Source organism: Saccoglossus kowalevskii, chromosome 5, assembly GCF_978046115.1.
Source record: "Saccoglossus kowalevskii chromosome 5, keSacKowa6.1, whole genome shotgun sequence".
In the NCBI taxonomy this organism is placed as follows: domain Eukaryota; kingdom Metazoa; phylum Hemichordata; class Enteropneusta; family Harrimaniidae; genus Saccoglossus; species Saccoglossus kowalevskii.
The window spans coordinates 20,885,269-20,957,357 of NC_140645.1; the positions used below are offsets into that span (position 1 = coordinate 20,885,269).

At 35.3% G+C, this 72,089-nt stretch overlaps 1 protein-coding gene and 3 long non-coding RNA genes across 4 annotated transcripts; 3 read left to right on the forward strand and 1 right to left on the reverse strand.

Annotated features, from left to right (window-relative positions):
* The first annotated feature begins 1,785 nt into the window (after positions 1–1,785).
* Positions 1,786–3,233, forward strand: LOC144358787 (uncharacterized). Its single transcript, XR_013421896.1, has 3 exons — positions 1,786–1,847; positions 2,293–2,424; positions 3,020–3,233. It is a non-coding gene; the product is annotated as an uncharacterized LOC144358787 (long non-coding RNA).
* Positions 3,234–9,110: 5,877 nt separating this feature from the next.
* On the forward strand, positions 9,111–10,185 carry LOC144358799 (uncharacterized). The gene is made up of 3 exons (XR_013421897.2): positions 9,111–9,168; positions 9,268–9,397; positions 9,918–10,185. It is a non-coding gene; the product is annotated as an uncharacterized LOC144358799 (long non-coding RNA).
* A 6,829-nt stretch (positions 10,186–17,014) lies between these two features.
* Positions 17,015–19,256, forward strand: LOC144358815 (uncharacterized). Its single transcript, XR_013421898.1, has 3 exons — positions 17,015–17,079; positions 18,285–18,414; positions 19,060–19,256. It is a non-coding gene; the product is annotated as an uncharacterized LOC144358815 (long non-coding RNA).
* Positions 19,257–20,403: 1,147 nt separating this feature from the next.
* Positions 20,404–42,095, reverse strand: LOC144358831 (uncharacterized). Its single transcript, XM_085498788.1, has 31 exons — positions 42,090–42,095; positions 41,545–41,800; positions 40,888–41,049; positions 40,553–40,771; positions 38,188–38,415; positions 36,284–36,376; positions 35,657–35,865; positions 34,921–35,037; positions 34,256–34,391; positions 33,573–33,761; positions 32,385–32,597; positions 31,994–32,179; positions 31,418–31,612; positions 30,612–30,631; positions 30,297–30,491; positions 30,028–30,096; positions 29,754–29,868; positions 28,471–28,587; positions 28,188–28,369; positions 27,862–27,917; positions 27,233–27,362; positions 26,951–27,051; positions 26,318–26,417; positions 24,877–25,027; positions 24,424–24,490; positions 24,043–24,109; positions 23,375–23,460; positions 22,855–22,981; positions 22,614–22,655; positions 22,323–22,458; positions 20,404–21,831 (listed from the first exon to the last, which is right to left on the reverse strand). The coding sequence occupies exons 1-31, from the start codon at positions 42,093–42,095 to the stop codon at positions 21,794–21,796; spliced, it is 4,008 nt and encodes a 1,335-aa protein (XP_085354914.1). The 3' UTR covers positions 20,404–21,793.
* Positions 42,096–72,089: the final 29,994 nt, after the last annotated feature.

Sequence of the window (72,089 nt, forward strand, 5' to 3'; positions counted from 1 at the left end):
TGGTCGCCGGTTTCACCAATGGCTCAACATAAATAAATGCGTCACCTATTGTACTAATACCTGTAGCACACACCTGGTCAACGCATGAAACTGAATTAAGAAAAACTAAAACGCTGCGGTTTGCTCTAGAAGCAGCCAGAACATTTTTAGGCTCAACAATGCCCGAAATCGCCTTCACATAAGTTTCAATTGAGACTCCATCAACAGACTCGCACTTCACACCATGTTTGCGGGTCAACCCCGCGAATTCACTGACACGTGGGCTTGCCGTGGAAGCGGCCATCTTGGCAGGCTCACCGGCAAGTCCCCAGAACACAAAAAGGAAAACAACCAAAAAATACAGCAGATTTATGCTGAATTAGAAAATAAAGGTAGCGACTTGGTGCACAAATTATTCACAAAACCAATAGAACCAACAAAAATAACTACTTAGCTTTCTGAAAGGTGAAAATCGTAGATTTTTCGGGAGCTCAGAACAACGACATGTGTATGCTAATTACATACATACATACATACATACACACAGCCAGCAATTTAGTCACAATGAAATAAAAACATTCCGATATTTGCTGAAATATCGGTCTACAGAACTAGATAAAAAAAGAAGTTGTCTTTAATATCGATGTTAGAGCCATTACAGCAAATCAGACTGACACGCAATTATTTTTCATTGCTGTTTGTCGTGGGAGGGCGCAGTGTAAACGTCATTTGTGTCTTTCCAAAGTTGTTCCTGAAGAGATTTGTCATACAGTATTAGTAATGTATCTTTCTATTCCCTATCAGTCAATCGTGTAATTCCTACCCGATCTACTGTTGTTTGACACTATTGTATGACACTGCACTAGCATTGAAATAAGCTAAATGTTTTAGTACCTTACAAAAGAGAAGACTTCCTTTGAATGAATGCACTGACACCAGGTCAAGGTCATTCACATAAACTTGGAAGTAAATGTGCATTTCTGGTTGGCTAGTTCTGAAACATAAAGTCAAATATATATTTGTTAATCTATTGCAGTTATGAATATTGCATATAGATAGTATATTTCAAGCGATCAAGTTCAATCGTGAAAAGTACAAAGACACATTTGTACAATGTCTTACATAACGCACTGAACCAATGCACATCAACGACTGGTAGAACTACACTTTTCGTAACTGCATCAAATAAATACAAAATGTTTTCGATTGGGTTAAATATTACTAATCGTATATAAGTGTAGTGTATACATAACAATTATCAGTTTAAACAATATACTAATATTCAAAATAAATCATAATTAAAATGTTTAGACGTCAAAAGTCCGTTTGTGACATTTGGGTGAATTCTAGTTTTATATCATGAAAACGTGCAATGACCCTCGAAGAATTACAAATAGAATGCTTCTTGCAACGCGATGCGCGTTTCCATGGTAAGCGATTGCCATGGGCGCAATAATTCATAGATTAAGGTATTTTTGATCACTGACTTTACCTATTGTTTTTCTTCGAACATAAATCTGTTGTCACTGTTCGCTGTAAATGTGTCTGCGGTTAGATGGAATGTAAGCTTCATCTACGGTTAAAGGAGAAAGTCAATTCACGATTTTAATATTATTGAACTGAACAAGAAATTCTAACTCACTGCTAACCATAACTATCCATTATATATATATATATATATATATTCATCCATATTTAGACGAGTAATGCGTTTTAATATCACTTTGCATTTAATTAAAGTTTTGGTCACAGGTGGGTGTGACGTCGACAGTTAAATATGGTAATAACAAAATATATAATAGACTCACTTCACCGAGTGGTCATGTGAAAACTGGCAGATGACACAAAGCAGACAGGTTATTGACAAGGTAAGTGAATACAGTTTGTAATCTTCAGTTTTGAACAAGATACTACTACTGTACAATCTCGGAGACTTGTATTATGACGTCACTCGCCATATATTACAATCTACGTGAAAAAGGTCATATTTTGTTATTTAAATAAATATTTGAAAATATTTTTGTCTCGGTTATATTTGCTCTTATAACACATGTGATAAACGTTAACATAATTCAATACTTAAATATATATTATTTAATACTGCTTAATGTGATGAATAGTTTATGTTGCCTCAAAACCCGTATAAGCTTACGAATGCATGTACATGTGTTTGACATTATTACGTCATATGTGTTCATATAAACACATTTATCATATTTCATTTATCATATTCCCCAAAAAAGCAAAAAGAACACGTGAAATAAATTGGAATAAGGCAGCAGTACTAATTATTTATATTATTTATGTCTGCAGCACAACATAAGTATCAATTTCAAAATGAAGACCTGTGGATTTATATTCATCATTATAACTGCTTTGATTCTGATATCAACTGTATCGACTGTGTCAGGACAGTTACCACCCGGATCAAACACTGCTTCTGGCGTAAGTGATATTGTGTTAGAAGCGAAACTAATTAGCATGTCAACTACTGGCATTTTGTTCATGATTTTTTGTTTGTTTCACTTATCTATGCCGATCATTAACTGTTGGTATGTCGACTCCCTAGTACGCTTGTACAATCAAGCATCCCGGTTAATGTTTGGTTTCAGCCGATTTCGACCCTTTCGATTTTATGTGGCTGCATTAGTGTAGGAGGAGAATTGGGTATTTTTTTCGAGTATACGTTAATTGATTTTTAATCATTCATCAATCATTACTGCTGCAAATTTTGAGAAAAAAATTAAAATGTTTTTCGCTCGGTTAAATTCACAAATTTCCGAATTGGTACAAATTAATACGCATCGAGGCGAGTATTGTTGTCGCTGGTTATTTTCGCACAGTTTCATTTTTTTCAAAAAGGTCGCATAAATGTCCTCAAACAACAATAAGAATCATGCAAATTATATTCTTTTTTACCTACAAGACGAAGAAAAAAGTTGCAAATACTTTATTAAGTACCGATTACTGTCGAGTAGGTCCCAACTCTTGGAGTAAATTTAGCTCGATGTCTCATTCATTCTTTATTTATTCATTTTAGTGCACAGCTGGATGGTTCTATGGTTGTGGAAAAAGAGCAACAGAAAATAAACCTGCAACTACACACGAACAATTCGTTGACGAGTAGCTTCTTAACAAGTCACTAAGTAAACCGACATGATTTGGTTAATATGATTAGCCGAATTTGATCTTTTACATATTGTTATCAATTGAGTAGAATAAAAATTACGATTATCCGTGAATTAAAATGTAAATATATTGTCGTTGTATTGATTGTCATTTACTGAATTGCCTACACAAATGTATCTAAGGTCTAACAATAATACAAATTGTAACACAATAATACAAATTTACATATTTGTATTGTATTTGAGATCGATTAACTCAACAGTTTGTATGAAATCGCAATGTGCGAATTCTGAAAATTGTTATGTCATATAATCTGGACTACGCTATGGACGTTAGTTTTTGATTGATTCCCTGTTATTGATAGTTTTAAAATTGACAAAACATTTTCAAAAGTAATTATTAAACTCTGATTTGTATAATCAGTCGACTTTAGATGGAATCAATGGTGGACTGACATTACAACAGTACACATATAATTGTCACACATGCGTTACTGTTTTATGACGAGCACAGATAAGCATGCAGCAGTGAATGCTTCATTTCTACACTGACACAGAGAGTACATCTATGAATACAATGAACGATTGGTCAAAAGGTGAACCTTTGGATCACATCACACTGTCACAATAACAAATTTATTTAGGTAATACAAAGTTGCAGTGCAAAATGTATTTTGTTTTCATGCCAGAACCAACGACATTTTCATCAACCTGGTATTCGTCTTCGTCGAATAATAATTGTAATGTCATGAATGGTATTGATAAATACAATTGGATGCTTATACAGAATTTTCATTGGTGCACTTGTGTGAATGTATTCTTGTCTCTTCCGCCTTTGTCAAAGAACGTGCCATGACATGTGACTATGTGTTCATATCATAACATTGAAAACGTATTCTTTACAGCGTGTGTGTTGGTGATAACTCTCAAGTATGGCAGTGTTTATGTTTTGAGGTGTATGAATAAACGACTAGCGTTATGGTGTAAGCAATGTTTGAAAGATGTGTTTCTCAATAAGTTGTTGACCACTGAATTATACATTTTCTAATTAATCAAAATAATAATTTCTCAAAATTCTGAAATGTGTGACGTCACGGTGTAATCGGCATGTCGAAGTGCCTATTTACATTCGACTGTTATGTGACATCATAACTAGAACATATCTAAACAGTTGCTTAAAGTCGGAGTGAGCAAAATTAAAAGACGACAAAATCGTAGGGTAACATTTATTTATTATTATAAATCGGGTCGTAGTGCAAATGTAAAACACAAAATACATGCATACCTATCAATACATCGCGTGAAAATCTACATTTCTCAATTCCGTTAACCCTACACGACTTCAATTCTCGGGGAACTATTTGTTGACATTGGCCATTTGGAGAACGTAGAGCAAGCAACACACAAGCATTTCAAATAAATGCATAGTTGCTTTTCCCGTTAACCAGAGATGGCGTGCGTCGCTAACCAACATGACAGCGCACCAGAACCCGATATAAGTCCTTATTCGCCAACACAAGTATTGTAGCTCTCTGACTCTTGACAAGATATCGACAGCCATTTAAGACTGACGTCTATTGTGATTTGACTATCTATTTAAGCAAGTGTTTTTTGATGACCATGGCTCATACATTAGCGGTGGTTACTCATATTGTTGGTGTATAACTACTTTGTATGAAAATACAATAACAATTAGCTAGTATGTGTATTTTATCCATCACACCACACTACATATACTGAGGAGGTCCTGTTTGCAATAGCATATGTTACATTTGAATTTGATAATCGTCTAATACATAATTTGTTTGCTTTCACACAAATGGCGTAATAGTGAAGTAAAACATCGACTGCACTCCATATTATATTTGCGATCATTTGAGATTCAGGACAAAGTGAGTGTTTGTCACGGAGTGGGGGAGGGGAGGGGAGGTCTTGTGTCGTCATCTCACTTTGGTGAGTGGCACGGAAACTGTAAACGCAATTAATGGAAGGGGATGCTGCATATTCCACACACTTGACCGCGTTTCCTAGTATACGGTCTTTTCAGAACAAACCAGCACGTAAGTGCCAGAAAACGATTGACCTGTTGCTTTCATCACAAGAATGCCCAGACAACCTCCACACTTTTCTCGTTCTAAAAATAATACGCGGCCTTAAATCTGATGAGGCTTTCTGTGTCGGCACAGATGGCTCAAGCAATTATTTGGCAGTGAATAACCACGTCACGTTCGAGTCTCTATTAAATTTATTTTGGACTGTACATGTTTTAACAATGCTGCCTCAACAACTAACAAAATCACAGTAGCTAGCTATCAATATATAGTAGTCCGATAAGTACATAATTCAGTAACAATACAGGCAATATCATTCCGTAACTTCAGTGACAAGATTAACAGTATTCTTCAATAATAATCATTCAAAGACTTCAAATCAAGGCACAATCAAGAAATTATGAATTTCACACCAGTAGAAGAGGTGTTTGTATAAGCTATGTATCAGTTAACACGATATCAGCAGTGGGCATGGAATGCCTCGCGCTCTTGCTAGAACAATATTCCTTAAGAATAAAATCTTAATTCTCCCGCATAATTTCACTACACATTTCACAAGTGTGGGAAGAGATGACACATTTCACAAGTGTGGGAAGAGATGACACATTTCACAAGTGTGGGAAGAGATGACACATTTCACAAGTGTGGGAAGAGATGACACATTTCACAAGTGTGGGAAGAGATGACACATTTCACAAGTGTGGGAAGAGATGACACATTTCACAAGTGTGGGAAGAGATGACACATTTCACAAGTGTGGGAAGAGATGACACATTTCACAAGTGTGGGAAGAGATGACACATTTCACAAGTGTGGGAAGAGATGACACATTTCACAAGTGTGGGAAGAGATGACACATTTCACAAGTGTGGGAAGAGATGACACATTTCACAAGTGTGGGAAGAGATGACACATTTCACAAGTGTGGGAAGAGATGACACATTTCACAAGTGTGGGAAGAGATGACACATTTCACAAGTGTGGGAAGAGATGACACATTTCACAAGTGTGGGAAGAGATGACACATTTCACAAGTGTGGGAAGAGATGACACATTTCACAAGTGTGGGAAGAGATGACACATTTCACAAGTGTGGGAAGAGATGACACATTTCACAAGTGTGGGAAGAGATGACACATTTCACAAGTGTGGGAAGAGATGACACATTTCACAAGTGTGGGAAGAGATGACACATTTCACAAGTGTGGGAAGAGATGACACATTTCCCAAGTGTGGGAAGAGATGACACATTTCACAAGTGTGGGAAGAGATGACACATTTCCCAAGTGTGGGAAGAGATGACACATTTCACAAGTGTGGGAAGAGATGACACATTTCACAAGTGTGGGAAGAGATGACACATTTCACAAGTGTGGGAAGAGATGACACATTTCACAAGTGTGGGAAGAGATGACACATTTCACAAGTGTGGGAAGAGATGACACATTTCACAAGTGTGGGAAGAGATGACACATTTCCCAAGTGTGGGAAGAGATGACACATTTCACAAGTGTGGGAAGAGATGACACATTTCCCAAGTGTGGGAAGAGATGACACATTTCACAAGTGTGGGAAGAGATGACACATTTCACAAGTGTGGGAAGAGATGACACATTTCACAAGTGTGGGAAGAGATGACACATTTCACAAGTGTGGGAAGAGATGACACATTTCACAAGTGTGGGAAGAGATGACACATTTCACAAGTGTGGGAAGAGATGACACATTTCACAAGTGTGGGAAGAGATGACACATTTCCCACATAGGTATTTGCATATACATAAATTAAAATGTGGGCTTCGAATTTAGAAATAGAATAACGCTCTCAGGCTGTTGTTTTGCCCAATGTGGTTTAATTTGCAAAAACACCTAATGTTTGCAGTTTGCACACACATCGCCAGTAAACGGCTGATTGTAGTATTCACGACATTCATCATAATGTTCATTATGAGTCAGCGGTTGGGATAACGATTACTAGCTCTCATTCAGTCATTAAAATGACGACTTTAAAAATGAAGTATATGTTTTCTTTAATCATGCATGAATAAGCCTTACCACTATACAGGAGTGAAGCTACATATGTCAAAGATTTATGTCCAAATTACGCCCATACGAATCGTCACAATGTGCCATGACAGTTTCTGTCCTGTCGTGCTTAGTATTATGGTGAAACTCGTATCCACAGCACTATTCTCCCTGTTCTTTCAACTAGTTGAAACACTTAATTTATTTCCAAATCGTACAAATTTAACAAATTATTTGTTTTATTTCACTCACATAGAGTACAATATTTCACAGATTGTGTAAAAGTGTCATTTAAAGATATTTCTGACAAATAACGTGGAGGCAGCTGATCTCGGAACTTTGACAAGTTACCAGCTGCTTTTTCAATCTACTACTGACATATTTTAAATACTATAATATGTGCCTCTCCAGCGACAAAGAGTCGAGTCAACACGCTGTCGTTTGGAATCTGTATTGAATATTGCAGAGTGCGTGTTGTAATATGTCGTATGCCTTATGCTTTCATGTAGAAATCGCACAATGTACACGTATATTGAGAATTTTTTTGTATATTGAGAAATTTCTCTGATTAAATATGTTTAGGTGTTTTTTTACTCGAAAATATCATTTAGGGGAAATCACGAAATTATAATTAATTCAAAAATGCCCTCATGAATTGTACGGCAGTCAAGAAGCTGTCCAATTCAAACTAGAATGCAGCAATTTGTGTAAAAACACAGCCTTGTTTTTGAAAGCTGAATATATATTCTATAAACATAAATCATCACCTGGACTGTAATGGGAGATTCAACAGTTGTTTATCTATTTAGTTTTAGAACAAATCCAATGTTAAAATATTTTTTTTAAATAATTAAAGAGGACAAAAAGTACACCACCATTAACAATATGAATATATTCACTTAATGTAGTATAATATATAATATCTTCACCATTTGAATACCATTCATTAAAATATAATCATCACTGTCTCTCAAAATAGGCTGGTAAAACAACATTTTTGTCAAAGTCAATATCCGTAAATTGATATTACAAAGTTATTACTGATTATTACTCATATTACTGATAGAAAGTGTCGCAATTATCAAATCAATTTGCTAACGGGATTAATGGCACAATTGTTAATTTCATTGTCCAGCCGTGTCTAACTGATAACAGAATGATGATCCAATTTTAATGAAAATGTGAACCAGGTCAGATTTATAAAAACGATATTTTAAGTATAAACAAAATAATAATATAAATGCTGTCTAATCAACACGTGACTATCGAGAGTTATTAAGTCATAAATATTATGGTTATCGGTTATCGCGGATCGATTTCGTATATTCAAACATACATAATATGAAATACAATTGTTTCGAGCTACTGCTGTTTCATTTGTTTAAATTAATTTAAATTAAATGTTTCCATTTACGCAAACATTCACAGTGTGGATTAACGATTTTGTGATTGAGACACAACAAGACGTGCTTGAGTTCCAATATCCGTCTGCTACTTTCGAACCGGCACGCATAAACTTGCCAGGTAGTTGTAGATATGCCATCCATGTTTTACATAGGCAAAGTCTACATCATGATGGAAAAAAAATGTATAATGTCTGGATAATTATTAAATTAATTATTAAAATAAAGATGAGTAGCTGATGAAATTGTTGTCGCCTAGACAACTATTAACTTCTCGCCCGAGCACGCATTGACATACATTGACTTAATCTACTAAAATTACACCGATACATTCATCACCTAGCAACAAGTGTTTACCTAATATGTTTAACAAAGACCAGATTTTATGATCTAAAACACAATTTGATATTGTTTTTAAATTTATTAGTTTTAATATATTCCAGGTGCCACTGCGCCCACAGCTGGTATGTCGACTTACGTTTTAAAATTAATTTAAAAAAAAAATGTCGATACGTTTTGTATATATAACTCTTCGCCTTTTCTTTCGTGATTAATACGACAAGAACGAACTGCTTCAAAAACGTTAGTTATGCTCTTATTTGTGTATACTTGAAACAATTCCACTTCATTTGCAATATACAATGTATACTTGTTTCGACATTTTTTTGTTTATATTTACAGCAATCTTTTACTCAGTCACAAAATGAATACCGCAGGCGTGTTTATCTGTATTGCAACAACACTTGTGCTGCTGTCAGTAACATCTACAGGAACAGGACAAATACCATACGGAGCCAATAAAGCAGCTGGGGTAAGTAAACGTGCAAACTAATTTCTTATATTAGGTATAATATACAATCGTCATATATTAAAGCAGAGTTGCTGTTTACAAATAGAAACAGTTCTCAACAGATAAAACTACGTTGTTATATACAATTTGTATATCATGATAAATGATTCATTCCTTATCGGTAAACAGTCCAAAGAGCGCCGATCACGACGTTGTATTTTTTAAATAAATAAATAAGCAAAGTGGTACCAACAACACCGTTTTTGAACATCCCATGACAAAAAAATGAAGTTTTGATATTCGATATGAGTGTTTAAATAATAATGTATTATATGTGTAATTTCAGTGTAGTCTAAGATTTCTAATGTATACATATACTACTATGCTGCATATTTAGTTCGACTACAGTGATTGTGTTAATACATTAACCCGAATATCTGAATTGAGTAATAGTAAAGGGTAACGTTATTGCTGTTTTACATTAGCCATTGTGCAATAGTCGGAAATTCCATGGTAATAGTTATTGTATGATTTTCTTCAGTGCTACTCCGGCTTTGGAATTGGGTGTGGAAAAAGAGATTCTACTGGTGAACAGACGACGGACCAAATGTATACAGACGAGGAGCCTGGCATAGCCGAATGAGAAGGCAGATCCTTGTATAGAATGATATACAATTTTGCAAACACTGACTAACTTGCAACCATGCACAACAATGTATCTCGAGATTATTTAATATCAGTAACTGATTATGTCAATTCAAATGTATGTTAATGGTATATAAATACAATTATTCCAATACATAAAATAATTGTGTTGAATTGTAGGCAGTCATGTTTGTACAAACTTCTTTCTAACACAAAGCAAATAACACTTGTTTTGACTCACCTACTGTCATCTTCATATGTGAAGATTACTGAACGGCTTTTGATAGATTGGTTGATCGATTGATTAATTAGTGGACACCTAAATTCTAAAATTGCCAACACACGCAATACACCATATTATCTATGTTGTACAACAACTAAATGTTCAATCTAATCATGTTATTCCTCATTGTTATTCACATGCATTCTCGAACAAATAGCCAGTCACAAGCCCTGTATCAATCCACATGAGTTGAACGAAAACATTCAATATAGTATTAGGCATTGCAGTATTCAAAATTATAGTTTTAAAAAACAAATATTTTTGTTGGTGCGGGGAACACTGATTTTGCTTTCTATTGGTACCACTATTACGCAATTGATAAGATGAGTAGAAATATAGCGACCCACAAAGTGACATATGTTATATTTAAGCAATATATGCGAGTGCATGTGCGAGTGCATATATGGAGTGAACTGTCCAATATCAAATGGTATGCCCGCATTCGGCGGGGGTTATTGCTATTATATTGTATTATATCGCCTCGTTTTGTGACAGGACACGTACATGATATGCCTTGTATCAAATTATGTCGAATCAGCGACTGTGCACACCGTTGCTCTAATAAAGTGCTCTTTCCGCCGGCATCGAATTTTGTCTTAAACAAATTCTTGGTCATCATTGGCATTCTTCCCGGCCACGTCTCCCAAAATGAAAAGTTAAATCAAACCCAACTTTTCTAATTAAACTGACTGGAATACTTGTCGATAGCAAATCGTCCATGTAGATTGCTATTTTGTGTTCAACTTTATCAAGTCCCACTGTTTTAAGTTTTTTTAATTAAACCTTTGAAGGTGTTGTTGGCAGTGTTGAATTTGCGGTCTTGTGTAATATTCATGTTGCCATTATATGGTGGTGAGTTGATGTGGCGATTGATCGCCGCTCGCACTGCTGTAATGATTTATTTCTATGTGTCTAAGATTGGTCACTGATAGGACTTAATAATTGTTTCTAGTGGGTACCTGATTTTTATCATTCAACACCTTTCCATAACCTGTCACCATTTATACGAGGTCCTGGTCGGAACTTCAGTCAGCGAATGGAACTAATTACGATATAAACGTCTTCAACGGACTGTACAATCTGACAGTTTGGTATGTGTAGTTTATAGCAGACGATTAATCAATAGATATGACGTGTTAAATACTTCGTGTGATTGGCTAAATGCAAGTTGAATGTTTGGCGGCTACGCCTTTTTTAAACTCCCCTGTAATTGGCCAAGGTTTGAGAAGTAAATAAAGCTGGTCTTGGTCGGTCTTGGGGAGCTCACCACGAGGCACGCAGTCTTGAGGCAGGCAGTCTTGAGAGGCGAGGCGCCGAGCTTTGGCGGCTCTCCACAGGGCGACTGAGACGAGAAGCTGACACGTATTCTAGATCTGTGTGTGTCTTTGTTCAGTAAAAAGATTGTGACCGTTACGATCCCTGGTTCCTGGCGTGAGGTTTACAGAAATTCCAGGCACTGATTTGACGCTGAAGTAGTGCTAGATATAGACAACATTCTACAATAGATTACACACTTTGTTTTCATATTTACAGAAGTTGCAACTAGAAATATAAACATCGACTGCCAATCAGAGGAATGATTGACAGATATTGCCCATAATGTTTTCGATTTTTGCTACAAAGACCGATGCACCCAGACTTTGCGGCGCGTCTGTCTTTCATTCACTTTTGCACAGCACAAAATGCTTTATTCACCCAGACTATTCCCAGTGGGTGAATGTTGGTGTGTTTTAGGTTGTATGTCAAGATCATTCATCCACTTTAGTAGTAATACTATCAGTCATCGTGTTGATTGCGTGTCTACAAATCGGAAATTGTCCAAGTTGTTTAAACACCACAATGGAGAAGCAAGGAGTCGAAAAACCAGTTGAAGATTGGAAATCGAAGTGATGTTTCAACGCAGACAGCTTATAATATCGTCAAACGGTTTGTTACCATGGCTGTGAGTATCCTGCCAGGAAAGCGTAAGAGCGACCAATCCTAGACTAAGAAACTGACAACGTTATAGACTATGTCGGATATTATAAAACGTCGATACCGAGAATTTACGAACAGTAAATTCGACAAAACTACCCGAAGACGGTGTATGTATGGCGGCAACCCTCCCGGACGTGTGATCGTGTGTTGCTCGTGATAAGCTGTTTGCAGATACGGTGAAGTTACCATGCTCTAAAAAGTAAAAACGTTTTTCAAGGGGAAAAGTGTTTTGAAGCATGGCTAAATATATAATTTTTTAAAGCCCATGTTCCTGGCTTTTTGAAAAAAATGGTCTGCGATATGTACCACGATTGATTACTAAGTAAACATATAGGTGTTATTTTGAATAAAAATGAGTTTTGTGTAAAAACAGCAGGGGTTCTGTAAAAAAAGAAAGCTGAAAAAACACTGCAGCCTCAGCATTATTTGGTGTCAACCATTTGATTCTCATAGTCGAGAACTAATAATCGAATAACACGTCATCCATTCTCCTTGTGTATTTAATTTCATTATTGATATACTGGACGAAGTCTTCATAGGACATTTGTTGCAGGCAGCTTTCAGTTTAATATATCACAGTTTAGTGGCTATATAGATCGGCGTGATACGGATATTTCCATAGTAAGAATAATGCACTTTGATCATCATTTTTGCCATGATCAGCCGGTCAGCTGGTTCTGTAAAATAACTCTAACTAACGTTCTGTACAGTGCCACCACTTTATGCGCTCACTGAAATAACATGTGACTCAAATTGAAGTAGGAAACTAAGTTGAGAGCCTCGATTGTTTATTGGAGGAGAAATTCAAAACTAATGTACCGCTACTTTTATTGCAGACATGCCGTCTGAATTATTTGTAACAACTTCTGTAAATGTGAAAACAAAGTGTGTAACCTATTGTAGTAAGTTATCAACATGTAGCACTACTTTGGCGTCAAATCAGTGCCTGGAATTGCTGTAATAACACGATAATTAACCGCATCATACTGCACTGAGACTCGACCTCCCGTACTTCTCTCCTGCCTGACTCCGCATCCCAGCATAACACTGTTGTAAAACATTGTTGAGATCTTCAACACTCAGATACTCGAATTCAGGGTTCTACGCAGTTGATCCTAGAAAGTCTGTTTAAAAAAATGGGAAACAGCATTTCAGTAAAATTAAAAACCGTATTGTAAACAGTATCGTCTTACCGGCGAAATGAAAACAAAACAAGACATTCACCTTTCATAATTCTTTTATAATTCTTATTCTTATTTTCTGTATTTTGTTTTTCGTTCTTCAATCCCTTAATCTCATCTAGTCGGTCATCATTTAAACTTACAAACCGTGTTTTCTTTGTTGAAGGTTCGAAATCTATTTCAAGTCACAACAGGGAGGACATGTTTTACAAGTAAACGCAGCGTTATGGCGTTCGTTTTGGTTTGTGTGGCGAATGACGATCACCCAACGATCGACACTCAGAACTTGGAACCCGCCATTAACAAAAAGCAATATTATGGTATATTTTTAAGATGTTTTAATTCGGTAATTTTTCCATTTTTTTTCCAAAATGCAATCACTATTTTTTTATAAAAATCAAATATTACCGGTTTTATGTATTACCGCATTAAACATGTAGTCAATTCATGTTCCAGGGTCACTTTGTTTAGCGTGACTGAGCAGTATTAGCCAATATACCATTAGGTGCGTATGCACATTTTGTGTTTGAACCAATCAAATCGATGGATTAACACCACAAATATACTGGTATAATATAATTATTTTTATTTTATGAACGTCCCTTAAAATGAGTTAATTGTACGTGTGTAAAAGCTGAATAGAAAATGGCCTTTAGTATCACTCACAGCTTATTTCACCGTATTTATATATAATTACTTCTACTCTATGGAAATGCAATTGTGAACCACTTTCTTACATCACCAAAATGATGTTATTCCGGACTTACAATATTCTAAATATAGTGACACGTTGTTACTTTGTTACATACACCCATACCTTGTCTTGAACAACATGCACATCGTCAAAAGTGAGCAGACGGGATTCTATACTATCAGAGCATACATACTGTTGATTTTTTTTGTCAAAGTAGACAATACAGGTGTTTTGATCTGAGGGCGAGCTGATCCGACGATCGAGACAGATCTTTTTTGTTTGGCATTATCTGAATAAAATCACTAAGTTGAACATTATCGATAAAACCATGCAAGTATATACAATGTGGACATATTAAAATCTCCTACTTTGTATGAGATAATAAAAAATTATGTTATCAAACCAAGCATGAAAAGAATGATGCCTCCGTCTTGGTGATAGTATTGTAATAATTAATGAATACATTGACAATCTATACGAATTTAAACAATGATACAGTGTACATTGATGATGATCTACTTATAATGTATCATATCAATCAACCGTCTTAATTTTGTCTATCATGTGCACTGGCCAGTTAGCATTACTTGTTCGGAAATTAAAATAAATCAATGTTATTGAGAGCTACAGGCCCTCGGTGGCAGCAACGTAGCAATAGTGAACCATTCCATATTTTATCTTATTTAATTCTTTTCTTATATATTGTATGAACGCACTTCCATTACCATGACATGTTTGTACAAACGAATCGGATCAGTGATGTAACGTGTTTTTTGAATGATATTGCAGTACTATCTACATAAAACAATGATGAGCTCACACAAAAAAAAATAATAAATAAATCATAAACTGTAATGTCCATGGAACAATGTTGAACTATCTGATCACTGCTGAAATCCACGTAACATATACTTAATAAATAATGCATGCTAAACAGACACTAATATAGGTCAGATCAATGTTATTTTCAAAATTCTTAATGCCATTATCGAAACATAATTGCTAGATTGATGTGGCTGATAAATGACAGTATTCATCGCCGGAAATGGGTGGACAAGATGGCCGACTTTCGCTCGTGGGCAGTGTTCTCTTGTCAATAAACATCACAGAATGTGCCATAGAGATATATTGAAAAAAATATTGAGTTTATATTTTAAATTATTTCACTTTTGTGTGCTTTGTATAGACAGGTGACGCTCCAAGCTTTCGATATGTTGTTATAGATATTTCATTAAAACGCTACCATTAAATGCCCAACTTGCCGGGAAACTTGGTGTTAAATCTTCCACTGGCTCAGTGTGATACCAATGGACAATGTGCGATTTTTCAAGTTTGTTCCCTTCGTTCTTGATAATTTCTGATACAATGAACACAGTGATGCAGCTCAAATATGTCCGTTATTCCATGTGAAACCACCCCTCTTCTCGAACGTGAACCACTAACGCTATACTGCTATTGGTGCTAAAGGTGCACAAAATCAACATATTGTATGACCGTTTTTCCTCTTTATAAAGAAGGGTTTTCATCACGACGTCTGTCCGTGAGTTGTGTATTGTTCCACGACAGTCTCGACTTTTGTCTTGTAACGCGTCAGACGTAATTTGCATACCAATCGCCGTTGACGACAACAATGATATTCACAAGATTTGTCTGTCCACAGAGTTTTGTATTACATATATAACAGGTGGCTGTCTTCAATGCCAATATAAGAGTGTACCTAATGGAATCTCGTCCTCTGTCAACCAAAACCATTTATTACATGGCTTCATATAATCAACTAACAAATTAAACAAACGAAAGATTATCTCACTTACCATTGTTTTCAACATCATCCATTGTTTTGAATAATTTTGCATACAATTATAGTCACTGCAATGGGATAGACTGGAAATCCCTACTTGACCTGATTTTATTGTCCATTTCTGGCAATGATACATCTGTAATCGTAACGTCATAAGTTACAGCGTGGCGTAATTTTGCGGTATTTTGTGGGGTATTTTCATCCTCCCATATACGGAAATGCGAATTCAAAATATGGAATGATTACACGCGAGTCCTCTAATAATAAAAACAAACATGGCTGCGATCAGGGTTTGACCGGGCTAGACACAAAGAAGTTCGCCGATACTGTTCTAAACTTTTTGGATTTCGGCATTGCTATGATGTATCCTTAGAAGGAAAATACTAAGGTTATTACGAGGATACCTCAAAGTATGCATTCAGACAGTGCGCCATCGTCTCGACCGATGCTGCGCGTCGGACGATACTGCCGCTGTACAGTCTGTGTGCATACTTTGAGGTATCATCGTAATAACCTCATAGTATAAACTAACTGTCATTCTAACTATTATATAAAAGTGTAGAAATAACAACACACCAACTCTGTAGACAAACGTATAACCAACAGTGGGAATTCAGAATCTAAACAAACTATTGCCAAACATCCATAATAAAGAAAAGGCACGTAAACTACAATACATGGTCAAATCAGTCGTAGTAATATATATGCCATCTTTGACACCACTAGCACGTTGTTTAAACCTTTATTAAATTAATCGTGATTATATGAAAGTGGCTCATGAGATTGTTGTTCCTAAGGTAACCATTTACTGTTTACTCAAGCATGTGGGATAATTCGTGAAGGCAACAATGTAATCGTATCACTATTATTTAATTATTTCCTCGATGTGAATATCAATAACAAGGTCCACGTTTTATGAGCTAAGGCACAATTTCATATCGTCCTAGTATTAAATTTATTATACTTGAGGCGTTTCTGCGGTCACAGCTGGTACATTTTCTCATATGTAATTTTAATTTAACGAGACGTTCAGTGTATATATATATCTAACCGATTTTGTTTTTTTTTTGAGTTGTACAGCAATCACGGCAGTTTTCTAAAACGATCATTTGAGTTATTCAGGTAGGTAGCATTTTCTGTTCTGTAAGATGTCGGTTAAGGTGGACAAACAATTTATTTGTTTTTTGTTTATATGATATAGCAAATCAACTGATAATGGCGATGTTGATAACGATTATAATAATATTAATCGTAATGATGAATTATGATAATGGTATATTGGTTTAGTAATACAATGATAAAAGACAAACAATCACGCGATTGCCCTAACTGAAACGACATTGCGAATATGCCATAGTTATGTATGGACGAAGTGAACGTAACATACACAATCCGTTGGTTTTAGCAGGGGTGTAGTAGACATCCATTTAACATTCGACTAGATGGTCACTCTGCGAAGTCAACTTTAATGAGGTAGCGCCACAGTGGAGTTTTATTAAAATTAAATTAAGCTTTTCATTGCTCTCGGTACATCTTTGATAAACCTCCTTTGAAGTTATCTTAAACACCATGGATTGCAAACGGGCGCTTCCGGGTGCCGTCAACATAGTTCATTGAGGCAACAATAACTGAACTTAACCTGTGCTTCGGGGTGCACGAATTGGTGCCCAGCCAGACAGGCACTGGCGTACTGGTTTTGATCATTGAGAATCCTTCAAACTCAAGGAATATATAGCTATACCAAGTAATGTAACTGTTGTCGAATGTTTTTGAAAACATATGCAGTTACTACAGTGAAAGGGATAGTATTACCCAAGATCCACAGCATTCATTGAACAGTGGGGTGGAGTATATACCCTTTTTGCTGCCAAATCTCACTTAGTGTTGTTGCAAAATTGCAGCAAACAACTTGTGACACAGTTGGTCATTTTTCGCAAATATATCATATAATGCAATTAGGTACAATCAATTAATTGATACTGGTTGTATTTTAGTCTAGGTGATTGTGCGTAACCTTCGCGAGGTCGAGGAAATTATAATCATTATTGCAGCTGTGGACTTTTCCACTTATTGTATTTTTAATACTACATTTTCTAAGTGTAATTTACATGTTACCAGGCACACGTCACCTGACATTTAACATAACTAAAATTTGACTGCACTTCCATAAACTCGGAAGTTTGAATGTAATATGTGTGCCCGATTCTCGCCAGGCGTTACCGTCACCGCTCTGAGGACTAACTAAATCGTAGCTCATGCAAATGAACAAATCAAATTGATACAACCTTGTATATATTTGTACCAACTTTCACTGTTTACGTTTACAGGAATTGTAGACTTAATTTCGAAATGAAGACTACATGCGTGTTTATCTTTATTGCAACAGCACTGTTGCTGCTCTCAGCAGCATCTACGGTAACAGGACAAATACCATACGGAGCCAATACAGCAGCTGGGGTAAGTAAACGTTTTGAAAGTATTTAACAGAAGATATTTACAATACTTTTGAATCATATCAGGTGCGTGAAAATGGCCTGCAGTCAAGTATTTTTGTAATTAAAATCATAAAAGCAAAATTAATTAAGTACAAAGTTGCAATGAGATCGGCCAAGATATGAAACAGTTAATGATATATTGTTTTTTTAAAAAAATAGACATAAACAATCGACATCGTGACGAATGCTGAACAAACGGGCAGACAAAAAGAACCCAATGCATAGGTTCCTGAATCATTGCTGACTGAAAAAAAAAAAAAAAATAAACTTTTACATGTTTTATATTATCACAAGGGATGTGAACTTCATGTATTCCCTTGTATTAATTATTTATTTTCCCAGGTACCATCTCTGCAATATGTATATATGTTCAAGTTCCCCCTCAAAATCATCCGTCTCTCTATAATACACCCTGGCAACACATCTCAAGCAGGGAACGTCAACACCATGATATTATAAAAAGAATATATAATCGAAAATAAGAACAAGTGCACATACGTTTTGACACGCGTGCAGATACAGCTTTTATCGAACGTAATGATTTTTGGTGTTATATGTATGACGATAATATTTATTGTAACTTTATTTATTGTAACTTTATTTACAGTGCTTCTCTGGTTCTAAATTTGGATGCGGAAAACGAGATTCTACTGGTGAACAGTCAGAGCATGTGGATACAGATAAGAAGCGTGGTATAATGGAATAAGAAGTCTTGTATAACATTTGTTTACAACAGACTCTTTACGACTATATTTCAAATACGGCAATGTACTTTAAGAGTATATAATAAAAATATAATCTACATATGTCGTTCAAGTATCATATTAATAGTAGTCACGAACTACGGTTAAAAGGCATTACTTAACATAGCAATTTTGGGTGCAATTGTACACAGTTTGTACAGAATGCCAGTGTAGTTTATATTCAATGTGGATGGATGTGTGGATGGACGAACAGATGACTGTCTGACTGACTCATTGTTCGTTTATTGTTCCTGTGATCAATGGAAAACTGAATATATCTTATTTCTCCATTCGTGCCCTCAATGGACGAAGTGTAACACAAACTCAAATCCGATTTGTGTGTGATGAAAATCATACTTGCCAGAGTCAAATGATTATACAGCAAGACTGGAAGTCAATATCATTCACAATCTTTTATTACCACGAATAACATCAACGATACAGTTCCAGACACGTAATAGTAACATTTACCGACGTAAAGTCTCTCCCGCTTTAGTTAGCACTTTTTGATCAACTTCGACCTTATTGGTAAAAAGGGCGAGCTTTTGTGTGACTGTAGCTTTCTTTTCGTTTGAAGAAAGGCTTTTGTATCCTGCCAAATGGTATCATCTGTCATATTTCCGGAGGTTATGACTTCAGTGCCATGAACATTTGTTTGTGCCAGGCGACAGTCACTGTTGTCACTCCTGACTTTTTTGTATGTGCAATTGTAAGTGCTAGTGCTGACACAGTGCATTTTTGCCACAGAAGTCATATTCATGTTTGGGACTCCATGACAGGGCTGTGTGGCCATCTCTTTATCAAATGTCAATTTAAGTGCGCTATCCTATCATCAACCAGGCTCTGTCGAACACAAGCACCTGCGGTCCTTACCTAAGATTCCCCCATAGTCGCATTCGTGAGTGAATGAATCTCGGCCAGTGGAATAGGTCTTCCCATTGAGTTTTTGGCTCACTCAGCAAGGGTAAGAGGCGACCCTTTTGATGTTCAGGCTAAGGTAGGATTTGAACTTGGGTCTACCGGCCATGAGTATGATGCGACAACCACTATGCTACCAGTGACCGGTCATCGTAGTTTATAAATACACAGCGACATTTACACATTCGCAACATGATATCAACTTTCTCGGCCATGATTACATATCGACTGCTAACTGCAGGCATACACAATGACACACACTGCTAAGTGATATCACTGACATAGTCACATTTATTTTTGGCAACATATTTGAAAATCTTTATTATACACATAATCACTCAAAAATAACGTTATTCCCGTGTCAACGCTCAGCAAAACACAGTGCAAGGCATTGCGTGTTACGGGTTACAATATGTACAAATTGGTGGTAAATTCACGATTACTAAACGTAATGAGAACCGTGTGTGGACGGAATTGTCTGATTATTCCGGACGTCTTTCTTCACTAATTGAGAACTCATCTTACTAGTTACGGCCACGTTCTAATTTAGACCGTGCAGTGAAGGCTTAGTGTAAGTCATACATAAAACTCATGAAATAAAATAGAGAAATTTAGAATATATTTTTGTACTATATTACTAGTATTTACTTGTTGTGCAATAAATAACAAATAACACTTTTTTTAGAACAAGCTACACATAAATTAGATAAGTTTTTTTTTTCAAATCGGGGCGTACAAAACCATGCGACCACTATTAATGGGGCTCTGCAGAGAATACTAAACGAGCCAAAAACATCGGTGTATGGTTCAAAGTTATATTGTAGAAAATACAGTATAGTATAACAATCCTGCAAATATAATATCATCATCTTGCAAATTGACAATTGCTCTATAGTTCAATAAATGTGCAAGAATAAATATGTTTTGTATTTTTCCCAACGTGTTCATAAAAGTGAGCAATCGGGCCTTATGTTAACCTTGAATAGAAATTACTTTTTTATATTATAGTTTATAATATTACCAATAGACAATGTGTTACACTACTGTACAACAATGAAATTATGTTATTTACAAACTTTAATATTTACAATATTCTAAAAACAAAGCTATTTTTATTATGAGTCGCTTACACAAGTTCCCAGTTTAGATAGACTGAATCACACATTCCAACTGATAAATACCTGTTAATGTGAATGAAATTACCACAGCTGCAGGCGCATGGGGCCTTGGATAACATGACTCGCACACTTGCCAACGTGGGCCAGTGTTCAATATATGATATTTGATATATATATATATCTATTTATTTAAATCTGCAAGCAACAAATGCTCAAATACCAATAAATGATCAAATGATCAAATTAACGATACTAACGATCTAATCAAATCATTTATATCTAGAGCTGTACAAAATTACGCGCATGATTATAATTCAATTAAAATGTATAAATAAATGTTACATGTTAACATGAATCTACACTACCAACGCATTCATCCTGTTCATCACTGAAACTGTCGTCAAGGTAGGTGACACGTACATAAGGTAGCATGTTGCCGTAGGTCTATATATACAGACGTTATATACTTCATTCAACACATACATATTTGCCGGACGTGCATGAATTAGATGTACCCGACTAGCTGTAAATGTAAATATATCACTGAGAAATCGTCGTATGATTACAACCACGCTTTTCTTGTACTTGTACTAGACGCACCTGCATGAAACAAAGTGATATTAATTGAGTGACATTCAATAATAAATCAGAATTTATGCACATGGGCCGATAATCCACATCGTTGCATGACAATTGTTGGTTTCCAATTAATTGTCCTTAACAAAATTATGTGGTATATAATCTTCAATGAATCTATGATTACAATAATTAACTACATATATCATCATCTGCGCATGCCGCCACTCAGCTCAATAAATTATGCAAACATGTAATTTTGTAGTCCAATGAACTGTAATGTTAGCCGCGGCAATATACATATTGTGACTAAGACTAATACCTCTGATATGCATGTTGTCCGGTGTTTTTTTTTTTTTTAATGTGTTTTTTTGAATGCTCAATACATTCTAATTTTTGAAGCCAGATCTGATTTGTTTATTGTCTAGTATTCGAAGTTTATTAACCAAGGAGAAATATTAGTGTTATTCACTAGTCTGATAACACATGGCATTGGTTGTATGGTAATTACTTACTGGCAGTGCGTGAAATTGTTCCCACTTTACTCTTGTCGACAAGGCTTGACTCCGTGTTAGACGACGATGTACCGAATGACGTCACTCCAAGCGTTGATGACAGCTTTTTGCGTTTCAAAGTAAATGCTTTTCTGACCTGAATTCGAAGAATGAATTAGTAAAGTCGTTATTTTCTTTCATTAATACATAGATGATTATGGGATAAACTGATTTTGTACAAAACGACATGCTCATTCGTCAATTTATATAAAAATGTTTTATGCATTTCAATATGACAACAAATAATCTTACCTCGTCGTTCGTTACACATTGTAACGTGAATATGAACATGCCCTGCAGAAAAAATAACATAAATGTATCCTTAATCACGACATATAAAGCATAAGCAATTATTTCCTTAAATGATTAATTAACATAACGTCATAACCTCCATTATATTAAAATAATGATAAATTAGTCAATTTCGACGCTAAAGTAATCCGTAGTTGTATGAGCAAGCAAATTGTAAGATATAAAAATGTTTAAAACCTACCTGGAGAGAATTGAAGACAACAAATAAATATTGAAACATGACAGTTTGTGAACTAACTGAGAATAGTCCAAACATCCAGGTTATACCGAGGAGCGGTTGTAAGATGAGCACTGCCCTCACGCCAGCTCTATAAAGAAATTAAATATGATTACATTGACAATCAATAACTGTTAAGTAGTAGGAAATAAATGGCACAGCTTTGCTCCCGGACATTCGAAGTAGTTTATCTTTCTTGAAGTATTGCCAGTCGCTGTGTCCGCTGGGGATATGGGAATTATTAATTTCAATTATGTCTCAGTATCATATCATTAAGAGAAGTATTCATAACAGGGAACACGTGTATGGAATAGGTAGCACTGTGCTCAAACTGTTAAACTAGTTCATTTCAATTACTCGAATATGCAAGTTCATATGTGTGTAGGCATTACGTTAAATCGTGTTATACAGACTATGATTCGTGGTACGGGTAAGAATATGATATTGATGCACAAAACATGACATTTTATTTACTCATACTTACTTGATTCTCTGCAATTCAGTTTTATCAGTGTTTGCCTTCAGTGACATCAAAATTCGAATAACCATCACCATAACGATACCATTTAACTACAACAAGACGAAATACAAAATGGATTAATATATTTTCGACTACGCATAACATAATAAGGTTTCCTATCAAAATGTAACCCGGATTTTAATTACATAACCAACTCATGTATTATATCCCGTGTATACCCTTCTTATCGACAATATAATGAATTTCCGCAAACCAATATTTCAAAATACAATTTTGTGGACGACAATCTCACTACTAGGCCTACGCAGTTTTACTTAATATTTTTAGGAATAATGGATTCCATATGTGCTATACGATTACCATAAGGGATGAAAACTCACGACATGTGCATAAAATAAGTCACTAAAATACAACAATCGATTTAAATATTTGTGTGTGAAACAAATTGGACACCTGTTTTTGTCCTACTGTTTTGGAGCATAATGCCACGGGAAAAAATAGTTTTCTGTTTTAATTCACATAAAACATTTTTGATTGTTTTAAGCTGAAAAATGATAGGAGAACAGTTTGTTAACATTCCTGTGTTAATTATTCATGTCATTGTCATGTCCAATCCAAAACGAATAATGTGGATACATTACGTTTTATGCAACACATACAGTAAACTTTACCGTTATCACTGCTATGGCTGGTCCAACAAATGCCCATATGGTTCCATGTTCTATTGACAACCAGCAGCTGTGTGAAAAAAAGAAAGTGACGAAATGAATTCAGGATTGGGTAGAATGAGGATAATTGTTCAAGATGTATTTATGATATTTTGCCATGTGGGTGATGCAATATACTGGAGGTCGAGCTATCAATATCTTATTGCATTGTTACCAGTGTTTGTTTAATTTGTTTATGTAATTGAGGTGTCTTTTGGCGACAGTGGCTGTGGCGCAGTGAAGAGCGCGTCTGCCCATCCTTCAAATCTCATGGTTAGTGCTATATGTACATTCGTTTGCTTACAATTACATTTATTTAGTTTCTGCATATTCCGTGAAACTAACCTTTTGGGGTTTTCGTATGTGTCAAACTGTATTCCTAGCGTGAGGGCGACGATGAATAGTGGTACACCTTGTAATGAAGAATAAGACAAATAAACGATGGTGATGTAGTATATGTCACAACGGCTTAATATACTACATAACGATAATCGATAGATATATTAGTGACGGAATTACTATTAATGGTTTGTATATCGTAATCGTACATATCACCGTTGTCACAATTGGCTGCATGTATAATATAAAGTATAATACAACGTAAAACTGTATATCAAATAGCATTATCTCTAATCGTGTCAGCGACATGTACGTTTACATTCACTTGACCACATAAATGATAGGATAGAGCGATTTTTAATTACCAGTTGGACAATGAATAGTAAGAGCAAAATACAATAACGCGTTACGACCCGGTTACGACCTGTCATACTGAAGAAGACGGGGTATGTAACTCACCCCAGCCAAATATGACAAATATCCACGTTCTGACACCTTTGCTGAATGCTGCATTCGACTTGACATAGAGCTGTATGCCTTCGATCAGCATCCACATAAACACACTCAGCCACGCATAGTGTATCATGATGGCTATTGCTTTACATAACATCTATAATACGATAAATTATTTATGTTAATTCACGTTAATTTGTCTAATCATTCTAGATACTATTTATAAACAGCTTAACTATTATTTGCATGATATTATTTTAATCATAAAAAATACTTAAGAGCTATTACGTTCACGTTACGGGATCTCGGCACGTGTCGAAATTTTTAATCCTTTGTGTTTGCAGAGGGATTACAGCAGTTGCATTCACGTTATTTGGGACCCACGTAGGTCCGACTCGGCTCGTGCCGAAATCACGCTCTCATTCGTCGATCTGTTATTTGGCCCAAACATGGAAAACGATACGCATATGATGATAATAATAAGTGCTATAGTGAAATTATATTCATTTGTTGCTATGGTGTTTATTACGAGCCATCGTGCACATGAACGGCAAAGAAGATTCCAAACACAATTAGTTTTTTCACCTCAATGTAGTTGCAAGAAAATACCGGTTGCAGCAGCACATACATATGCGTCGCTCGCTGATGACAGTTTGCATTCATTTCATTCATCACTACAGCATCCTACCATACACTAGTATATCTGTATATCTGATTTTTGTAAGTATGAATCAGCTTGTGTTCTTAAATTTACCACCGAGGCGTGATTTCGGCTCGTGCCGAGCGTTCAGGCAGCAAATCTCGGCACGTGCCGAGTTTCGGTCCCAAGCATCTATCGGGACTGAGATCGAGTTTTTTTTTCGGCACGTGCCTAGATCTCTAACGTGAAGGCACTAGCGTAACTCCACGGTATAGATCCTGACCTCAGCCAACCTGTTTCTTCTTTTCATCACAAATTCACAAAATTGCCCAGTTTATTTTCTGCTTTTCCCTTCATACAATTAGAACAACATTAGCCAACTATTTTTTGAAAAAAAAAACAAAATTGACTAAAATTTACATGTGAATCCATTAGCTATAAATGATTAATTAGTCCAAAAAATGTTGCTGTCTGTGCAACCAGATCTTTTTCTCTTCTGAAATATGATAGAAGTTACTTTTCCCAAAACAAACAACTCCTGCAGAAGATTGTATGACAATCTATCTATAACTTTATTTATAATTATAATTGAAAATCTTTCCGAAATGAACGTTTCCATGAAAACCCACCCACATGTTAAAAAGTACCGGATTCGTCCCTGCGCCAGGGGAATTCCCTCATTTTTGACTATCCACCTCTAAATTGATGAGTTATCCTACAGACAGACAAACAAACAAACCAGGAAATGTATGCCGGCAAAACATAACCGTTTTGGCGGAGGTGATAGTGATTTGATTTTCTACTCACAGGACTTTCAGCATCCAATCCAAACAAGGTCATTGTTAGTGCTACAAGCAGCGCCAGTGATAGATTCGCGTGAATGACAATACGCTGTGATCCATATAATCTAGCAGATGAAACGAGCATAAAGAACTGATTTCAATGTATATAATTGTACAATTGATGTTTCAAGTTGTTCTAATCATTAACGTCACATACTGTTGTCAATATTTAGCCATTGTTATACACAGTCTCTATGTATTATAGTACAATTACAGTATAATCTGTAAAATGTGACATAGACCAAATAGTGTGAATTATTCTTTACTGGCGAATACACGCATGAACATTTAGACATGCTGGAAATTGTAAAATAATAATTACTAACTCATGGTATCAGAAAACCTAAAATCAAGACGTTACTTCACTCCCTTCAAAAACTTAATTTTTCACATTTCAAAAATAATCTTAATTTCTGTTTACAGCCTTTATTTCGCAGACTCGACTCGACTGGAAATCGATGCTGTTAGAATTCATTATTTAGATATTATTTATGTTTGACAATCCCTCCTTTTCTAGATAGAATCATTCTTTCCTGGTATTCACACATCGTGAGTGGTCATATTTACATGTTACTAATTTGTTCTCTTAATGCCTCACCTGAGAAAGCCATAGCATGCTAGCGTCAATACAAGACAAATCATTGACAATATGCCTCCAATATATGAAATGTAATTGAGCACGTCAAGGTGGCCATTGTTCTGTGAAAATGAACACACGTGTTGCATCACATATCAATTTTCAGGGTTATGTTCAGTATAAGCATATAAAGACGATATGATGGTATATGTAGGTAAATATCAGAAACAATTTTGTCCTGACTTCAGCATCCCCATATATATCTGGTTCCTTAAATATATTTCATACTAATTGGTATATTACCTCAAAATCCACAATTTGCATAAGAGTAGCAAAGCTAGTCATGTGATCACAGATACATTGAGTGACGTTTTCGTTTGAATTACTTTCGTTTGTGCGACATCCGTCATATGACCAAATACCACCATTTGTTCTGGAAAAGCAAATGGCAGATTGTTCGTATTATGTGCTAAAATGCATTTCCAAATATGCATACTTATATTGTTCGGAGTGCTGAAACTACAATAGATAGACTGCTCCTGGCAACCTAAGCAATGGGATTATTATTTACCTTTCCAGCTCCCCCTTACACTACCTGGCTAGATAAGGGTTCACGTTCATTACCGAATGTATTGATAGTAAAATATTGATTTCTTTGGAATAAGCATATACAAAATGTCCAACAAAACTGATTCACGTACATTCCTCACTTTCTAAACTGACTGTCACATGAACAAGACGATTTACAGACATGATCTTAAATCCACCTGCTTAAAACGTCATCGATGCGCGTTTACCATGTTCGCAGGGACCCTTTAGTAAACCTGCAACGTATTGATAGTTTGAAGTATGTGATATATATGTCTCGTAAGAACAATGCCACCAATAGTTCTGTAAAACATTTCCCACACTGAGTATTTATCAAACCATACCTTGAGTCGTTTAATGACCAAAATGCACACTGTGCCTCTTCGTTTTCTTCCATTTTCTGTTCAATAAAGAGGTACAATATGGAAACTAAGTTGATGAGGCAAACGCTAAAGTCAATTTACAAACGCATACACTCAACATATAAGACAGCTTTCGAGTGCGCTGCGAGAAATATACGTGTTCGCAGGCTGAACTCGTGACAAGTCATGTCACCGCCGTATTTAGTATGCAGATAGTTTAACTTCCAAACAATTCTTGAAATAAATAGATTCATTAGATATACTTCCTATTGGAAAATAAGTAAGTCATACTTTAATAAAAGGACTACCTTGTTATGGCTGAATTGTATATGCACGGGGTTCTCGTCAGACAATTGTACTTCACCGGATGTTGAGTGCAGTGATAAGGAAATGATGTCACTTCCTATTTCCGGCATATTGCCAACAACGTCTTCAAAGTTGGTAAACATGACTTCTGTTACAGTATAATAACTTATTGCCGTAAATTTTACTGCAATAAAATACAATTTGCATATGTATGACACTTTTCAAAAGTATGTCCTATTTTCTGACTTAATTCTAAAATATGGTATTATATTTTATCAAACCTACCTTCCATAGAACTAAAAGTCTCGCGTGCAACTTTTACTTGGATATCCCTTTGGTCGACATCCACGCTATATGTTAAATCGCCATCAAAGCCACTAGGAATGGCTCGAATATACATTACTGGAAATAATAAAATAGGTTTAGGATTATCACACAACAATAAAAAGAAATCAGCAACTAAAAAACTAATTCACAAATTATAATCATTTACATTTTCGAATGTGTGCATACAGCATCGCAATGATTGCATCCAATATTAAAATAAAGATGGCGGACTATAGCGTTGATTCATCTCGTTTTACTCTGCATTAGTTGGAGCAAATAAAGATTCTAGAAACTTTAAACATTTATATGACTGTGTGTTTTTTTGGTTTTTCTTTCACTGTTTTTCACTTTTCCAATATGTTTGTTGCTATTCCTTGCTTTGCGTATTGTGTTCTTGTGGGACTGTGATGTAAGCCACGATAGCTGTTCAGGGGACTGCAGATGGTCGACAAAAATTCAGTCCTTTGAAATTCTTCACTCAATGTTTTTCTTGACTATCCATCGCTTCGTCTGGCGCTATGTGGCTGGTGTGGCATATTTTAAGTGGGTTTAACCCACAAAGTCAGCACAAAGATTAGAGCAATTGTTACATTTAGTGCTCCAAGTGTTCATGTGTATTTATACGTAGATGCAGTTCCTTTGCTTGAATTTAAATTCACTGGCTTCATACATACAGGTATACATGCCCGTTTCTAGTTGAAATTTAGCCGTTCTTATTGCCCAAGACAATTAAACACTGGCTTACTCCACCCATTCCACTATGAATTAAATTCTTGTTTATAAGGACAACTTTGATGGTTTCATGTTGCTTATGAATAACAATTTTAATTTTAAACTTCTATGCTCTTGTACCCAATCGTGGATATCCACCATACTAAACAATATGTGTCAATATTACTAAGAATATTGCACATTAACTTCATTAAAATTACTGACGAATTATGAATTAATTTGGCTATTAAATAATTCTGCGACGGTGGGAGCAGTACTCCTAGTAACTGACTAAACAAAGAAACATGTACGCTTAAAAAAACTTAGCATTTTAAAAGCCTAACACTAATGTGCATACGGAAACTAAGATTCTGGGATAGTATTTTAACAGCGTTGACTATAAAAATATCAATATATATATTTACATTACACTCGTTCATATTGAGTTTCCATCGCTGAAACCAACGTGTACGGGGATTAATGTCGGCTTGCCTATGGTTGCTCATATGTTGAAACTACATATTACTTACCGAAATTATCGTAAAAGTACTGGTTTTCACCTGGAGCTGTTATTTGATATGTGCATACCATGTATGCAAACTCCTCCATCATGGTCATAATGTCCGATGCAAGTGTCGGCACAGCCTGTTTGTGTAGATATACAATTGGCATATTTAAATTAAACCACAGAAGATTAGCAAAAGACGCCTATAGGTAATCCCGCAATTTGAGAAATTAATATGTATATAAACGCGTAAGCATATTTTCAAATTACAGTCACTCTATTTTGATAATTCCACCTACCAATAAAGCTTCTTGAAAAAGATCAACGTTGCTTTTATCCAGGATTATATTTATTATGGATAAAAACTTCTGAAATTCGAGAGGACGGAAGAAAGGGATATGTTAGAATGTTACTTCTGCTTAGCTCATATCACATGCATTTAAAAGTCAGTTAAATAATAGTAAATATATTTCTACTAAGTATTCATATAAGTGGCTGAAAGACTATGTGCTCACTCATATCACAATTCTAGAAAATCGAAACACAAACACAGTCATGTTAGTTTCACCTCGGTGGCATTCGCGTCCATTGCTGCATATTCCATGATTGTGCCTAGTATTCTGACAGCAAAAATCACATCTTCTGATTCATAGCTTTCCACCAGTTTGTCATTCACAAGTTTCACAACAAACGACGAAGTATCAAATCCTAAAGTGTCACCTAGCTCATCGAGGGAAGATGCAATTTGTATCATCGGTGAAGCCTGCAAAAAAACGGAAGGCGTGGAACGATTAAAGGCGTTATTGAAAGGTTGCTGTGAACACGATATATTTGTGGCAGTGCTGACTAGTGCTCTCATTTTGCGATTGATTATAAGACTTACCTTAGAAATGCGAGTGGTGTCTACAAAAAAACAAACAGTAATATCAGTCAGGATATCAAAATACAACTGTGTAACACAGTCAACATTCTTATATTTTGTTTACATTTCGGACAATATTAACAGGATTTCACAACGCACCGAATAATATTAGTTTACTCCGTAAACACTAGAAAATACAGGGACGGGTAACTACGTCAAACATTGAATAGAATGATTCTCCATGCGACTTTTCCTGCGTTGCGGTCTATTGCATAAAAGTCTGGTTGCGTCTAATACGTCTACAACCGCTATATCACACCGTTTCTTGTGGTTTACGTAAAACTATTTCATAAAATACAATGTATTGATCATGCTTATAACAGACTAGTTCCTGTAACGATATATAGAAATCAACGAATATTTAATTATTGATTCCGTGCATCGAGTCACAATGTAATTGTTCTGGCAACCACCAACTTCAAGCTGTTCTGTAACCCGTTTTCAAGAATTCGGTGTATCGTTAATATCATACTAGTTTATGTTTTACGATTAGCAATGTGTTATGTAGGAATGTTTTGGTAACTAGTTTTTGTTGTGGTTGCTATACGTGTTTGGCGCAAGTTGTTGTAGAATATTATAAATTAAACTTGCACGTCGAAATTCTGAAATCACATTCGAATTCCAAGAGATGTTATCAAAATTCTATGTGTGTATATCCAAAATAATAGGAGAAACAATCTTTGTAATATATTTTTTCGAAGTAATGAAATCATATTAAATGATAATTTCAAATCACGGTTTATCCCACTAAAACAATGTCAACTTACCTCCAGGTTGGTATTCACAGATAAACATATTCAGCTCTGAACATTCTACACTTGAGTAATCACTTTCAATAAGAACGCAGTCGCCGTTGGTTGGCTCACCGAGACCCCATTTGACGTAACCTACGGGGTTTCCATCAGTCCACGTGTATGCATTTTGTGAGGGGCTGCGGCTTAGTCCGGTTAAAAAAGACCTCCCTGAATTGAGATGGAAAAAGAAATTATTCGACACCAAACTTTGTAAACACGCTTTGTTGTGAACAACTGTCCAAATACAATCTGTTTGAACGTTATTTTAAATGTTGAATAATCTGTCTTCAATTCAGACTCAGTGCAGTATAATACCGTCACGCTACTGTGATTCGATTTCGGACGCCCAGTAAACCGCTTCCCTGTGTATAAAAAAAGTAGCGTTGGGAACAGTACAAACTAGAATGGCAACTACATAGTTTACGCATAAAATAAAAACTGGACATCTAGTCTACTTTGAGTCGCAAGTCCTAACAATCGATAATTGTATGGGATGAGAGACTTCATTAGATTTGATCCATGTGAAAAACAAAACACCGACACTCTTACCTCCAGATAAAGCTGACAGCCATTCGAATTCCTCCAGGTTTTCTATATTCACCAACGATCCCCACCTTTCGGCATAACACGACACCATAGCGCCACCAAACGTTCTCGCGTCGTCCAAACTCTCATACATCGCGTAGCATCGATTGTTCTTGTATATTCCACCTATGCCACATGGGTGCTTTTCAGCTACAAAATAGTGACGCAGTGAGCAGAAACAAAATTAGGTTGAAATGGAGCAAATCAAACGCACAGTACCGTAATCCTTATCACTGATTGGTCAGCTTTTATGAAGATCGCATATGAATATTCAAATTACATTGTTAATCACTGTCGAAGAAACATGTTCAGATTGTTAGCCTCATTAAGATTGGAGGTGTAGTATTGTACTCACCATAGACTAAAACCTCACAGACGCTGAGCATGCCAGTCGATGGCAGTTGCATGCTAACATATCGTCCATTAATAGAATCACCACAGTGTCTTAATATGTACTGATCGTTGTTTTCCCAATCTTTCAATGTCATCGACGAGCACAGCTGATTCTGGTTAAATGAGGATTGGTCGTTCATACCAACTCTTATCTCTGTCCCACTAAGTGGCTCTCCTGTATAGAATAAGCTATATGGTTTGAGTAAGTGATTTAGTGCCATCCCAGTCCAGTCAGATTAGCTTTCAAAAACTATAGCGTTTACATTTACCATTTTCAGCAGATAGTTATGTTAATGTCAGGAAAGATGGCACAAACAACACGATATGAGTGTGACACCAGTACCTTCGGATCCCTACTTTTTCCAAGACAGCCAGAATGCGAAAACGTGTGTCCGATTAACAGAATTGTGCCTTATTCTGAAATAACTAAAATAACGATGTTTTTTCTATTTTAAAGCATTATAGCTGCAGAATGTTGACCCGTTTCTAGGCTCCATAGATTACAGGAAAACCCAATTTGGCGGCAAACTCATATACATCATTCCAACGGAAGTACCTCCGCGGGATGACATACAGCTAACATGGCGGTGAAGGTATAACATACACACAACAATGCTATAAGGCAAAAACAAACTTATGTTGCCCTTAAGACGAAAAACTTTTTTTTAATTTTTTTTTTCTAAATTCGTGAAAACTAAGAGTATAGTAAATAGCCAAAGTATATGGACTTCATAGTATTCGGAACATATCAAAGAAATACAGATCAACCCGAGGTTCAAAGTCGCCACTTACGGGGACTCTGGGATCAAACAACGGTCCGGGTTCCTTAATTTTTATAAAAAAAATATACTTTTTGACTGCTTAAAATGGTTATTTTTTAATATTTGGACCTATTAAAAAAATTAACCGATATTTCATATTTTTTCGGTCAGTCGCTGAGGGCAACAATATTTTTTTGGCCAAAGTACAATATTTGTAATTACCATTAATAATAAACATAGAATTGTAACATACTCTATATATTTAAAAGAGGGTTGTCATCTTAAGTTCACTTTTAATTTTGCTTTTTAAATTTTTCACATTATATTTATATTTAAACATTACATTATAATTGCATTATAATCAATGATTGCATTGCTTTACAAATTACCTTGGTTTCCATTTGTAACCATGGCAACAGCTATGATGCCATAAGCATCACCTGTATCGACCACCCACCAAGGTGAATCATTGTGGTACAGTGATGTGCAGCTATCGGGTGTGTCGTCAACAGCGTTAGCTGCCGCAGCGCCTGCCTGCTCGCTTGATTGGTGAACGCTCTTGAAAGCAGCTAAGTTATCTGGGGAAAAAAAGCTTGATATTTGCAGGATATGACGTAATAACATGGAACCCTCTTTTATTCAGCTATACATGACATTAGTCAGAATTTATATTCTGATTAGGGATAAATAGTATGACGTATATTTAGATCTGCCATATTTCACGACCATAATAAACCGATCTATTCTACATACATAAGTATTAATATTCTGTCTATTCATCTTTGACATAGATACTGTATTTTGCATTTTAGTGCACTGATGACAGTAACAACACACGGGACAATATCATAGATGTTGTCCCGACACGTTAATCAGCTATAGATGCACAATAACTGTCTAAAAGTTGTCAACTCAAAACAGTAGTGTCCTAAAGATTTTGAGAAAAGGCATAAGAGGGCTCTCTGCCTTTGTATGACAACAATTTACTAAAACGCGTTTGTATAAACAAGTTTTGTGTAATCATTCAAGTTGTCGCGAAAGGTTAAACGGATGAGTTATGCTTGGTACTTACTTGACGGACAGCCATACAATTCAGCTCTTAAAGTGTGATCACCACCTGCTATAAGAATTCTGACATATCGGGTAATTAAAAACGTCTCAAGTTCATGTATTAGCAGTTTATTCCCAGCGTAGTTACCAACAAACACCTTTCATGTAAATAAATATACACAATGGTAGCAAGTACGTGAATAAACGCATGCATTGTATGGTAATCGGTGTAGAGATTAGGGTCACAGTTATTAGCCTCGTCTGAAGGTTGCATTGATCATTATCAAGTGCACTACATGGCGAATAAACTACAATTACCATAGCAATTAAAAAATATTGACTGTTCATCGTTATGTTGCATTTATACTGTATCTTTGCATCCCTTGTTGATTATTAATTGACACGTATCACGTTTTCTTATCACGAACACATTACCAACATCGGTGCAACGGTTGACATCATCAAGAAGATTGACACCCTGAATAATGTCCCGGTGTAATGTCGTATTCGAATGCATAACAGATGTGTGATACGTATACAATTTAGACACATCTAAGAAATAGCGGCCACCGTAGCAGGTTAAATGTCGTAAATTAAGTTTCTCATTTTAACCACATCTAGAACTGGGAGTGATTATACTTTAAATAATATTCACCTTGATTATAAGGGAACCGTGTACAGCCTTACCTTGTCGATCGCGTTGTGTTGGTAGGTCTGAAACATTATGTTATCTGAGCTGTACTGCAATTTGTAAGATGTAGGTCTGAGTTCGGCTCCGATGTCTCCTGTTCCCTGGGTTCCAATCTAAAGAAAAAATAAAAGTTGAATTTAGCTCTCATCTCTGAATGGATGGATGGTGTTCGTCAGTCAGTTCTCCAATTCAATTTTATATAGTACTACACTTTTGAAATTTGCACCAATAGAAATTAACGAGAATTCCCCTCGAAACAACTATAAAGCGACCTTGAAAATGTACATATTAAATTGCTTGTTTAAGAGGTGACAGATACAATAGTTGTACTAGAAATTGATATATAAAGCTCTGAGAAAGATGTTATGTTATGTTATGTTATTATAATATTTCATTAGTCCGAATAAAGTTATTTATTATGTTTCTCACCATGAATTCTCGGAATTATTAACTTATGATCGTAATATGATCATTACATTCGGTGAGAATAAATAAAATAAATAAACAGACAAAAACATGAACAAAAAGTTGGATAGATTGTAGAATAATGCATAGATAGATTAAACATAAATGGACGAACGGATTGAATGTGTAGATCGGAGGCTGAATAGATGTTCGTTCGATGGCTGAATCGCTAGCATACATTGTTCAGCCAAACTCATCGATTATGAAATGTTGACATGTTCACGAGTTGGGTACTGGTAAGAATAATCACAGCAAATCAAGCCATACCGCAGTGACCACTGTAAGCTCTCCTAGATCCACTTGTAACCATGGCGATGCATCCGCATTATCTGCAACCCAACCTTTGAAAGGCGTCCTTTTATCATTCAGTCTACCGTAATAGCTTTCAGCATTGGTTTGGGACGACGACGTGGTTATTCGTGAATCGGGTATTCCATGATTCTCCATTCCGAGTGGCAGGAAACATATATGTGACCCTTTAACAATACATAAACAAATTAAGCCATGTTTCTGTCAATTTGTCCTAAATTTGACGGAATTTTCTAGCTTTCTACTTTGAATTCTAGACTATAATATAATATGAGTCTTATAATTTTGGGTATGGTGCACAACTTAGTTTCACTCGCATGTTCGGTCTGATGTATAACTATTATAATCCATAACTTTTACATGTTAATCATTAATGTTTTCTAGAAACAATTACTAACGTGTTTGTAACATTCAAGTATTTAATGTCAATGCGAACCCACAACGAATACTTCATACGATGCAATCTAATAATGAGTGAAGTCGAACATTTCAAGATCACAAGACGATGCTTGATAAGCTCTAACTTCATTTATATTATCAATAACTTTAACATAACAATAAACATACATTATTTCCAGTACTTACTTTCACAATGTTTCCCGCCATATCCAAGAGGACAAAGACAGCGGCATGATTCCAAATCCTGCGTCCCACCATTCTCACAACTATCTGAACAAACTGAAATGAATAACAAATTATTTATTTATTTATTTATTTATTTATTTATTTATTTATTTATTTATTTATTTATTTATTTATTTATTTATTTATTTATTTATTTATTTATTTATTTATTTATTGATTGATTGATTGATTGATTGATTGATTGATTGATTGATTGATTGATTGTTTGTTTGTTTGAGCGTCCGTCCGTCCGCCCGCCCGCCCGTCCGTCCGTTCATTCGTTCGTTCGTTCGTTCGTTCATTCGTTCGTTCGTTCGTTTATTTATTTATTTATTTATTTATTTATTTATTTATTTATTTATTTATTTATTTATTTATTGTTCGTTTATTTGTTTGTTTGTTTGTTTGTTTGTTTGTTTATTTGTTTGTTTGTTTGAGCGTCCGTCCGTCCGCCCGTCCGTCCGTCCGTTCGTTCGTTCGTTCGTTCGTTCGTTCATTTATTTATTTATTTATTTATTTATTTATTTATTTACTCGTTATAGTGATTTAGCCAAGGACTCAGAATAAAATTAAAATGGTCACACTAGTGCAATAAATATAATATTGTCTGCTTACTCAGTTAATATGTTTTAACATGGAATAAGAACGTGTCTTCGGGGACTAAATTTAATTGATAGCATATATCAGAGACTTACAAACATATAATAATGAACATAAAACATGAAAATATTCATATTTATACAAGAGGAATAGATTTCCCGCGGGGTAATTCTGTCCAACGCAGAAGCAATCAGTATATTATATTGGCTATTGATATATGGCGCAATACCATAACTTGAAATATTATTAAATTTCGGCTGCACTTTTTATTTCCCCTCAAGCAAAGATAGAAACATCCATCTGCACTTGTTGTTCTTTTTCATTTCATACATGTTAACAGTGGCGTTTTTGTTTTTGTTACTGTAGGAAAGATGAGGCTGGTTGAAAATAAATTAAATAGAAATTGTGTTTTCCCTAATTGTATTTTGCGGGGTACAACTCAATAAATAGTAAACCAAATTCCCTGTAGGTGAACACTGAAGTCTGACTACTAATAAATGAAATGCAATTCAATTTTAATTGTATTTTGATGGTTGTTTCTATTTAGCAATGCGTTAAAGTCTAAAATATATAATAGGATATTTCATTGTTTATGAGATATGTACATGATTGCAAATTTGCAATTCGTCCTATATTAATAAATTTATAGTTCAATACACCATCATTGCATGATGTACAATATTTATATATCAAGCAATATATATGTTGACTGCTTATCATGCATATAGTTATTTTACTTTTAGTATATTCTTTGTATAAACAACAACTGATTCTGTGACCACCCTCAAATAGAAGATTTAAGCTCACTGCGGGGTTTTGTTTAATGCTTGTAAGGCGCAGACTCAATGTATGCGGTAATTGATTTTAAACTCGGTGTCAAAACGAAAATCTTTCAGTTGTAATATTGCGTCGAAATACCATCATTTCATCAATTTGAAAATTGATTATGATAACATGTGTATAGCACATAATGTTTGGAAATAAATACACTGTCGCGTTCACCAAATCCCTTGCGATGTTTCGACGCCATTACGACGATACAACCATTCTTTGTTTCATTTACACGTTCGACTCCACGCATAACGCGGGATCTCGTAATGTATTAGTAATATTGCTTTCACGTACGATAAGTTATCGGGAAAAATGGAATGTCATGATCAAGGATATTTATTGACTACTTGCGTGTAATGGAATTTTGGTTTGAAAAGTAAGAATACAGCATTCACAGTAATTATGTAAAACAAAAATAGTATATGCCTACCTACCTACTCTTACGAATATGTTCATTTTGTTGTGAAAAGATGTAGGCGACGTTATTGGAGTGTGGCTGTTCAGCTCACACGTGGACCCATCGAAGTTGAATGAACGGCAAAATTGGTTTTCAGCATTGACGCATAATAGCTGGCATTCTTCTTGCGACGTATCCGTGTAGTTGTCAAACCACGGTAGGTCAAGTTTCGTACTAAGAGTTTTAGTGAATATTGCCGTCTGAACTGCAAAAAAAATATTATAATTATATTTTAATGACATATACAATATTTAGACGTCATTGCTGCAAATTATCGCTCTAAGCCAATGTGTTTTTAAATTTGGTGACAAAAAATAGTTTTTGTCGGTATTCGGGTGTTGTGGAGTAACGACATATACATTCATATAAGAAGAAGTCAACGTCAGAAACGTAACAGCTTTTTCTTAAAGCGGGGGAATCGTCACCTACGCATGCGTCAGATGGCCGTAGCGTGTCATTGTTTACAAACAAGCGTCTACCCATGAGCCTTTGCGTTTTTAGCGTGTGTTTTTATCGTCGCTTGGGACTCAATTCCCGCGCGTGCGCAGGTGACTACCCTACCGCTTTGAAAGACTGAATAACTCGTCCACGCAATTGAGTGTCGAGTGTCGTTATCAACCACGCGGTTGTTGGACATCAACCAATAGAGTATATGTGTTAAACACCGATGATTAACTCATAACGCATCACTACCGTAGATGACAACATCAAAAATGGTGAAAGTCATTTGTAGCGTTAACCGACTTGAACCCTACACATGTAATAATATTACAGTCACCTAACACTGGCTTTCTAGCAAACCATATTTCCAAACTGCCCATATGATACCCGGGGCCAATTGTACGTGAGGAAGCAAGAAACAGAAACTCACTTACAGAATGTCGATTTTTTGAAAAAAGCATTGCACGCGATATAACAATAATACGAAGATATTTGCCAGTTAAACCGAGTTTATTCTAGTTACAACGATATTACTTCTCAGAATAACAATTTGTATATTATAATTTATTTATTTTTAATTTAAAGATATGACATCATTACGGATATGCAAATACACACTGCTATTCTATAATGAGCGAGAGTAATTGTGGTAATTTTTTTTTTAAATTGGTTAAATACAGTAAATACAACGGTTGTTCGTGTTCGATCATGTCAACTGAGTTTGAGAGTTTGAAAATAATGCATGAAAATATTTTTTTAAGAATACCGCAAGAAATGCAGTTGCTCGCTCGTAAACTGCGAAGTTATGAAGTTATTTATGTCGATTTAAGACGATTTTACCTTTATCAACGTTGCTAAGCAGAAATTACTCAAATAAACTCCACAACGCAAAAATGCGAGTCAAAATTTTCCCGCAACGCTTGACATATCCATTATTTTTGTATGCTAGTTAAAGGGCTCTTTTTATTTTTGAGACCACTTGATTTGTTACCATCAACTTTATATATACACTCGCTCACACACGTGTGTGTTCGTGTCTATATTTCGATGATCGTTTTAAATGACGTGGCATACTCGCGTTATCCAGAGGGTTATTGTCGCATTCCTCGTTCGACGAAATACTCGTGAACTGTTATGCGCATACCTATGATGGAAGCGAGCCAGGCAGTATATATTTATTTCCAACGTGGCCGATTTGAGAGAAGTTACATATTCCGTGGCTGCGACTATAATGCAGTGTTTGTTTGCACGCGCTAAGCACCAGAGCAGTGGGCTGTTTTATGTGCAACTACAAAGCCATTCTTCCAACTAGTGATGTCGTAAGCCGAGCTACTATATTTTGTTCAATGTTGAGTATGCAACTGAACACGGCAGTCGTACGCGCAGTGACTGGCTAGATATGTCAAAAACTTGCAGAACGACTATGTAACAGAAACAGAAACTCAAACTTAACTATAACAAGTATCTTTCAAATCAAATACCTCAACAATAGAAACAAATAATTAAAGCAGTACAAAATGAACCTATTTGGATAAGAAATGTGGGTACGAAGAGAAGGAAGGACAAAGCTAGAAAAAAGTGTTTAGAAAAGCCTTCCCTTATTGAAAAACAAATCGCCCCAGACAAAACGTATAAACAAAGAAAAATAACTTGAGTTCTGTGAACGTAGTTAAAAAAATACAGTAAATAATTGCATTGATTAAGCATTGCAATGCTACAATAATAGCTGTAGCATAACAGCCAACGTCAGTCCGATTCCAATACAAAACGATATCTGTAACAAACAAATCGCGTCCTCTTGAATATATATAATTTCAGTAATACACAATTTGCACTATACACAGTGTGTTTGCCTGTATGTGTCAGTAAAGATATATTGATGTAATTGCTCAGATTTTTACCAGTGTTCGTCTCACACAATGCTTTATGTGTATGTGTGCATTCTGCTATGGACATGGTGCCAGTGGACGAGGATATAGTTACACAATCCCCGGTACCAGCAGCAGTCGGTTGCCCACTACCCCATCTATCGTATGCAAGAAGTTTGATACCCGGCCATACAAAGAAATTTCTATCACTCATATAATCTATAAGGCTTATCCAGTAATCTGTATCCGCATCTATGGAAATACAATAAAAAAGGCATGAGAAATGTATTTCAATAATATTGGGGGATCACTGAAGAACGATTTAAATTTGTGAAGATCGAAAATAAGCACTTAGAGATCGTACGTACAATTTTGCAACTTTGAAATTAGGGAATCAAATTTGTCCACGCTATGCAGTGCAACTAAATTCCCAAGATTTGACCCTTGACATTGTGACGTAGCAGCCGCCTGTGAGACTCCCGATATTGTAGAGTAACAGGTGTTGCCATCAAGAAAACCATCACACACACCTATAAGAAAAATGAAGGTTTCAATACATTTTTTTATGTTAATACGTGGAACATTGAAATGTATCACCGCAAATAAATGTATAATTGCAAATAAAACATGCATATGTTAATTACGGTAATCTTGTAGTAGTGACATTTCAAAAAAACACAATTATGTACTTTTGTATGCAAAGGTGTATTCACAGATGTTCCAATGTAGATATATCGTTATTTGTTTGCTTTTTCATTTGCTTGACATACATCAATTTCACGTGAACTCAATGAATTACCAATATCAAATTCAGATGTAGTAAATGGTTAATTTCAAAGAAAATGTCGTGCTTTACTCATCACGATAATACTAAAGTGGTCAATAATCTATAAATATAATTTGTACAGTGACATATGCACGTTATTGGCAGTTGTGATTGTATTGGTGACAATTTGTATCTCAAACGCCGAAGAGGTGTCATCGCGTTGACAGTTTACATGGGAACAGTGGTTTGTTTATTTTACCCGTTCTTTCATAGTACGTGTAATGTGAGGCACTCTGTAGTGCAGCGTCTCCTAGTTCCGCTGACGTTTCGTGGAGATTGCACCATCCGTCTTCGTGGTAACTGAAGGACCAACACGGCGGCGATTCCCTCTCCATACAGGCGTATCCACATTCTTCACTTGTGAGGTCGGTTATAGTTGAACTCCCTGATGGCGTTGTTGGCACAAGTTGAGAGGCTTCCGACTTTTGGAAATTGTCCAATATAGTAGCAGCGCTCTGCAAGACAATAACAATGCAGATATTTATATATAGCGCCAAAATCTATGACGACGTCACGTTCAATGCCGCTGTACATTATCACCTTAGTTAGCTAGCCAGTCAAACTTATTTGCCAGCTCAACTCCCCGGGATCACCCAACCCGACCTGACGTTCAGTTGTGAGACATTACAAAATAAACGATGCCAGCGATAGATTACGAGTATGAAAGAACAAAATAAACGCAATCAAAGGCGCCGACCACGCGCGTTGGAAATAAATAGAACATGTTGCGACGTGAAATCTCACCAGCATCTTTCACTCACGCAAATGCACACACGCATGCTATTTCTGTATATTGAATACGTTGGCAACGGAAGGGACAAGTTTAAATCATCTTTGTATTAACACAACTTGAAAGCAACAGTCTCACACTGAATATATGTTTATAAATTATCAAACTAAACATTCAATGAAGCGGACTGCGACGGTTAAGACGAAAAGACAAGGCTAAGACGAAAAACATGTGACAGTACGATTATGCTCGTCTACTACATGCCCCGGGACTACACGTTCAAGTATCCAACTTCCCAATACAAACATTTTTTTAGTATCAGCAATAATTTCTAGTACTGCCTGGATAATTGCGTATTATTAGTTTATATCAGACATAAGCCTGTACAGGATTTTTTTTAATAATGTCTCAAATTTCCGAAAGAATATTCAAATAAGTTTGGATGAATATGAATTGAATGTCCATCTTTTAAAAATCAGCTAAACAGTTCACCACCACGATTATGGTGAATTGGCAGGTTATCAACGAAAACGACGCTGGTGAGATTGTGTCACAACGCGTTCTATTTATTACCAACGCGCGTGGTCGGCGCCTCTGATTGCGTTTATTTTGTATTTTTATTTTCAAAATGTATCACTGGCTGCGTTTTTTTGTTACGTCTCGCAACTGAACATCCAAGCTGACTTTGTTTTGGCTGTAAGTTAGACAAGACCGAATTAGTAAGCATTCTGAAATTTAAGACAACATTTAAATTTAAATTTATTTTTGCTGTGTTTTTTTTTGTTTTAAATTACGCTAATAGTCAAAAATTACTTTCAAGATTTGTTTTTTTTAAGAAAATGCATAGTTACAGTGAAACTCACGTACAAATTCAGTTCTGTTCCTAATTAGAATTAGTGTCGTTGATAGCCGGATAATATGTGCTGGTTCTAAATTGCACACAGCGCTCTAAACTTGACAAATTATAGAAACAAAACAGTGAAAAAAACACATCCGCCTTCTTCTCGCACTATATGTCACCCAAGTGATTTACAACGAAACACGTACACTGTAGAGTTGTTTATGCAAAGTACATGTTTCTTTAAGGCGGGAGGGTCGTTAACTGCGCACGCGCGGGAATTGAGTTTCCAAGCGGCGATAACAATATAACGATAAAAACGCAAAGCTCATGGGTAGACACTTGTCTGTAAACATGTTTGACACGCAATGGACATCTGACGCATACACAGGTGCCGACTCCCCCACTTTAAATTTGGGATGGGCTACTGTCACGATATTAAACAGAATAGAACAACATACAAAATGCTCTGTGATAATGTCACATTGCTATAATTATTTTACCATGCTCGTCCAATTGGGCGTGTTTTTAACCACGTGTACTATTATATTTTATACATCAAGCAGTGGATTTATCAAGATAAAGTATTATTATGTCATTTCTACTTCCCAACAATTGACTAAGGAGAATGTTACTACTCAAAGAGCTTTCGCTCCCCCCCTAATGCAAAACCAAAGTAAACCTGTAACCTGGCAGTTAAATAAGCCCGAAGGTGAACGAATAAACGATCGAAACATATATTGCATTACTCGTTCAAATCAGTGAGAGCAAGATATATGAACCTGAAGGCATACTTGCAAATAGTAATACTGGGTGTTCCCGGGGTATTTTTTGCATGTATATAATGAACACTTCAATAAATGATGAAGGTAACTAACAATCTACATCTTCAAGTACAAGTAAAATAGGTTAATTAAGCTCCTAATGAAGAAATCGGTCGTTCATTACTATGTCAATGACTACGACAAACCCCATCCAAAATGTAAATTATCCTTTCAAGTTTTTATAGCGAATAACCCTAATCCATGCTTTACGTGACCGCCTTGACAAAGATCGTTAATCTCACCTTGTTAGCGAAGGTAGCTACACTTAAATCTAAATATGAGTGAGATAATGGTCACCAAATTACCACAAACATGTTAAACGTAACTCACGCGCGTCAATTAAACATCCTAATAACTGCATGCAATGCCAAAAAGTCATGAAATTGACAACGTAATATCCTGCACGATATAGCATTTAGATCGTTTATTGATTTAATGGTTGGTAATACGGCATTTTTTTGCCATTACAGGTAGCAATCTTAATCTTTATTGTATTGTAAAATATCACGTTACATTTTGTGATCGATATAACACTCTCGTCGCGTTTAATGTGTAGATTTTATGGAATAAATATCCATTGGTACAAATGTGCCCATGGTTACTTCTTGTCGAAGAATGATACTGCTAGGTGTCACAATACCCTCTTAGTTGCTAATATAGCACGCAAAGTATACGTTCTTGTTTGAATTGCCAAGGAGCACATTTCACATCAACGAGCACGCCGTTATGTGAATTCGGTTCGAAAGGCTTATATCAACATTTCATCCAATTCTGTTTCGTAACACTTAATATCACATCTTGGCCGTTTTTCACTCACGTCAGCATTTTTTTCTCAACTGGATTTTGACATGCATTGTAATTTTAGTTGTTTCACTCAGAATGTGTTGTCAAGAAGTTGTTGACTAGAGCTTCTTAATAATCGTACTGCTTAAAGAATGAAGCTAGCGATTAGTTTGTGAAATTAATTTCTACTTTATTCAAGTATGAAAACGATTACATGGCCGAGGCAATAATTTGAATATCAAAAGTTGCAAAACGCGTATACTTCCGTATTTTACAAGTATTTAATATCTAATAATGTATTCGCTGTAAACCACGGCCTATCGGATACAGATACTATGTGATTGTAGTTTGTACATTTCACATTTTATTTGTTATTATATAGTTCAATTTGCAAATCATAAAGGATTGTTTAAGTAATTATATAACAAAGGAACGGTCCCAACAAAAAACGTTTGGTGTCATGAGGCAGCCTATAAAATATATTATATCATTCGAAGAAACGATCGTTGAAATACAAATCTGCCTAACCTAGTGTGTCTGGTATATGCCATTTTAATTATGTCTTGCGATTTTGTTATGTGATATGGCATTTAACCTCTTTGTTAAGGTATTCGAATACCTCTAAACTAAATAGAAACAGTATATGCGTCTATGCGTGGTGTTCCTGGTGTTTAGCCATTCCATTTTCCCAAATTTTCATTTGTTTTGAAAAATGCGGCATTCAACATCGAAAGGAATGATGAAGTCGGCCCGAGGTCTCACCTAATGGACAATTGTCATTTGCATTTTGATCGATTGTAATCATTTAGGCTTTAGTACACGCCGAGTTGTAAAAATCCCTGCATCCACGTTAGAATTAGGGGATTTAACATCAATTCTCATTCTTTATGACTGTTGCTTATATTACTATAATCGTTGTCAATAAAAACGTTTGTTGTCTGCGCATATTTTCAAACGAGTACATGATGTTACAACTTTGTATAATAATTTAATCCCTTACTGTGTACGATAGGAATCACGAACAGCGACACGCTACGTGAAATTGTTCTTGGCGCCGTTACCCAATCAATTTTCTTGGTTCACTCTTGTTTGTTGCTTGGTTCCCATAGAAACATTATTAACTATTTATTTACATATAATGAATAGTCACCTTAGTTTAATATATCATTTCCATTCGCGAATGTGTTATAAAGAACGAGGCAAGATCGATGTGACATTTGATGATATAGTTAAATTATATTCAAAACACGACAGGCTTTGATCTTATTTAAGCGCAACAATACCTAACACAAACACGTGTTCGATATCAGCATGTGTTAGAAAGTACAGGCGAACGCGCGTTTAGTACAAATCAACAGGTGAAAAGGACGGCTATATAAAGAATATTTAATACGTGGCCCATAATATCAGATTGATCAAATGACTATAGTAATTTTCATATGTGCAGAACCTTTGGAAATTTACGATACTATGAATCACGAACTTTGATATTCTATTCATCACGTGTGTGGAATTTAAGAGTGCTTCGCCAGAAAAAAACGAACTTCAGAATTTGTATTTATGTGCGCGCGTCCTCTGCTTCTTACTCCTCTTCGTTCATTGAATAAACTTTACGGCAAGTTCAGTGATTAAACAAATTATTTAATTTTTGAACCATTAATATTACAATTACACATTACAATTGGGAACACTAATTTGTACTAAAGTACTATAAGCAGTTTTTACGCATCTCAACATTAAACTAAAAAGCAACAGTGGCTTCAGTGGGATCATATCCAGTGCGTTGCCATGATAAGATTAAGAGAATCAAAAACGGCAAACTGCACAACAGCAATCACGTTAAGGAATACATAAAACTATCGGTATATATATATATATATATATATATATATATATATATATATATATATATATATATATATATATATATATATATATATATATATATATATATATATATATAAACATCATTACTATTGATCATATCTTAATAATTACCTCAACATAAATTGCCGGTTAGCTAAACGAGCTATATAAATTCTGATTCGGCCATCCAGTGATGTCACAATCTCAATTTCGCCAAGAACCCATCTGTTTTGCCGATCAGGTTGTGTAATATAAAATAGTATTATATGGTTTTATGTCACTGATACTACGTGATAAATGCGATAAAATGGGATTATATAGCTGAACGCGACCTGGACCACGGAACGCGGCTTTGATGGTAGAGTGTCAAATATGATATGATCAAATAAAACGCACTATGTCTTGAAATAAAGAAGGGCTAATGGTATATATTAATATTTCATATATACTGTTTTCTTAATCGACTGTATCAGCAACTATAAACATCGGGATTTCTTTTCACAATATGAACAAAACAAATCAATAAGTTCGATGCAGTCATACCGGTAGTAATGTCCATTAACACAGTTAAATTAATATGTTTCATATCCAGTGTTTGTTCTGTGCTTTTATAAAATGTATCAATATGTTTTGTCCTTAATCAATAATCAATAGCAAGTTGATATTTTGAAAAAAATAACATGTTTTGTTGAGAACGTATAATTTACGGATACGCTCCAAACACCTATATAGAAATACTGTATTAAAAATGACTAATTTTCACTGGGTTTAAATTTCACTGATTTAAAATTTCAGGCATATTCAGTGGATTTTAAATTCACTGTTTCGTTATTTAGATAATGTGTTCTATGCTAAATTTTACATATTAACTGGGTTTTAATTTAGCGCATTTTCCAGTCAGCGAATTAATACCCAGTGAATAATTACCCCCTTTACAGAAAAAAGAGATTCATAGCTCCTGGTTCAACATATCTAAAATCTCGACTGAGAAAAATCATTCATGTATTTGTCGGCTGACATGAACCTATAAGTCAGGGGGACAAATGTATTGTTATGCCAATATAATTATTGATTTTGACGGGCCGTTTCCCTACTATCTAGGTAAAATGCTCTTTGACACCTTATTGTGAGATACGACATAAGTTATTTAACACCACTTCATGAAAAACATGTATTAGATACTAAATACTACAAGGCATTTGCATCAAACTAAAAATTAGACACGTACAGTTGCGAAGAATATACACTTCTGGCACTAAAGAATAAATGTATAGTCTTTTTTTTATATAATTTCTAAGGCAAATTTTAGAAAACTATCTGAATGTTACTACGGGTGCATTTGAGGAGTTGTGGTGTCGTATGCCATGATAATGTACCAAACAGGGATAACAAAGTGGTTCCAACAATATTCACAGACTATCTTAAAAATACATCGGACATCGAAGCAGATATATTAACATAATGCTAGTGCGTATCTTGGTTGCTTCACACGTGATCAGTTGGTGTATGTCTGAATGTCGTAAAGCATTTAAGGCGTAAGTTGGTTTTGTTTTAAATAAATGATTTCCTGAAACTTAGTTAGTTAATACCTGTGTGCATAATTAGTGCGATTTCACTCATATGCGTCTATTTTAGTAACAACAGAGTTATATCATTAACGTTCTTCAAATTCAAAATATTTGTTTAAAATATAGTTACTGTAATGCAAAGACATTAGGTTTTGAAGGGAGCTGGTCGTCGTACAACGCGTGTTCGAATTTCATGTGAACAAAGTATTTTACCAGCGTTGTATACGTCGCTATAAGTCCCATATCGAACAGGTCGTGACGCGACGACCACCACCCTTTTAATTATTTTCAGTGTTTTAATTGATTGCTGCTAATGATAACATAATAGTCAAGTAGAATTAAAAATCAACCACATTCACTAGCCTGTGAATGTATCGACAAATTCGACGGGTAAACGAAGAAAAAAATTTGATCAGCGACTCCCCAACTTTGTGACACTCCCCATTCCTACATATGGTTATAAAAGTGGCAGAAATGCAGATGGGAAAACATTCGCTGATGCCGCACTGTATGAAACGGAACGGATGGTTTATCTTTATAAATACTGATATTGAATTCACAAAGCTCATTGATGACATCATAATCTGATGTACATTGAAATATGCTAAATTATGTTTGTCTTCGGGAACAGTACACTGCGACCATTCAATGATGAAATTTACACCTATCGTCTGATTTACCAATTCATGCAACGTTAAGTTTATTCGAAACAGGGCTGATGTTTAGCGTCGAGTTTTTCATTTATCTGAATTTGTCAAAAATAGTGATATCGCGTTCATTGGGGCAGTGTATTCTAGATGCTTTATAACATGTATTCGTACCACGAGAGTAAAATATTGAGTGACGCATAATAAGTTTGCATCAAATGTCAATATAGCGATGGAAAACCTCTCTTCATTTCCGAAAGTTAACATGGCCAACATGTCTTGAAGAAATTCATTAGTTTGCCCACTTTTACTGAATGCCCTGGGGGCTGGTCTGGATCTTGCCATTTCTTTCTCACAATCTAATTCAATATGGAACATATAATAACAGATCTGTTATATTAATTGATAAAATATACTTTCCGTAGCTGTGCACTTTCTAATTCAATTTATTTTTTCAATTTCAACAGCTTCTGCCTTAAAGCATTATGCGACTCGCTACAACGCACACTCCAGGGTGTTTGATATAAACTTTCTAGAGCTTTCCAGAGTTTCAAATTTTAATCAGGATGACTGCATATTATTTCCAACGCTATACAACCAGTATGTTAATTGGTGCGCTGAGAAAAGCGCGTCCTGATACTTTCTGGTGTTGTGTAAAAAAATGTAAAAAAACGCATTCTACGAAGATTCGTAATAAATACCTACGTATGTAAACACTGGGATATAAAGTCACTGGTGTCATTATTTCTTATTCTAGTCACTCATAGATTTCAATCAATGCATTACGCTGGAAAGAAATATGTATTCATTAAAGCAGAAATTGCATCGTAGCACATCACACTGATGTAAGAATCCAAATTAGAAGTGGGCGAGAAGGGAATTATTGAATTACGTTTAATTGGAAACTGAGTTGAGAGCTACAAAACCTGTCTGTCAACTAGTAACATCGAATGTAGTTGTCATCGTATAGTACCCGAATTTAATCACGCACTTGTAAGGTACAAACACGACAAGATTAGCAAAACGTTCCTCCTAGTGAAAAGGATACATGTTTTCTTATGTCACTTAGGCGAGTCATTTTCACAAGTTATATATGAACATATACACGTCTCTGTATGCTTTCACTTCAGTTGAGCCAAAACTTACGTACAAGGCAGAATGTGGTGCATCGAAAAAACAATATCACAAGCTGCTCTCTGATTTGTCTGACTAATAGGTGTGATGATTGGGTAGCCAATCACACACAACCTTGTGAATAGCTTCGAGTTGAGACTAAAACTGTGGTTATCAAGTTGTGGGTACAAGTTTCGTTGTTGTGAAAGGATTCGAACTATCACGTACACAAAAATGAAGAATCCACATTCAATAGTCGTAGCTTAATTTAATAAAGCATTGCAAACACTGTGGAAAACCATGTCAATTCTCCTCGAGCCTGAATAATAAACATTACTTCCAGAGAGCAACCAATCAATTCAAATAACGTTCAAAAGCGTGCTGTCAAAAAAACAAGGTCATCTCCCTAAGGATCGATGCCTTGTTTTTTTTAAACCTATTGATTACGACTGAGTTGTGTTTCAGGCGAATCAGTGATGCGGCATGGCATGAGATAGAGGTTGAGTTTTCTGCAAGGAATTGCATGTTTGATCTACAAACTATTTAGGCTTCAAGAAATCAATACCTCAATTTGTCCTACACATGTGAAACGCAATTTCTAAAGCGATGTGACAATCTAAATTAATGGTCTGGAATGGTTGTTATACATGTATTTGTGAGTGTGTCTCACCATGTTATATATTGAAGAAAAGTATAGGACAATACACATATTTGGTCGGATGGTGAAGTTGGGGTAGGAGAACATGTCTCTGTTATGTGATAGTAAATCGTTCTTATATACATATTTGTCATTAACGGATTTACAACACAAATTTATACTGTTGAAATTATGATAACGTGAACATAATTTTTTGTATGATAAGCATAATTTGACAATAATTGAACTCACATTTGACGATGCATTACAGTGGTTGCTACGGGGATGTGTATTAGTTTTGGAAGTTGGAAAGATGAACAGAACGAAAATGAAAAAAGAATAACTAAAGAAAAAAGCGAAAGTTACTTAATTGTATGATAGTGGGAAGCAACTAATAGAGCTAACAAAGCGCGATAAACTGTTGAAATTTTGCGAAGATCGCATAACAGATCAGATATTTAACGTTGAATATAACAAATTACTATTAAGATATTCACAATTGATACAGCATTCAAACTTGTTGAATGTTTAAATGTTATATTAAAATTCTCACATTTACTTTGTGTGCATTTACTACTTTATTTCAGGTTTATCATTTTAGTTTACTGAATAGTGAATTAAAATAGACGTCACAAATGTATTGACTTATCTTGCAATTGAATTTTGATTATTATTATTACTTAACACAGATAATATGTATGTTTTATTCGGGGATTCCTTCCTTCCCAGTTTGTTTAAATCATTCAATATTACGCAATATTGATTGTAAAACCATTTTACAGAATGACAACATGTGGTAACCGTCTAGCAAATAGTCATTACCTCCTCTCCACATTTGTGACGGAGGCAAGTACTCCTAAACTTGAAAACACAAATTGTTGACGAAACAAAACAAACACGTGCCCAGAAGCACTAGAACGGTCTACTGAAACAACCTTATAAACATTTGTCATACGCCTAGCTGTTAACCAAAATAAATTGATCGAGTAGGGTTCAAACAATTACACACGAATACATGTACGACAGAGTGCACACGGACAATCTTATTTGTACATTTCTATTAAATAATCTCAACCGGAATTACCCAACGTGATGCATATTACTTAAATGTAAAATCCGGGATTTTCGAAAGTCGTGTGCTTAATTGCAGTGAAGCAACGTGACGTGGATATGACAGGGAAGTATGCAAGTTATATTAGCTAGAGCTCCTACGCAATTTGTGGCTGTCATGCAAAGAACAGATAATTGATGAAAATAATGTAATTGCGGTATTAGATGTCTGATATTTTAAGTGATTTTACTACCCACTGCGAGTATGGTTGCATGAGTCATTCTTTGTTAGAGTATACATTGAGAATTGATCTTTTGTGAACTGGATGAGCGGCTACTGACGGTTTTTTTCCGACTCTTGCTGTATGTCATTAACGTTTATTGTACACATTCCGAACTGTTAGCCTTCAGCAGACTCTTATGTACGTATGTTCTGAAGTTTAACTAAGTAGGAGCAATGATGTAAACTACGTTGACAGTTAAAACGGTGTCGAGTACGAAAAGTGGAAATGCTAACACGCTAAATTAATCTTTAACCTATGTTTGGTGTTTTCGTCATGTGAAATGGAACACGACATTGATCTTATAGTTGGATTGTCCTTTTCAAGATGTATATGTAGCCGCATGTATGAACAAATGGGACAATGTCTTTCAATCTTAGGTTCTCCGCTCATGGTCAATGTATGAATCAATTTCTGTCAAAAATCCTGATACGCTCGATAAATCATGAATGTGTCTTCATCGCTCGTTCTGTTGAATGTACGTAGCTGTTTATTGAACAGTTTAAATTGTGTTCAGGTTGATTGTCGGTGCATATCGCCACTAGTTCAAATTTATATTGGCGTGAATATTTAAGTACGATTTCCATAATTAATAACTAAAATCGCAAATCGATTGTGTGTGTTTTTTTTCAAACCTTGGGCATGCAAAAACAATCTAAAAAAATTGTCTGAATACATATAAACATCACATAACTATTTATTTAACAACTTTACTGTGTACGTTATGGTTCACATTAACCTTCGGTTCTAAAATAATCCAAATAATGTCAGGTTACGTCAGAAACATAATTCATAATCAATAGAACCAAAATCGAGGCTTATCCTGTATTTTTGTCGAAACTGAACGTTGATGTGAAACTCGATGAGATATAAATTGATGAATGTATATGTATGATCTGCATATATCACTTGAGGTGCATGTTGCTTTTATGTGTGGGGAAACTTATCATGGCCTATCATGGATATTACTCTAAGCAATGGAGGTGAAAATACGTGGCAATAAACGTGCTTGTATTATATTGGGTGAAACAATAAAGACAGTTTATATAACAAAGTATTATTGTGTAGGATAAATTTGTTCTGACATTATGCGTAACCTTCTCGAACACAAAGTGATTCGGCCATTTATGGAGTTCGTAACATCATTTACAATATATATAATAATACCATACATATTTGAATGGATTCGGGCTGTATGAACGGGTTCGTTATGAAAAATTCAATTGAAACGCAATTAAAGGGAATGGTATTGTCTGAATGCGACTATTCCCATCAAATTGATTACCTAATAGTAACAAAATTATTATTCATTAGAACGCAATGAGATATGATTTATTTCGCAGAAGGTTTTCTTAAGAATATGACCTCACATGACCATGCAATATCCGATGTATTAAATATGTGTACCGCTTATCAATACTCATTAAAAAACTAACGCCTAGATCGAGCTGTTAGAAGTATATATGTCAACTTTCAACGGGAGTAAATTCGCAAATTTCTTGTTGCGTTAGATTAGGAATAGGCGTGACTGACTAGTTAAATTATGAAAGCAGTACAAAATGTTATAGTTTATTGCTTGGAAAAGTTCAGCAAATAAATGACAACATGTAATTAAATGTACACGCACTTGTTTTATGGAAGTATAAGAATTGTATAACAACAATATGTTGAAGTAATTGTGTGTCTTCATAACTTTGGATCTTGTTGTTACAATCGTCAATTGAAAAAACGGTTATTTGCTTGCTCAATACTCCAGGAAAATCCGATCACGGTACATGTGTCGCAGCCAAATCAGACTAGCCAGAATAAAAGTAATTTCCTAAATTATGTTAAAATAAATGTGTAAGCATATGTGAAATATATGTGTTTCGTGTTTTTTTTTTTTTTTTTTTTTTTTTTTTTTGTACATCATTAATAGTGTTTGTGTAAAATTCGGAATATTCGGTTTGTATATGTTATTGCCGAGCAACAATTTAAAGTGATTGGAGTAGCGACGCTAACAGACACTCACAGTTTGATTAACAACCGTAAATCCATAAAACAATCTACGTGAACGCAGCGACATATATTTCAAATGTACCTCCTGTCACTTTGATTGATCATGTGTAAGCCTTTCGTTGTTTGCGATTACAATTAAATGACGAAATAACCCGTACATGGTTGACATTGTCTCGACTAATGCACAAACAGTGGAATAAGAGCCATCAATTACTGTCAATATACACACACAGTGAATCGAATGTTATGTGAGATAATCGGAGTGTAATAGATTAAAAGTTCCTTGAAACGTTAGCAGCTGAGATTATGATACACAATAGTTATTTAGAATCTGTCGTCGCTGATGAAATGTCCCAAATATATTTAAATTACATCAATGGTGTGATTATATACAAGAGCTTAGCTACCGCAATTTGCAGATATTTTGACTACTTTAATATCAGGCATTCATCCTAGGGGTCGTTATTACGGAATTCAATAAAGCAGTAATAGGTGGTGCGAAACGTAATAGTGTGCGATAATGGTTACTAGTAATTACCAACGCAACAAGGCAGTGTGTGCTTTTGAATTAAGCGGAATCGACTTTCTAGTATAATTGGCAAGATTCGATTACTAGATATTAGAAAACTAATAGTGATTAGTGCATATTTTTGTCAGTCACGTTTCAATAATTGATTAAACGATGCACACTAGCATGGTCTTACATTTGTTAAGCTATTGCCTACAATATATTATATTTTGTTCAAACATATCTAATAACTGTATCTGTGTAAACTCCAGCTTATATAATGTAATATGATATTATACAATGTTTAATAAAATATCAGCATTTTTTTTTTAATATTCTAATTGAGTACGTGGTAATTGCAGACACAAAACAATTGTGAAATGTGAAAGGTGGTTTATTTTATTTATAAATAAATCAGGAAAATAATCACAAAGACGAATGTAAAGTCACGGTTTTTTATGCAAACAATTGTATTATGTCTCTAGACTAACATGGGAGTTAATTTACATACATGTTACCATGAAATGCTAGATACCTTGAGTGGCTGTGCTTAAATGATGGCATATTGTACACATGTAGGGAGTGATTTTTGTAATGGGAGTTCGACAGATTTACATGTTTGCTTTTTTCTCAGTAAATAAACTTAAATATGTCTAAACAACAATTATGTAATCATATATTCATAAGAGTCGGTTAAACGTATTATGCCTATTTGTCATGTTTTCGTGACGATTTTCACGCCATTTCACCGAGTACTAAAAAATGTATCTCTCGTATCATGAATTGCTAGATGAATTGTTAAACGAATATACATAATTTGCATACATATCTAGAGGTGGCCACACGTGTTACATGCGTCAAATTAACGATTGTTTTTGTTTGCCTATCTTGTGTGTGTTATTCACGATATGCATAATGTTATAAATATAGTTACTGATCGAAAAATTGCACAACCACAATTCTAATGCACGAGTTCTTTATTTCATTGCATTTATTGCTCTATCTGATTTAAAACATTTGTACATGTTTTTTTTTCACTCGACAGTATTTGAAACAAGATAGATCATACTGACCATGGAATTCGGATTGCGCATGCCCATCTAGACATTGCGAGACCGCGTATATTACACTCGATTTGGAACGGTCTAAGACACTGTGTCGCGCGCGTCTGCTTATATTTTAGAAGCGATCTCATGTGTTGGTGTTTCGTAATATGCCAGTAATTTTCACTGGAAATACCGCCACCATTTTTCTTCTTAAACCCTTATCTAAATACAGAATACACTGGAAGTACGTTTATACTGATGTGTATACGCACAGATTAACAAACATCTAATTTTTATTTAACAAGCAATTCATTCATTTTTAATCAGCAAATACGTAGCAACTAGGACTTTCAGCAATGAGGCAGTAACAGTTCCGGTAATGTGAATTTTTTATTTGAATATCGCTTCAGTATAACTCATGACAGTAACACATTATGTTGGTCCATAGTGTAAAAAGAATTCTAAACATATATACATTCAGAAGCAGGCATGACACATTTTACGCAATTTACGTAATTCAATAGAGCAAAGTAACACGCACTTTGTTACAAGAGAACCCGTTCTAAGAGCACACAACGCAACAGTGCATACACATTATCTGGGATAGATGAACAAAATAAAACGTTGGAGAATTAATTACAACGCGTCAGTGCGTGAGATTTTTTCCCATTATACATTTTGCTCGGTATAATTATCCGCACATTCGAAATTTTCAGAAATGCCGCAAATAAAAGAGTGTATTATAAGAATTGGAAATAGAAAACGACCAACCTGTTCTGGAAATTGTGTCTATCACAAGCTCGACTCCATTCCCTCTATTCTGCACGTAATAGACTAATTAGTGTTTACAATTGTCGGGGAGAAGTCTAGGCTCCCTATTGCGCCGTTTATGTAACTGGGTCAACCACGACTTACAGCGTAATTTTCAGCAGCTTTGGCATTCTGATCAGGCCTTTATTTGGGTAAAATCATAACCTGACTGTTTATATTACAAAGGAGGTTAGGATTGTGATAAATATGCTAATTATGTGAAAATGTCTGTAACTGTACAACAGTAGTATGTATCATACGCCAGAAGCATATCATCTTTCACCTTTTCTTTCACTCATCTTTTTCATGAATAATTATGATCGGATATTGTAATTATTATATATGTATCCAGTTATCTATATCCCTTTTTTACAGTGTACATATAATATGCGTCGATGCGAGTTTTATAAACTCTCCTCAGCAGCCGTAATAGGAGTTTCAATTAACGCGTGTAGTTTGATGCGAGTTTTCGAAACCAAAGTGATATAATCATTCCCACACTAAAGACGGATAGGGGAAGTCATGAGTCGACAGAGACTGTTTAATGTCAGCTAAAAGATCAGTGTATGTTATTCTGCATATATTATAGTCGATGAAATAATTGCTAAGTTGTTATCCCAGTTAGTAATTTGCCTTATTCACGATGCATATTACCGTGTGCGCGCACACATCGCATATGGTACAGATAACCATGAGCCTAACGTGATATTTTTTAATAAGAAAATTATTAGAGCATTATGATGGTGGAGATCTTACATTGTGACATTTGTTGTATTGCAGTAAACTTTTAAATTAGACAAACCTAAATAATATCAATACTAGTGACAGCCAAGGCCTGTGCTTCCCGTGTTTCTACATACCTTTGTTTCTGAGCTGAGTTTAGTGTTGTGTTTGATGGTTGTTACAGTTCATAAAACTATACATCCAGGCTACAATTATGATAATTATGTCGACATTTTATTCACATGAAATAAAGTGTTGCAACTATTAGGTGTTTCTTAACAAGATCTATTTGTTATGGCTTTTAAATCACCTGTGATGAAAGTACAACATCATGCCTCAAAGGTATTTAAATCATTAGTCAATACTAATGTATTATAAAAGTCCACGTACACAAAAAACCTGTGCAACAACTGCCTGATGAACAATCAATATCACCATGACGTCATTATTGTTGTTCTCCAGTTTGATTCCCATTCCATACAAACGTTGAGATATTTATAAATCAGCGAAATAGGTAAATAGAGCTATACAAATGATGATTAACATACGTTTCAAAGTTTTGAGAGGCAAGTGTTGCCAGGGCAACAAATATAAGTAATGACGTTTTCTGGGAGAATACAATATTCTTCATGAATTATTTCCATTGTTGTTTTATTGACATTTATTCAATTAACTACATGCAATTAGATTAATGTCTTGATGTTTCTCTGGAAATACATAATCGCCATGGAAACCAACGAGATGCATTTCTATTTTCAATATATTGGATGGTGATTATTATTTGTGTATTGACAAACCCTTTTATAGGAAAATATACTAACCACGCTGTTCTGGTTTCTAAACATTAAAATAGCCGCATTGAGGAAAATAATAATAACAGTAATATACAGCTGAATGCAAATTGCCCACCCACTACGAGACAAAAAGCTTGTAAACAGTATTAGTGTTATTTCAAAAAAAAGTATATAGATGTTCCATGTTGCATATACAATAATTTGCAGCCATACGAACAGATATATTTTACACAAGATTCGTTTTCCTGATTCACAACAACTCTCTCACCTCTGCACACAGATGTACAATCTATTACGCAATCAGTCCGGAAAGACCGCCAATTATATTAACAAACTGGTTATTAGAAACAAAGTACAGAGTCCGATTATTCAGTTAATACCCTCGAAATGTTGAACAAATTCACACATCAAAAAACAGACAAAGATATTTCTTTTATGAATTTAGTGAACATGGGCAGAAGCTACAATGACCTGAATCGTCGTGAGTTGAGTGTCCGTAAAAAGGCTTACAATATGCAATTTTTCTGCATGTTGTTTTGAAACGTTGATTGACAATGTATAGGTCAAACAATCCCACTTTTCGCCAAAAAAAACATGTCTGCTCTAGTGCCTTCTGATTCTTGTATCATTTATCGTAATGATTGAGTTGAATGTGTGTTGGGGGGGGGGGGTAATTCTATTTAAATTACTAGTTCAAATGTTGATTAAAGAATTTGAATTTGTTTTTATGCAGTATTTTAACGAGGTCTCTATTTTCTTACAATGTGTATATATTGTGTTTTACATGTGTACGTAGTATATGTATCTCCGTCGTACTATCAAATGTCTGTTATGTTTTTTTTTCGATTAGACAGTTTAATCGAGTAATGAGCGCGCTCGTATTCAACTTTATCGCCGTGCATAGGTTCGTACATCAGGCTTAAACCTTTGATTTCAAATTTTATCATATATTACACCGAAATATTTTTCTAGCCCTCTAAATAAGGATAATTTTGTAACTTACGAAAAGTTTATTAACGTTACAAGAGCACTTGGGTGTTGCTTAATCGTTCCCCAGTGTCGGGACTGTCAACAATTTTTTCGAGCTAAAATATGAGAATAATTAATTAATCAATTTTAAATTATTCCCAATAGGGAGATGAATTGGTTCTAACGTACAAAATTGAGCGTGAAAAACACTACGGGCCAGAGAGAGCTCTGAAGGCGTATACAGAAACAACTTCCCGATGACCTGTGTCATTATCCGATCACTCAGAATCCAGAAGCACACCGGTTTTGTTATTCCACTGCTATAAATAACTCCACCCCCTCAACATCTCAATGAAACCTGTGCGCCAGCTGCTTTTAAGTTTGCGGTGAAAATTATAGGCAATATCACTATTTTTCTCATTAGCTGCAACGCGATAGATGATTGGCTACTTGCGCTGTGTATATAGTGTATTAGACCAATCATAGGAAGTGTACTTCCGAACATGAATTGATATCAAGAGTTCAACAGCAGGGGTATGCATACAATGTATTAGTTTCACGCATCGGCATACTTGTCTTTAAAACATAAATGTACGTGCGAATGCTAAGAAAATGCATAATACTCTGATAACTTCAATGATAATGAAATAAATTTGTCTGAAAATGATCGATTCGTGTAATAAGCTTCTTACTATATCACTCTCGAGTTTGATTCCCATTTATAAATTATTGATGCGTTCGGCGGTAAAGATGTGGTAATTGTATTAGTCATATTAGTATTCATCAATGTATTCGCACTAATTCCATTCAAGCTCTGGACAAATTAATAACAGTAGATCTGAATTCTGATCAGCTTGGTTATGGCTTAAATTGATTTTTGAATAATCGTTCATTAAACATCAAATTCACCTGTAAAGTTACGCGTCTTTTATCTTCACATCATCGCCTCTTTCAGGGGTATTCTCCGATTGGTACCCACTCAAGATACACGTGCTGGTTGCGTATACACAATTTTGTTATTTCTACGTTACTAGAATTGGTATGCCACTCACGTAAAACCGGAAATGTTCTTGCATGTAGTCGAGTTAGGGAAATTTGAAACAACATGTTTAGTTACTGTGATTTAATAGAAGTTTCAACTGAGCAGATGGTATTGACAATAAGAGCAGAAGGACCACACACATATCATTCCTTGGTTACACACGCCATTCGGGGTAAAGTAATTAGTGTGCGAAAAAATCGGCACGTATTCAAGATTAGAATATTACTAATCTCTATCAAGCGTACACACCTGACAAAGTATTTCTATATTAAAATTGTCCCTGTCTAAAGCAGTATATGATGATATCTGAATTCGGAATATGTTTGATTTCCCATATGCTTCATACTTGAAACATTCCAGAAACTGTATGCGGGAATAGGTTTTTCCACTTCCATACTGAAAGTATTTAAGTGAAGTACAATCTATTCATTTAACTTACTATTGTTACTATGAACAAAAATTAAAAATAACACAAAATATAGAGAAAATTGACAGTGGTTTAATACCCTGCTACACGCGGAAACATATAACAGTGGTTTAATTTAGTTGTTTATCAAATTTGTATGAGTCTTTTCCTGAAGATGTTTGTTCGTGTGTGTGACAAAAATAGGTTGATGTGTCTGTCTTTCATCAGTGTTTGCAAAAAAGCAAAAAGAATGTCATTTCTTGATATATTAATGCAACAGACACACATACGCAGACATTCATACAAATAGATGAAATAAACTGCAACAACTAACACTGTGCGTTTTGCACACATCAATCAAATACACAACTTGTCATATTGAAATTAATGCACTCGGCGCAGGCAAACATATATTGAACAATTAAATAAAGGACTTGATGACCAAACCGATCACAGTAAATCATCTAATAGATTTCCAGGTTTAGATGTGGTCACACTTTCTTTGTAGAGTGTCTTCCTAAAAACAAAGTTGATAATTGAAAATCCATATTTTTACCAAGAATGACAAAAATGCGAATTCGAAATTGATTTGAGAGATTGTAACAGAAGTTCGCTAAGCAACGCCAACTAATTAATTCATTCAATTGCAACGCAAACGGATATCAGAAGTAATGTACAGATACATGCGTCAGACACGTAATCCTGATGAACAACATAATGCTGAATTGAACTGATGAATAGAATCAGTCGGCCATTAAACCTGTAAAGTTTTCCAATTTGAACACTATGTTACTCCTTCCCAACAACATGCTCTGTTCTTCTGTTTCACTAATTTCTGACTTAAGAAATGTAATCTGCTACAATATTGCCACGTAAACTGTACATAGGCACTCCAGCTTTTGAAATGACAATCAAGGTGCACTTTTCTCCAACGGATTAAATATCTTTTCTAAGTACGACGACCAGGCGAGCAATATTCCAGGTGTTGGCGAACCAAGGTACACGTGTATAGAAAGAAAATGACATATGATACACGCTTAATGATTCCATGTCCATGATTTGCTTTTTCTAACAATTCGACAACTTGTTTTGAAACTTTCAATTTCTTATAATACTCAAATCTTATACGATATGTTAGTTGTGCAGACCAAAGCTCAACAATTCGCAATTATTAGTGTTAAATGTCATTTGCAAATCTGTATATCATTTATTAAGATTACACAAGTCGTGTTGTATTACCCGTCAAGAAGAGGAATGATATTATATATTGATATTAAATGTGATTCAATATCATTAATATAAATCAAAAGCAAGAGGGATCCAGAATTTAGCCTCAGGATAACCCACTTGTCACTTGAGCAGAAACTGATGTCTACAGAAAGATTTATTAAGTACTGAGCGGTATAATATGGCTCAGAAACAACAGTATGTAGAAACACGGGAAGCACAGGGCCTTGACTGTTATTATTATTGATATTATTTAGATTTTCTGCATCTGCATCCCATGTAAGAACAATGTTACTTCAAAACTTCAGGTTTAGGTACAATCTCAAACTTGCATTAATGAGTGTTGCATTACTGACTAATCATACTGATATCTTTCCTGCATTACATTATTTATCTTGTCTTTGGACGTCGGTATATAAACTTATGCTTTTATTAACAATTTCCCGTTTCCGGTATTGTGCAATTCTTCGTATTGCTTCTTGAAGATTATTGCAAATTTGGGACAGTGGAAGTCGACGTAATATATTTATTTTTATTTGAAGTAGTTGTAAAAGTGAGAAGTAAAATCTGTCTGTAATTGCACTTTCGCGAGTACTGTAACTATCTATCTTAAATAGTCAACTCATATTATCGCTGAGAATCAATAGGTGATATATTTAACAGAGATGGCGAAGGTAACGACGAAATACCTTAAATGTGGTGAAATGCAGCTATCAAATATTCAAACTAATTTATTCAGTTCACGTCATCTAGAGCTTTATATTACACCTGGTAACATTCGATCAGATAAACAAATAAAGTATTATTATGCTTTACAGTGAGATTAACAAGAAAATACAGCTGTGTCGTGGCTGTCGTGTCGTTGACAAATACAATCAGAGTATATACGTGCTACACTGTATTGTTTTACTACACTGTTGATCGAAAGTGTTGTATTGTAAAAAACACGTTTGCGTTTGAGTTTCAGTGTGAGAATACATTAAAAGCAAATGTATTTAGTCATATTGGGTATTCTTGAAAATCAAGAGTGATGGCTTTGTATCTTTTGAATGAGTATAGCTAGATATATTAAAATAATTTAATCTACACATTCATACAGAAGTATGTAACAAGAAAAGCTGTTATTGACATTATGCATTAACGAAATTGTATTAAACTTGTGAGGTGACAAGTGCAAGTCAGTGAATTTTGGCCATGATTTCGCTTTACATAACAGAATTAATGAAATTGTGTTTGCAGTTCGTCTTATGAATCCAGTATTCCTGGGGGCGGAGCTACGCCACAGAATGTATTTCAATGAGTTCTGTGCGAGCAGATGTAGAACGCCGATCGACGAGCCGGTGAAAACAGCTAAAGCCGGGGAAGTAGTGCAAAAATGCGAATTTACCACATTTCGACCTTTTTTCAAAACACTGTCCAGTGGCTTCGTTTTTTAGCCAATAATTATTAAGACATGCAGGAAAAGTCACATAATTTAAATTCGACCGGAATCTCCTTTATACATACTATATAACGATTTTCGTTGATGGGAACGTGACAAGAGATTAGCTATAATTTCTAAAATATATCTTAATATACAATTACAATATTATCTACAGCTCACGTGGATATAGCGTCTTGCATAACGTTTTTTACATTTGTGTACTGATTTGCTCTAGAGCCCAAACTCAGATAAGATAACGGTAAGCTTAGTAATTGAATGAAGCAACAATTTACACTCATGGGCCAGTACACACGACATTCATCAATAACGAAATAGTCTATCATATTTAATTCATGCATATTGATTCATAACATTGAAAATACTGATAATTTCGATATCACAGGCCATATGTCTCACTATATGCGACTATGCCATGTCCCCGTGGTTGTGAGTTTGTAATATTTACATTATTTACAAGAATGACGTAAAGGCTTAAGATCAGTGAATGTATGGTTGTTTTCCATTTAAATTGAATACTTTTGTTAATAAATCTGTACGGGTTATCTCAACACTTCATTGAATACAACAATTTGTGTGCGTGGGTTACAAATATAAATCGCGTAGACAGATAAACTGTCTTTTGCATTTGACGACCGCATGTCTTCAGTTTAACAGCTTTCTGAATACGAATTGATTTTTATTGAACCTGTATATGTCATAAAAACTGACGATACATAGGCATGTTAATCTATATGTCCTTTTTAAACTAGTCACATTTTGTTCACATTACTTGTGAACGGCTGTCATATGTACACGAGATTCAATATGCATGTATACATAATATTTATTCAACAGTTATTCATTGATTGACTGAATTAGCAACTGTCACGGAGAAGAAAATAATATCACAATAATCCTCAAGAAAGAAAATCAAGTTTGCGACAATTTAGTAATTCGGTTAAGCGCTAATCAACCCGCCAAACGAGTGAAGCGCCTGTTTAAATAGAATAATACAAACACATCTAGCCACAACCCTGTCCTTGAGTTTAATATAAAATGTGTAACATCGTCTCTGTGTTATGACTGAGTTTAGGACAGACGCATAGGGACTGGTCCATATAAAGTAAAACGAGTATATGTCTTATTAACCCCTCCACTGGAACAGCAAAATGACCGTGGAGACCATTCACCACTGTATATTCCCAATATTCGAAATTTAACGTTTCTATTTTACGATATTACTTTGTCGTTAGAACCATCCAATATTTCGGTCGCTAAGTCACATGCATAAGGAATCTCGATACCGCGACATAGTTAAATTTTACGTTTGGTTTAGAGCCGTCTTTCGTTATTAACAAACAACCTGATTTATCTCGTGGTTCAATTTACATGTCTACGTTTATAGATCTGGTACAACGTTGTTATTCTTGTTTATCGTTGGGTTTATTAATCTAGACATGTAAGCTGATACTCTCCATATCTGACTGAATATGTATAGGTGCATATTCTTTCGCGGAAATTCACTTAGAAAAGTGTATTATTATTTGAGTTCTTATTCTTCTGTTATAGCACTGTTCTAGCTTTATCTAAGTCTCCCTAATACAACAGTCATGATTCCACAAGTCACGAATTCAGCGACTGTGCTCAGACTAATCCCCTCGGAAATCCCACAACTGATATTTTATAACAAGTTTTATTGATGGAGACGTTCCAGATTAAATCTCACATTGGGTATCGTATCGTGTTATCCGTGTTACACTAATCATTCTAGGTGATTTGATTTTCGATATCATATTCAAAAAAACTACTTTATAATGTATAACATATTCCTGCATAATAAATTACTGCATATGTAATGTTATGTTATAATTCAATCACCAGCAACATGCTACATATTATTGAGCGTATCTGTGTATTCGCGTTCCCTTTGATTTCACTGTGTATGCATGTTCATATAATTCGCTAAGGAAATACGACAAATACTTGCATGACTGCCTTTAATGGAAAACGGCAAAATCGTCTTTTACAAGCAATGGACCTTAGACGCAAATGGCTGATGACATCTCGTCTAGAGCGAGAAATTACGAGACTTGCCCCCTCAATTAGTGTGTCATTCTCTCCGCGTCCAAATCTAAGATATATTCTACTGCTCGGCAACCACTTCAAATCAATTACAAACATCAATTATGAAGTGGTGTAATCCGGAACATCGAAGCGAGCGCTCAACGTAGTGAAACAAAGATAAAGGGAAAGTGGCAGTACGATCATATTGAAAAGCTAAAGATACCACGAATGCTACTAAGAATCGACTGCATCCCAAGATTATCTAACCTAAAAATATTAGGGTAGGCAGAACTTATATTTCCGATGACTTGAGATCATGGTTCATGGTTCAGTTTAGGCCAAAAAGTGTTCAACGGATTGAGACATGCAATAATTTAGCTGTAATCCATCAAGCACGTGCTCAGATTTGTGTGGTGATTCACACCTCCATTGATTGATGCTGATCCCAAAGTTTTCCGGCAATGATCGCCAAAAATTCAATTTGATATTATTAGTGAATGAATAAGCGACAATCATATGGCACAACAAATATTGTGTATTCGAGACATTCGACGAAATGATAATACTGTTATCTACGGCATTAGTAGTCTTGTAGCCAAATGGTGAGACATAATACAACTCCGTGCCACTACCACATCTATCCCACCACCATTCTAAGCAGACGGCATGTATCCTGTAGGCTTACGATGTGAAAAAATATGTTGTATATCTCCTCACTGCCGTATTTTACTCGCCCATTAAACACATAAACTTACCGTCCATTTCGATCCCAGAATCAAGGCGACTGCAAATAGTGTAATCATCATGCAGATATCCAATTGACTGCCAATCGTATTATAAGCATCGAACACGTTTGATATACTGAGTCAAGTGTCCGCTACTTAGAGTAAGGAAAGTCCAATATCTGAAAATATGATCAAGAAGACACATTACGTTAAAAATATCAGCCACAAATGCCATGCATTTTTGAATATATGGGTTTTGGATATATGATCAATAGGTGTGCCGAGTAACACATACTGTCAGTATTGCTAATATAATTTGGTTGTGAATGTCACGTTTACCATATGCACAACATCCACAGGGAATAAACCTGTGGGCGATCGAGAGAGTTGCAAGCACATAGCTGTTCCATCGCGGCGTCTTGTATTGTGGACCAGCCTATTATTTGTTATAGGGGATATAGCCTGACAAACTGAATTATAAATCCCAGATAAGAACGTTCAGTGTGTTGTGCGACTTGCAATTGGAACATATGTTTTGTTGAATTTGTGATTGGAATTGCGCAAGAACTAGCTACAATGTCTATCCTACATTGTAATTAATATTACATAATCTGTTTGTAATTTAAAAGAAGCTAGTGGATAAAGCGCTTTCGGAACCAAAAGACATTGCCAGTAATCTTGGTGAACTCTGATACTGGCAAAGATTTGAGATTCTTTTCGCCTTGTTTGACTCTGCCGTCGATTTAATATGGCGCCGAGTCGAACTTCAAACTGAAGTCTACTGATGAATCTAAGTCAAATAATACCGCTCATAAACTAATGTATTATAATTGTTAAAATATCATGCATATATCATTGAACTGGTGATATATATTGGAATTCTAGTGCCCACTTCAAATTGCTAACTTCAGTTTCACTGAGTATGCCATACGCTTATGATGATGTCTCGATACAAACTAAAATGTGTGCTCTGCATCTGATCTTTCAATTAGTGATCGTGAATCTAAATGTCGCGATAATTGCAGCCCCAGGCGTCCCCGGAACACATGCACATATACTAACATAACTATCAATTTTGTAAACAAATAGTTCGGTTTTATGCCGACCACGTTCGCTCCTACTGCTATATACAAGATATATTGAAGTATAGTACGGATTGAATACATAATCTCTTTTAACAATGTTATACTGTATTCAACATGGGTAATGCATGTTCAATTTTATTGAACGTCTGGCGCCTTGGTGGCGGGTGGTGCTCTTAGAAATACAAACTTGGAATAATATGTACCACATAAATGTACCCTATTGTATCATATACGTGATGAATCATGGGTCATCGATAACAAAAGTCACATACTAATTAGTCAATGCCCCAGGTTGCGCGATAACAATCTTAAAGATAAACATACAAATGAGAACAAGTGGGCTACAAGCAAGTATTGAAGTAAATAGTAAACCGCGAAACGTGTTGTATAAATTATCACTGAAATGATAATTTGCGATGTTCTGGACTATGAGGCAAATTTATATCATTACGCCAGAATATATAATTTCGAGATCTCGTTGAGCGCGAGGTAACAACGAGACTTTTGCCATTTGTGGTTAATGTCTGTTGTAGACAAATGTACATTTCAGGAATTCGTGGAACTTCGAATCAAACATCATTGGGTGATATTTTGGAGAATTATTATAAAAAGGATTAGCCGCGAATTAGAATGCACAAAATGGCGGATTTTACCTCATACTACCAAAATATCCCTTGACCCCTGTACCGTCAAATGGACACTTGCACGTTATCTGCAACAAACTTCCTATATATATATATATTTTCATCGCAGCCCGTCGCAACCCGGTGATCATTTCATTTGAATTTATGACAAAATGACTTATTTAACGTGACTTTCGAGTATAAATCAACGATTTATTAAATGATAAATCTGAATTACTTATCTATATATTAGATAAAACAACAACACAATCCCTATTTTGCGCGATAAGCATGACGAATTTGAACCAAATAATTTAGCGCATATCATTATGCTCCTGAAATTAATGTTTGGCCCATATGGTGAATAACCATTTAAAAGAGGAGATAAGAAATGGGCGACAGCATTGTCACGCTGAGCCCCGGAGCGGTATTAGATAAATTACATTTCAATTTGAAAAGATTCTATTTTATTCCTACACAGAATTTTCTGCTGAAATCCATGTATTTTGTGTTAAACGCATTCCTGTCACACGTGGAACACATACATTGTCGGACATGTCACACTACAGGCTTTGCTTATAACCAAATACAAATAGTATTATCTACATATCAGTGCGAGAAAAAATTGAATTATAATGTTTCACAATACGTCGAGAATGAGGTTTATTTGTCAATACGTGTATGTATTTAGCACACGTCATTTTCCACCACGCTGTAAGGTAAACGTATTAGGCTAAAGCGTTATCAAAGGAAAAATATTGAATTGTAGATTTTCTACGAATACAATGCTGTATAGATTGCATATGCATATACGCTATATACATATGTATTCGGCGAGGCATGTGTCTCTATCATGAAACATGATTAATAAATAATTATATGAACCTCTTTTTAAGAGGATATTATGTTATGTAATAATTCATCCATTTTTAAATATTATTTTGATATGATTGCAATTTCATTTGCCTTACTTGAACATTGAGGAACAAATTCCACTGAGCGCTGTGGGTAACTGCTACGGTGCCATGCAATTCGGCTGTACTCAAGCGCAATGGTCGTAGCACTTTAGTCGGACATTGATTCCACACCACGCGTGCAAAATTATTGTTTGTTCACGCGAAATTCAAGATCGCGCGTAATTCGACAACTGTTCGGAACATTGTTCGAACTGCGGAGATATCACTAAATCGTCCACAAAGTGTTTTTTTTTTCATTGCATAGAGGAAATGATAAAACGAATTTGAAACTAATTTAACCCAGTTATATTGAAATATATAGACTATGCGAAGTTCAATATCATGTGTTCGGGTGGAAATATTTTTTTGTATATTTCGCGTCGTTTTTGTATTACCTAAGTTACATAATAACCGTCATTACTTAACTCCGATTGTATTTAGAACGACTAATGGCTTATGTACATGTCCCAGTATTTAATACACCTATTATATAACAGCGACATACGAACATAATACATAGTTATTGCATTAACAGTGTTTTAAAATATAGAATACGCTATAAAAACATAACTTATATCATGCATCGCGATATTTGTAAGTGGCAGTCAAACACGTAATAACAAGGGTTTGTATCAGTGCTAACGTACGTGTGAGCATAATATATAAATCAGTGACCACCTCGCGTTACAACGACTGTGTCATTTAAATATTTACGAGACCAATCGTAAATGCCCTGTACCTGACACATACAGTGAGCGATAAACTCATGTATGTTATACTGCAAAATACATTATTTTAGCTGAAATTAATTTTCGCTTAAAGGAAATTTTGAGTGTTTTGTATGGGAATTATTCTCACTGATTTTTAACAAGTTGAATGTAAAATATAGGTAGAAATGTATATTCACTGGATTTTATTTTCACTGACTTATTTCTTCAGCGAAAATTGCGAAAATTAATTCTAAGCAAAAATAAAGTATTCTACAGTAATACATTTGAGATGGGATGTGTGCAATAATCGAGACAAGTAAAACGTCCACATTCAGTAAGCTACATAATTATCTATTAGCCGTTCAATAGGGACATGTTATTGTAATGCATATACGGAAAACATGTGTCATTTGCCCAAATGAAACACAATTACTATAACACACTTAAAAAAAAACTGTAATTAACTCACTTAGTCATCGGATGTTAGATTATGTAACCGTTCACCAGCTTTCAGATATCAGTGGGGGGGGTCAATTCAATGTCAACAATCGAGCGTAAGCCTCAAGGAACAAGATCAATAAAAGCTGGGGGTAACTGTACTTTGCGATACGACGAGCTAAAACGCGATAGTTGAAGCACTTTACGCGTGAGGTGTGTTCGGTATGGGTCCCACACAACTCGCGTACAAAAATATAGAATTCAATGCGTTGTCGAGGAGGCTTTCCCAAGCCTGAAGATAAAATCCGATTGAACCATGAAACGATTTCGCAACTGATGTTGGCCAGGAGTAAACAATGCAGTTAGTTACATTCAATATTAAGCAATTATATTAAAATGCCACTTTCGATGAAATAACAGAAACTATGTATAACATGTTTAACAGTTAACACGTACGCACATGTTCGGGTATTTAATACACCCACTATATAACAGGGACAGGCAAGCACAACACATAGTTATTGCCGTAAAAATGTTTTAAATATAGTAAACGCTATAAAAATAACTTATATCACACCTTGTGATTTTTGCAAGTGGCAATTAAAAACGCCACAACAAGAGATACCAACGTACACATGAGAACGGAAAGTAAATCAGTGACTACCTCGCCTAACAAATAGTCTATTATTTGATTATTTACGAGACGTCGTCAATCGCACCTGACACATGCAAAGAGCGATCAATGCATGTATGTAATAACACGTTCAGGATGGAATAAGTGAAACAATCAGTATATATATATATATATATAGTGTACTAGGTTAGAGACGGGGTTGGTCATCCAGAGATGTTTGCTACTTCCATGTATTCTTATCAAATTAGTATTCGCGTGTAATAACTGTTGGAAAATAATAAAATATCAAGGCATAAGATAAGCTATATAATGACCAACTCGTTGTTCGACAGATGCAAGTAAAATGACGATCGCTTCAAATAGCGCAGTATATTAATATACGATTGGATTGAGAATACATGTAGATGTACTGAATGTATTTTACATTGTAATTTGTTCATCAACTGTGCCATTGTAGCTAACATTCATCAAGCTAACAAAAATACTACTTTCATTAAAACAATGGGGATATCTGCATAATTAAATACAAGCAATCTCGACTCTCTTGGCTTTTACATACTGGTGACTACACATTCTAAAGGCTGACCCTTGATATTGCGAGCAAGATATTTGTTTTGAATAACTTAGGGTGGATAATACCACGTATGCATTTAGAAGTTCCGTAATAATAAAACAGCATACGCTTCTTAATCTTTAAACGACGTTCGAACAATTATAGTGTTGTACAACAGACGCATATTGTTTTAACAGTGTTCATCGAATATCTCCCACCCAAACAGGCATTTTGTAGGCAATGCTTCAACGGTCAGCATAGGGATCGCGACAATATACACATAGATTACAATTATTCAAATTACTACCTCGAATCGTCTTAGCATCCACAATCGATGGAGGAGTAAAAGAAAGTCATCTTTAATCCAGAACCATCTCACCTAACCTGTTGCGACGCTTCATGCGGAAGAAGTAATGTTAAAACTCGTGCGTTAGATAAGCTGCATATGTCCATGGAACAGTTTCTATTCGTACGCGTGACGTAGGTACAGGAATAGTCTACTTCCTAATGGGGGTTTGCCTTCCTAGTAGGGAGTTTGAGTAAGTGGAAACACATTATACATGCATTGTCTGTTTTACATGTTGTGGTACATCGTATAATTTGAGCAAGGATCGTATATGTGTGACTGTTGAAAGTGGTGGACATTGTGTGTGCACTGGTGGAGAAAATAAGGGATTTCTCATACACAAAGTAGTCACTATATGTTTCAAAGGGACGATCGTGCGATCAAACTAATTAAGTGTTAATCGTTTGAAGTATGCTTATTAAGCTGTTGCTATTGTTCTATTTAACGTGCATATGCTCTTTTTTTTAAGTGAATCATCTGTGTGACAATATAACCCTTACTGTCACCATTGTATTACTCCGACCACTAATACAGCAACACTGACAGCTGATTGGTTTGTTATGCGCGTCTCGAGATCGTTACATGATTATAAACGGTTAGTTCAAACCCCTTGCGCCGTTCGTTTAAATATGCGCGTTGTGACACACACCAGACACACCATCTACTATGTCATGACATTCCATACTGTGTCAGTACATATATTGTGTATGGATAACTTTGACGTTTATTATAAGACACTTATACGATTGAATGAATTAAATTGAAAGCGATTCGCATTCAAGGTGACCGAGTACCCTACTGTAAGTTTGACGTCTCCTGTCGAGGTTGGTTTGACCTAACCTTTTTTAAATCGTGTAACGATCTTAAGGCGCGCATAGCGAATCAATCAGCAACGTATCTGCCAATATTGCTGTGTTGGTTTTCAGAACAATATGATGGTGAGGGCAAATTTCATTGTATTTAATGCAAACCATTCAAGTCTAGATATGAAATTAAAGCTAATCGTAACCCCCTCCACTTCATTCCTAACTGAACGGTTGCTCGTTTTCCCCTTTGATCATAACTTTCTTTGTACATTCTTAACTTCCTTGAATTCCAAGTAAGGCCCTTTATAACATTACAAAGGCTTATTTTGCTGCATATTAAAGACATTTCTTCAGACTACTATCATAACATTCGATTTTGTTTGTGCTCCTCTCACTTCGAAACAGGTGTTTCTATTCGATAACTGAGTTATATTCTGGATAAAAATGTATGTGAGCATTTAACTGATTAAATGTGGACATGATATTACATCACTTGGAATTATCTATAAATGTTAAAAATA

What these genes read in the sequence shown, in the direction of transcription:
- LOC144358831 (XM_085498788.1), bottom strand. An exon ending in ATTGTATGGCTGTCCGTCAA is followed by an intron (nt 33,762 to 34,255) that starts GTAAGTACCAAG and finishes TTTTTTCCCCAG; the next exon opens with ATAACTTAGCTGCTTTCAAG. An exon ending in TGCAAATTGTGGATTTTGAG is followed by an intron (nt 27,052 to 27,232) that starts GTAATATACCAA and finishes TCATTTTCACAG; the next exon opens with AACAATGGCCACCTTGACGT.